This window comes from Carya illinoinensis, chromosome 15 (genome assembly GCF_018687715.1).
Source record: "Carya illinoinensis cultivar Pawnee chromosome 15, C.illinoinensisPawnee_v1, whole genome shotgun sequence".
Classification (NCBI taxonomy): Eukaryota; Viridiplantae; Streptophyta; class Magnoliopsida; order Fagales; family Juglandaceae; genus Carya; species Carya illinoinensis.
Window position 1 is genome coordinate 45,682,584 of NC_056766.1, and position 51,809 is coordinate 45,734,392.

Below are 51,809 nucleotides of genomic sequence, written 5' to 3' on the forward strand. Positions count from 1 at the left end.
TTTAAGTGCACCAGTTGAAAGCTTATTTATTAACTTTTGACTTTAGTTAAATTCCTCTATTAACCTTTTGTAAAAGGAGAAGAGGTGTAAAATTAAAGTTTTACTAGTGGGGTAGCTTTGTGGGTGTGGTGAGGAGAAAAATTATGTGATTGTAACAATTTTTCACATAGTGAATTTTCTTCTCTGGGTCTAGTGGTTTTTCTTCTGTTTTGGAGTTTCCACGTAAATTTCTTGTGTTATTATTTCTCTATTTTTCTTATTATTCCTGCAAAGGGTAGATCTTAGGGGGGTGAATTTGGGAGGTCCAAATTTCCAACAAACTTTACTAACGTATAGTATTTTTTTAAATAAAAAAGTTGGCTGCCTTTATTCTTATTAATTCCCTATTGCCGTTTTACGTAACATGTCTCCTTTCCATTGTGGAGTTTTTTCTTTCGGTATGAAATAGAGAAAAATCAGTAGAAAGTAAAAGTGTGAACTAGATAATCTTGAGAGTAATTTTTCTAGACAAAATAGAGGTGGTCTTTTGGTGGAGCTTTGGGTTCAATCATTTGTGTAGAGTTGGTTCGAGTTATACGACGATCAGTTGGACTGTTGTATCCTGGAGAAGATAAGTCAAGAGGAGGTCTGATATGGCGCTCGAGCAGAAGTTCATACTTTTTTTTTTCTTTTTTTCCTAAGAGTCAGGGCTCATGTTCATGAGAAGCCCCTATCCTGAGTTTTATTAAAAGAAAACCCCACGTATGGTGGAGGAACACCGTGGTTACAAAAAATCTCTAAAAAAAACAAGACCTCATTTCTCTCTAATAAAAGGAATTCCCAAACGATCCATACGAATCAGGCCTTGCAAGCGGGTATGTGCTACTTCGGAACCAAAATCTATGTTAACACCTTGCGAACCTTCATTTGCCAAGAAGTTTGCTACTATATTAGCTTCTCGAAAATTGTGTCGAAATCTTGCATGCATCTCATTTGCAAGCTCTTTTTATCTTCTCCCAAAAATCCCAAAGAAACCAAATTCTACAAATTCCAGATGCAAGCCAATTCATGACAACCATTAAATCCGATTCTACTAGAACATTCATCATTCTCAAACGTTTACATATCTAAAGACCATCAAGTAAAGCTCGACATTCGGCAATAGTATTAGTTGCAAAACCATAGGAATGTGCAAAACCTGCTAGAACCTTGCCATTTGAGTCTCGGATGACACCTCCACCCCCTACCTCTCCTAGGTTATTACAAGCTCCCCCATCAACATTTAGCTTCACCATTCCCCTTGCCAGCATCTCCCATTCAATGAACGTCAATTTTTTTATGTGAAGCAGGACAATCCGAAGATTTAGACCTTCCATCACCAAACTGTCATCTCTCCTTATGTGTTGAAATTTTTTCAGATTGCAAGAGGCATCTTGAATTAAACATTTCACCATCCGTATAACATCATCTACCTTAAACAAACTACCTTACATTTTAACCACACATCAAGCCTTTCATAAAGCCCAATAGATAATAATAGGAAGAGTACCACGCATCCACCCTACTTGAGAAACAGTCTCTGCTCGCTGCCACCAAAACACCAGCATACCCTTCCAATTTTGGATCAAAGGGAGCCTTATGTGACATAAATTCGCAAAGAAAATCCATACCGTTTGAGCACTCTGCCCCTCACACAGAACATGGTGCATCGTTTCTATTTGAGGCGTGGAACAGCAGTGGCACTTAGAAGCCAACGGAATGCCCAAACGTCAAATACAATCATCAGTTGGAACAACCCCTTTCTTTACCTCCAACAAAAAAAGAATTTTTTTTTTTTTGAAATATTTGCTTGCACAGCCACTTCCTCCATTCACATACCTATCCGCGTTGCCTAGAGATATCCCAGGCAGATTTAGTTGTAAAGTTTCCATCCAAAGAGTGCTGCCATACCAAGACATCCCTCCCATTACGAAGCCACACACCTGATTCACGAATTCTCTGCAGCACTTCCAGTGTTACCAATTCCTTAATAACATCCAATTTCAGGCCCCTGTCATCAACTACTACAGCAATCAATAATTAACTCCCTACCACTAGACAGTAATCTTGCAAAGGACCACATCCTACCCAAATATCCATCCAAAAATTTACTTGTCCATTCCGCACAATCCACTTAGAATTTCGAATCACTCTAGGCAATACTGCTATTATTCCCTTCCAAAGTCTTGAGCCTTTGTTCTTCTGAAGCACCTGATAGATGTGATCCTGCCTAATGTATTTTTTCTGGAAGAACTCCACCCACATAGACTCTCCCGTTAACAATTTCCATCCAAATTTCATAAGTAGAGATTCTTGCACCTCCATTAAATCTCTAATACCAAGGCCTCATTCATCCACTGGCTTACAAACAAGCTTCCACGAAATCCACTTCTGCTTTCGAAACTCCATCGATGAGCCCCAAAGGTAATCAGAAAATTTTTTATTTAGAGTAGCAAACACAGCTTTTGGCATCTTCAAAACAGATAACATATGAAGAGGCATGTTGTTCAACACATGTTTAATAAGAATGTTCTTCCCTCCAAAAGATAAAATCTTGCTTTTCCACCCTGCTAATTTTTTTTGTATCCTTGCCACAAAATAATCAAATAGACAAACTTTCAACTGCCCCACATAAAGAGGAATACCCAAACACAAACAAGGCCAAGAACCCTCTTCAAAATCCGAAATAATCTTAAGATTATTCTTTTGAACCATAGAGATGGAAGAGGAGAAAAAAATGGTAGGCTTACTCGGGCTAATCAGCTAACCAGATATGTCTTCATACCGATGCAAAGTTTCCATGAGGTTCCTTATGGACGTCTTTCCACCATTTGCAAAAATCAAAATATCATATGTACAGAGCAAATGTGAAATAAGGGTGCCTCCACCCGGATGGTAAGGTTTTATACGTCTCAAACTAAATTGATGACATAGCATATGAGAGAGAACTTCCTGAGTAAAATAAACAAATAAGGCGATAATGGATCACCTTGCCGAAGACCTCGTGACGCCTGAAAAAAAACCCTTCGTACATCCATTCAACATCACCGAGTAATGCGGGGAGGAAATAGCATTGTAAACAAGGTTCCTCCAATTATCGGAAAACCCCAATCGATGTAAAACTTCCAAAAGGAACCTCCAATTTACTCGATCATATGCTTTTGCCATATTAATTTTCATCATCACATTACCCCCTCACACCTTCCGATTAATAACTTGTGCCAATTCTTGGGCAAACGACATATTATCAAAAATACTTCGACTTGGAATGAACGATGCTTGCTCCTTCGAAATAATTCTTTCAAGAATAGGAGCACATCTAACAACTATAATCTTTTTCATTATTTTATACACCACGGAACACAGACTAATAGGCCGAAATTGATCAAAACCCAAAGGTTCCTCTACCTTCGGAATCAACACCAAATTTGCAGCCCCATAAAAAGTAGAAAAAGGTTGACCCACAAAAAAATCCTTTGCCATCTCAACAATGTCATATTTAACAATGTCCCAAGCCAGAGAAAAGAAAGAAGCTGAGAACCCATCAGGGCCGGGATTGCTATCCCGAGGAATAGACGAAAGTGCATTCTTGACTTCATTAATTGACAGCGTCGCAAACAACAATGAATTTTCCTCCAGCGTTATGGATGGAACAAGCAAGTAAAGTTCTGGAACATTAACATTTACGTTTGTAGAAAAAAACTGCCTCTAAAAAAAAAAATCCACAGCTTCCATATGCACAGCATCATTGAGTCCAAGACTAGTCCATTATCAAGCACCATTTTCTCAATTTTTTTATTCTTCTTTTTAACTCTCATAGCCGCATGAAAAAAGGGTGTATTAGCATCCCCTTCTGTAATCCATTTAATTCTTGATTTCTGACAAGCCAAAGTTTCCTCCTTGTGAATCCACTACAAATGCTCTTGTTTACAATGCATTAATTCATTCTCAAAGCGAGCTGAAAAACTTTTGGTCACATCCTCTTCGAGCCAAGTAATCTGATCTTCCAACCTTTTAATTTCCACCTTAACATGCCCAAAGACATCTCGATTCCATGTCAACAACACACCTTTTGGCCTCTTTAATTTTTTTACTAATACGCACCATGGCACAACCCTCTACATTTTCCTCCCAAATCTGCCTGTTAAATGGAGGGGGCGCCCATACGGGCAGACCCCCCTTTGATTGCATGCGTTATAACGCATGGCTTAAAGCCATGCGTTACACAGCCAGGAAACGCATGGCTTTAAGCCATGCGTTTCCAGCATATTGAAGGCTGGCCTTTAAGGCCAGCCGTGTAGGGGGGCTATATATAGCCCCTCTCCTTTTGATTCTGGTGCATCAATCACAATAGTAAAAATCTCTCTCTCATTTGTTCTCTCTTGAAATAGTTTATAGGCTGTGGATTTGTTAAGTATTACTCTAGTTTTATAACTACGTAGTACACTTTGCCACTAAGAGAAAACGCTTGTTTTTTGTCGCGCTGGAGAAACTTGTGGAGCATTTCTTCAAGTTAAGCCTGAGATACTTTCCGCTGTGCTGTCTAACATTGGTATCAGAGCCAGGTTTTATAATTGCTTCCAGTTTCTTTTTGGCATATGCATGTAAATTGTGATTTTTTTTTATGTGATTTGCGCACATGTGGTGCTGCATTTTTTTAATAAAAAAAAAAGGGGGAGACACGGGCTGGGCTTTTTTCAGCCTAGTGTTTTTTTTTTTGTTTTTTTTTAACCGAAAAAAAAATAATAATAATAAAAATAAAATTTATTTTTATTGCATGAATTAATATATGCTTAGATATATTGATATATTACATGTGATCTTTTGTTTAATGTTTCAAAGCCGCTTCTAAGCGGTCGGGCTGGTAAAGGGCTGTTAACAGCCAGCCAATAGAATTTAGACACGTCAGTTATTACACATTAATAGAAGTAGAACCGGTTACACAGGATGGAAGGCAACAATCTGAAACCGAGTGATACACACACGGCCATCTCTGAAACCGAGTGAAAAGAACAGCAGCCGCCCCCTCTCTAAACTCGAAGCCTGAGCGCCGACCACCTCCCAACGCCGACCTCCACCAGTCCAGCACAATTCTGAGGCTGCCACCTCCGCCAGTGGGCTTTGATTCCGAGGCTACCACCTCCACCACAATGCCTGAAAGTCGACCGATTGTTGACGCCCAGGTAAACAATCCAAAACCGAGCATACCTCCACCGCTAGCATTCACCGCCAACAGTCCACTACCGCCAGTCCATCGTTGTCCTCCTTGGCTGATTTCTCCCAGACCGATTACTCCAGATTTCACCCAAGCCATGCTGATTTTCATGGCTAACATAAAACCTTAACCTTAAAAAAAAAAAAAAAAAAGAAAAAAAAAGATCATCGGAGAGATGGGCGGGAAGTCATCTTCATCATTCTCAGTCTGTAACATAAAACCTTAATCTTTTTTTTTTTTTTGTCCGTTTGATTTGGTAAGCAACTCACAGAAGCTAAGGGGAGGCAGCTTACGGGAAGGGGTTTTTTTTTTTGGGGGGGGGGGGGTTTCGTTCGAGGAGGCAGCTTACGGGAAGGGGTGGGGTTTCAGTTTATGGGAAGGGGTGGGGGGTTTCGTTCCAGATCACCGGAAGGGGAGGGGGGTTTCGTTCACGAAGGGTAAGGGGAAGGGGGTGCTGCGAAGGGAAGAAAGGGATGGGGTGGGGTAGTCTGTTTTCGTGTCAAACACTTTCTGCTATATCCAGTAAAAATGAACCCCAAGAGAATATAGCAATGAAGGGCCTTGCAGAATATATCTCTTCTTGATGATGGACAAGGCACGACACTTTCTTCATTGACAGTGAGGTTTGGGTTTCTTTTTTATTTTTTCTATTTTTATTTTAACACAATAGTACCTTTTTTTTTTCAAAGTGGTTTGAGTATTTGGAGCCATTGATGTCAAAAGAGCTTCTCTATTAATTTCCCAGCAACTTGGTCTGTCGGACTGAGATGGTTGCGGTTGAACTTTCAAAACTGTTGGGCAGTGGTGCAAACGGACGGAAGAGATGACCGACCCCTCACAGCGAGCAATGGTCTATTTCGTAGAAGTGACACTACAAGAACTGAAGGGCACAGGCACCGAGTATTCGGTGTAACAGAGGTTCACATTAATTACAGTGGAAGTCTTACGTGTCTAAATACTAGTGGGTGGCTGTTAAATGGGGAAGGCCAGCCCGACCGGCTAGAAGGAATTCTCTTAATGTTTTAGATTAAATATGATAACATGTGAATATTTGGTTATATTCATGCTATTGTTTTTTTTTTTTCCATAATGTTATATTACATGTGATATTTTATTAAATGTGATAACATGTATGTGTGTATTGAACATGTGGAAATGTGATTATTTTATCATCTATGAATGTTAGACTTGAATGTTTAGACATTAGTCTTTATTTCTTTTAGTGATAAAATAGAAAAATCCCACTAAGTAGTCTTAGTTAGAATTGTCAGTGTGAATGATAGGCTGAAAGAATTGCAGTGACCCCAGTAAGAACTGTAAATGCACTGTATAGCCAAAAGACCATGGTGACCCCAGTAAGAGCTGTAAATGCACTGTATAGCCAAAAAGACTACAGTGGCCCCAGTAAGAACTGTAAATGCACTGATGGAACAAGAAAAATGGACTGTAATGGTCTCATATGAACCATCTTTGTAGACTGGCCCAACAGGTTGCTGTAGTCTGGCTGCCTTTGTAGACTGGCCCAACAGGTTGCCATGGTCTGGGTAGCTGTCCTTGTAGACTGGCCCAAAAGGTTACTGCGGTTTTAGTAGGTTATGTCTTTACATGTGACTAGGCCTAGATGACTACTTAAGATAGTGGGAGTATGGTTGAGATTTATGATGATAAATTCTCCCATATTTTTTTTAAAAATTTGCGCGGGAATTGAGCTAGAAATCTAATAATTGGATATTGTGGCGCAAGAGATGATTATGAAGCCTAGCAATTTTTCGATCTTGCGACATGTCTAAATTATTCTTTTTCTAATTTGAAAGGACGCGGCAGATTTCTTAGTTGTGTGAATAATATCCCTTCTTTGCGTATTGTAGTGAAATGGCATCCAAGAATATTGTTGTCGACTTAAACAAAGGGGAGAAATTAGATGGGGAAAACTATGACATATGGCATCGCAAGATCCAATATGTCTTAGATGAGCAAGAGGTCTTAGAGGCCTTATCTCACACCCTTACTATGCCCGGGGAAGGGAACTCGGAACAACACAAGATAGATCAACAAGCCTATACCCAATGGGCTAAGAAAAATCGGTGCGCGCGCATAATTATGTTAAGTAGCATGCACAATGATCTAATGTGTGAGTTCGAGGTCTATGACACTGCCCAAAGCATGTGGGAGGCTTTGAAGTTGAAGTTTGGTGGAACTTCAGCCACTAGGTTGCGTGGATTAACCATGAGGTTCGACTCCTATAAGATGCGCTCTGACCACACGATGAAGCAGCATCTTAGGGCTATGTCAACTATGATCCGCGAACTTAGGTCGGCAGGAAACAACCTGACAGATGAACAGCAAGTACAGGCAGTGATAAGATCACTACCGAATTCTTGGGAGAATATGAGTCAGAACCTAACGCATAACGAGAATATCAAAGACTTTGATGATGTCTCGCGTCACTTGGAATTGGAGGCTGAGCGCCTAGAGGCTGCTAAGCCCAATCATACGGCCTATGTGGCTAATGCTGGTCCGCGCAAGGCATCAAGGCCTAAGCGCAAGAAGTCCAAGAATGGAGTAGCTGCTGGACATATTAAAAAAGTGTCAGGAACTTCTCAGCGCACCAAGAGGGGCAAGCGCGTGAAAAACAAGTCAAAATTAGAGTGCTTCAACTGCGGAAAGATTGGCCACTTCGCTCGTGACTGCACTGAGCCGAAGAAGGTACACTCTGACTTTTCTCACATTGTTTTTGTAACTAGCCATGTGATGGTTACTGACTCCTATCCTTTGTGGACTGTTGATTCAGGAGCGACCGAGCACATAGCGCGAGATAGAGTCGGATTTGTGGAGTATCGCCGGATTCCAACTGGGAGCCGTGATATCAAGGTGGGGAATGGAGCTAGTGTGGAGGTACTGGGACTTGGTACCTACAAGCTGAACTTGCGGGGTGGCCGCACTCTTTTCCTCCACAATGTGCTATACGCTCCCGAGATCCGACGAAACTTACTTTCAGTTGTTACTCTATTAAAACTTGGTTTTCGGATTGTTTTTGAAAACAATTATGTTTCCTTTCATTTGGGCCATGTGTTTTATGGCAATGCTTTTCTTCAAGACGGTTTTATGATATTGGATTTGGTTTATTCTAATATAAATGAATCTATTGCTTTTCTTTCTTCATCTATTGATAATTTGGATTCATACACATGGCATGCTAGGCTTGGCCATATAGGGCAAGATAGAATGACTCGATTAGCTAGAGAAGGCCTGATAGGCAATCTCGCTAAGGTCATATTGCCCATGTGTGAACATTGTCTAATGGGAAAAGCTAAGAGAAAACCGTTTGGAAAAGCCACTAGGGCATCTTTTCCACTGCAATTAGTCCACTCAGACATCTGTGGTCCAATGAGTGTGAGGGCAAGACACGGAGGTGTCTACTTCATCACTTTTATAGATGATTTTTCATGTTACGGTCATGTCTACTTAATCTCCCATAAGTCTGAAGCATTGGAATGTTTTAGGCGATATCTAAGAATGGTCGAGAATCAGCTAGATAAGAGTTTAAAAACTCTAAGAACTGACCGAGGACGAGAATATCTCTCTGAGCAATTTAAAAGGCTCTGTGATGAAAAAGGAATCAAAAGACAGTTAACGATGCCGAGTACGCCATAGCAAAATGGTGTGGTGGAAAGGAGAAATCGAACACTGCTTGAGATGGTTAGGTCAATGATGGCGCAAGCAAACCTACCAATTTCTTTTTGGGGGGATGCACTTTTGACTGCTGCCTACATTCTTAACCGAGTGCCCTCCAAATCAGTAACTTCCACCCCATATGAACTATGGACCGGCGAGAAACCCAATTTGAGTAACTTGCGGCCATGGGGTTCAACGGGTTTTGTTCATGATCTTTCTCATAAGTATGGGAAATTAGGCCCTAGAGGGAAGAAGTGTATCTTTATAAGGTACTCAGAACACTCTAAAGGGTATGTGTTAATAGGTGAACAAACTGATGGAAGTGTAACTGAGATTGAATCACGAGATGTGGACTTCATTGAAAATGAATTTCCAAGTAGAGGTAAGGTTGATAGGAGTTTAGAACTTCATGAGATTGTGGAACAAGAGGAAAGTGCTCCAAGGAATTTAGTTGAGAATGAGGAAGAAATTCTTCAAGCTCCTACAAAAGATAAAAGGGACTTAAATCCGAGTGGGAGCACACCGCTTGTCAATCAATCACAACAACCTCAGCCGCGTAGAAGCACACGTGAAAGTATTCCCCGTCGTCATTTTGAGATTGAAGGGGAAGCTTTTATGGTAGCTCCGCATGATGATGATGAGCCTAGGACAATTCATGAGGCTCTCTCATCTTCTACTAAAGATGAGTGGATGAAAGCTCTTAATGATGAAATTGAGTCTATGAAGACTAACCAGGTCTGGGATCTGGTTGATCTACTGACAGGGCGTAAGACTATTGGGAACAAATGGGTTCTTAAAGTCAAACGCAAGTCGGATGGATCGATTGATAAGTACAAAGCTCGCTTAGTGGCGAAAGGATATACCCAACAGGAGGGTATAGACTATGAGGAAACTTTTTCACCAGTGGTGAGGTTTGCTTCAGTTCGCCTGATTCTAGCTATAGTAGCAAACATGGATTTGGAACTCTACCAAATGGATGTTAAGACAGCATTTCTCAATGGAGAACTAGATGAGGAGATTTATATGGATCAACCAACGGGTTTTGTGGTCAAAGGTCAAGAGCGCAAAGTGTGCAAGCTCAAACGATCAATATATGGCCTAAAACAATCATCTAGACAATGGTACCTCAGATTCCATCGAACCGTTCTTTCGAATGGGTTTACGATGATCACAGAGGACCATTGTGTCTATGTCAAAAGGTCCAAGAAGAGTTTCATTATGTTGTCATTATATGTTGACGACATACTACTAGCTGGAAATGATAAAGGGTTGATAGTCGCCACAAAAGAGTGGTTATCCTTCAATTTTGAGATGAAGGATATGGGTGAAGCAGAATACATTCTGGGAGTTAAGATCTACAGAGATCGCTCAAAGAGACTTTTGTGTTTGTCCCAACAGACTTACATAAAGAAAGTCCTCGAGCGTTTCCTAATGAATGAATGTAAACCCATTGACACCCCTGTTGCAAAAAGCGAAAACTTATCTAAAGAGTTATGTCCTAAGACTCAAATAGAAAAGGAAAAGATGGCCCCTGTCCCTTATGCTAATGCTGTGGGTAGTCTGATGTACGCAATGATGTGTACTCGGCCTGACATATGCTATGCAGTTGGCTTAGTGAGTAGATTCCAATCTAACCCCGGACTGGCTCACTGGAAAGCAATCAAGAGGATTATGCGATATCTCAAGGGAACTGCAGACTATGTGTTGTGCTATCAAGGTTCAGATTTGCAGCTAAAAGGTTACAGCGATGCCGACTGGGGCAGTGACCTGGATGAGCGTAAATCAACCACTGGGTATGCCTTTCTGCTCAATAATGGCGCCATTACATGGAGCAGCAAGAAACAACCCTGTATAGCTTTATCCACCATGGAGGCAGAATACATAGCTTGTTCTGCAGCGGTTCAAGAAGCTGTTTGGTTACGAAGATTCCAAGATTCCTCAAGCATTTAGACATTGGCACGGATTCTTCAGATCCGGTGACAATATTCTGCGATAGCACGGCTGCTCTCGCATATGCTAAGGACTCTAAGTACCATGGAAGAACCAAACACATAGATATCAGATATCACTACATCAGAGACATGGTAGCGCAAAAGGAAGTGGTTCTGAAACACCTCTCTACAAGTCGCATGGTTGCTGATCCCTTAACGAAACCCATAGCAAGAGATGTCTTTGAGGCTCATGTTGGGAATCTAGGACTGCGTAGACTGTAAATGTTTTTTGTGTTTCAAATGACACTGAGATGTAACCTTTCCTTTAGGATATTAATACAATATGATTCAGTTATTGTCTTTATCGTATTGTCTTTCTAATTCACACACAAGATATGTCAACAGGCTTAGATCGGCTCACTCACACGAGCGATCGCCTCTAGCGCTTAAGATAGGAGTAGAGATGAGACATTGTGTTCTAAGATACTTGTCCAAATGGATAAGTTAGTTGACACAAAGATATGTCGGTTTTAGTGGGAGCTAAGATCAGGTCCAATGAGAGGACTATGCATGGGTTACTCCACAACCTATGTAGCCTGTGGTGAGCCAGATGTGAGATCCTCTTTGACGCCTTGGAGGCGAGCAAATAGAGGAACTCGGGTTAGACGCTTGAGGAGCGGCTAGACTAAGATCTGTACGGTGTTGATATAGACATATGCTCTTTAAAAAAGAGAAATCTACCGTAGCATGTGTTTCATACAACATGTGCTTATTCGACCAAATGAGTAAGTGAGTAAATGGTTTCCCTCTTTCTCACTGTGTGAGTCTCATTTTTTTTAAGTGTCCTTTACTTTTGACTATGTCACAAGATGGAGGTTATAATGTCTGCTATTTTGGCATGTTGTCTATGGCCATGATTAATACGGTCTAAAGAGGCATTGCTGGGAAAGCGGTTTGACCAAAATTGAATGATATGAGTGCAAATGGAAGATTCTTCGATATCGCATCTTCGATAGTGTTTGCTGACGTCAAACTATGACGCTACATACTGGTAGCGACTAAGGTTGTGAACATATTGAAATGATTTAGAGATAGTCAAGCATTGTTCTGAGTTTTCTGAAACTCAAGAGGGTTTCGAAAATGCTTGAATTGATGCGATCGAATGAGTCTAGGACATAACCAAACACTTTAGGGATGTTACTATGCTAGTCTTCTCTGGGAGAGATTTAGTGTATGTACTCCCACCTTTCTAAAGATATGCTTGGTGGTCACACGGCCTATTTACTTGTGTGAACAAGATTGAGAACATTAGAGAGATGCAGACCTAGGGTCATGCCCATTGTGTGCGAGTGGGAGATGTTAAATGGAGGGGGCGCCCACACGGGCAGACCCCCTTTGATTGCATGCGTTATAACGCATGGCTTAAAGCCATGCGTTACACAGCCAGGAAACGCATGGCTTTAAGCCATGCGTTTCCAGCGTATTGAAGGCTGGCCTTTAAGGCCAGCCGTGTAGGGGGGCTATATATAGCCCCTCTCCTTTTGATTCTGGTGCATCAATCACAATAGTAAAAATCTCTCTCTCATTTGTTCTCTCTTGAAATAGGTTATAGGCTGTGGATTTGTTAAGTGTTACTCTAGTTTTATAACTACGTAGTACACTTTGCCACTAAGAGAAAACGCTTGTTTTTTGTCGCGCTGGAGAAACTTGTGGAGCATTTCTTCAAGTTAAGCCTGAGGTACTTTCCACTGTGCTGTCTAACACTGCCTAACCAACGGAAGAAATTCTTCTTGGGAACATCACATTGGTAAAAACTGAAAAGGCCGCACACAAGCAGAAGTTCATACAGAGGATTTGTATGACATCGGAACATGGCGCACGAGTGATAACCTAGACAGAAATTTCTCTCAACATGCACTCAACTCATGGCTCGAGTGATGCTTGGATACAAAGTGCGCTTGACATTTGCTTTGTTCGGCAACTGGAGTGTTTAATTTGTTTGTTCTTTTTTTTTTTTTTAACAAACAACGTCCTTTATTTTGTTTGCTTTGTCCAGCAAGTTAATCTCTACCATCCAAATTGTTAACATTAGGAGATATCAGTTATAAACATGAATAGACATGACCATCTTGATACCTTTTTACAATTTTAAATAAAATAAAGGGTATTTTCATAAGATTAAAATTTTATTTTTAATAACGAAGCATGATTACTTTAATTAAATATAAAATGAGCAGCAAAACAAAATAGTTGCGAATTATTGTAAGTATAACATTAGTCTCACTCACTTCCTTTAAAAAATAGCTAAGCTTAAAATTTACATGAGAAAATGAGACCCGACAGAATAAGTATTATTCTGGCAGCTAGTTAATCAACAGAAACTAAGGATTGAGACCGAAAAATAGACACAACACAGAGAGAAAACTTTGAGAATAGGGTTTACTCATAAAAGTCGAAAACTAATTCTGAAACCCAAAAGCCAGGCTCAAATAGGTAGGAAAATCGAGATTTTGAAAATTTTGCCCGAAAAGGAAAAATCTTAATTACTGCCTAAAAAATAAAAGATGGAATAAAATAAGTATCATTTTTGCCCGAACCAAAAATACAACAAACCATAACCAACATCCACGTTGAGGAAAACAAGAATTAAGATGCGAGCGAGATTGATCGTGGTCATGGGCACATATATCGCAAAGAAACCAAGCACATGATGAGTCATCTAGCGATGAAGAAATTGGTGGTATTGTTGGGAGAGATCAAGGGAATAGAAGGGGTCCAAAATGCCAATAGTTATCAGATCAAAATTGATTTGCCATGTTTTAATGGCCACGTACACATCGAGAGAGCTTTCTTGATTGTTTGTTGAAAGTAGAAAAATTTTTCGACTACATGCAATTTCCAGAAGCACAATAGGTGAAGTTCATGGCCTATCAACTCAGGGGAGGAGCATCAGCATGGTGGGAACAAATGCAAAGTAATCGAGGACGGCAAGGCAAACAACGGTTGCGTGCTTGGCCAAAAATGAAGCGACTGATGAGGGCAAGGTTTCTTCTACCAGATTATGAACAAATTCTAGACCAACACTATCAGAATTGTCGGCAAGGACCAAGGTCAATTAGAGAATATAAGGAAGAGTTTTTCTGCTTGAACTCTCGAAACAACCTTTCAAAGACGAAAGGATAGCAAGTTGCAAGATACATTGGAGGATTGCAAATTGCCATACAAGACCAAGTCACACTCGATCCACACCGTATGGGCCCTCTCAAACGCTGTAAGTCTAGCCATGAAGATTCAAGTGCAGTTAGCCCTACCACCACCACAAACTCGACCACCTCCACAAGCATCCATACCTTCTGTTACGAATGGAGACAAAATAGTGAGTCATGCATTGCATGCACTGAAAGGAAGAAGAAAATCTCAGCACCGAATGCACCAAATTCAAAAGGTGCGGCTGCATCTTTTCAACTGCTCCAGCTGACTGTCACCGACGACTCCCCATCCTTATTATAAATAGAAGTGTTGTGATGAGGTGAGCAAGAAGTGCAGACAAGTGTAGAGTGGTGCAGAGAAGTGAGAATAGAGTGGGTGAGCAGAGAGAGTTTACAGAGAGAGGTTTTTTGTAAAAACTGTTTCATAGTGAAGTTACAGCAGCTGTGGATGTAGGCAATTGCTGAACCACGTTAAATTTCATCTCTCCTTTTATTTAGAATCATCTCTGTCTCCGACCAGTCCTCAACAACTGGTATCAGAGCATGTTGGAGGACCGAGTGTGATTTTCGAAAAACTCAATTCTTGAAACTTGATCGAAATCAAGTTTTGAAGGTACCACTAGATTCCTCATATCGAAACGAAAATTCTGGTGGAAATTTCACCTCGAACGGAGCAAGGAGTAATACTCACGCGCCACACGAGCCAACGAGTAACGCACTGACGCGCCTCCCACGCGCACACGCGCCACACGCGCCAACCTGAGGTTGAAGACGGATCAGCCCGATCTTGCAACCTGATCCAAATCCATACCCGATCCAGACCGCTCTGACCCTCACGCCAGACCACTGAGCCGAGTCGACGTCATCCTGCCACTTGTCGCACTCTGGTTGGCCGAAACTGTTTTGGCCTGTTTAAACTCAATTTTGATCCAATTTTGACGATTCCAAACTTGTTTCCAGCTAATTCGAGTGTTTCGGATGCAACGGTGATCTTTGTTTGTTCAAATTTGAACTCATTTGTAAAGTTATGGCTGGAGAAGAAGCTAAAGGTGCTGGTATCGAGAAATTTGACGGTACAGACTTTGCCTACTGGAGAATGCAGATAGAGGATTATCTCTATGGGAAGAAACTACATCTTCCACTCCTAAAAGCCAGATGACATGAGCGATGAAGATTGGAGTTTTCTTGATAGACAAGTGTTGGGAGTCATTCGACTAACACTGTCAAGATCAGTTGCACACAATGTGGGAAAGGAAAAGACCACAGCAGATTTGATAAAGGCTCTATCAGACATGTACGAGCAGCCATCAGCCAATAACAAAGTGCATTTGATGTACAAGCTATTCTACTTGAGAATGGCAAAAGAAACTCCAATTATTCAGCATCTGAATGAGTTCAACACCATCATCAATCAATTAGTTTCAATGGGGATTGAATTTGATGATGAAGTACGTGCACTGATTGCTCTGGCTCAATTGCCAAAAAGTTGGGAGGCCATGAGAACAGCTGTTAGCAATTCTTATGGCAAAACAAAGATGAAGTATCAAGATATCCGGGACCATATTCTTAGCGAGGAAGTTCACAGAAGAGATACAGGTGAAGCATCAACTTCCAGTTCTGCCTTAAACCTCGAGACGAGAGGTAGAGAAGCTAGTAAAAGTTCAAATCGGGGCAGGTCAAAGTCCCGAAGAGGCAGAAGTAAATCTAGGTCCGGAAAACAAGTACAGTGCTGGAATTGTGGCAAGATTGGCCACTTCAGAAATAATTGCAAGGAAACAAAGAAAAATAATGAGCATGACTCTGCGAATGCCACAACAGAAGACCTCCAAGATGCCTTTCTCCTTTCAGTCGACAACTAAATTGAATCTTAGGTGTTAGATTCAGGAGCCTCATTCCACACTATAGCACACCGAGAAATCATGCAGAATTATGTAACTGGTGATTTCGGGAAGGTGTACTTAGCAGATGGTGAAGCGTTGGAAATCGAAGGCATGGGAGATGTACGAATCAATCTGCCCAATGGAAGTGCATGGTTGCTACAGAAGGTGCGACGTGTTCCCAAGCTCATGAGGAACCTGATTTCTGTAGGACAACTTGATGCTGATGGGCATTCGGTACTATTTAACTGTGGCACGTGGAAGATAACAAAAGGAGCTCTGGTAGTAGCTCGAGGCACAAATACAGGTACTCTATACATTACTTCAAGCATTAGAGATACTGTTACAATTGCTGACACAAATGCCAACCTATGGCATCAAAGGCTTGGTCACATGAGTGAGAAAGGAATGAAAGTGCTATTATCCAAGGGGAAGTTACCAAAGTTGGAATCAACTGATTTCGACATGTGTGAAAGTTGCATTTTTGGGAAGCAGAAAAATGTTAGTTTCTTGAAAAATGGCAGAACTCCAAAGTCTACAAAGTTGGAGTTGGTGCACACAGATTTGTGAGGGCCATCCCCAGTCACTTCTCTTGGAGGATCGCGGTACTATGTTTCCTTTATTGATGACTCAAGCAGGAAAGTATGGGTTTATTTTTTGAAAAATCAATCTGACACATTTGACACTTTCAAGAAGTGGAGAGCCATGGTTGAAAATGAAACAGGCTTGAAGTTGAAATGTCTGAGGTCAGACAATGGCGGAGAGTACATCGATGGAGGGTTCAAATAATTCTGTATTGTAAATGGGATTAGATTTCAGAAGACTATTCCAGGGACACCGCAGCAGAATGGCATAGCTGAACGCATGAACAGAACTCTCAATGAATGTGCCAGAAGCATGAGGCTGAATTCAGGATTGCCTGAATGTTTTTGGGCTGATGTAGGGACCCTCAGTTCCCTTAAAGTTCGATCTACCAGAGGAAGTCTGGAGCGGAAAGAAGGTAAATTTTTCCCATTTGAAAGTTTTTGCATGTGTATCATATGTTCACATAGATTCTACTGATCGTAACAAGTTAGAAGCCAAATCTAAAAAATGTTTTTTCATCGGTTATGGTGATGAAGAATTTGGCTATCGATTTTGGGATGATAAAAATCGTAAAATCATCAGAAGTAGAAATGTGATATTCAATTAGCAGATTCTGTACAAAGCTAAGTCACAAGATGCACCTGAGGAGCAGCCAAAGAAACCTGAGGTTGTTGACTTTGATGTTACTCGAGTCAACACCGATCAGAATGAGGATCAAGAGAATGATGATACACAGATCGAACAAAGTACACCACTCATTGTTATTCGAAGATCTTCAAGGATGATCAAGCCACCACAGCGGTTCTCACCATCTCTACACTACATCTTGCTAACAGATAGTGGTGAACCAGAAAGTTATGATGAAGCTCTACAAATTGAAGATTCGATCAAGTGGGAGAAAGCCATGCAAGATGAGATGGAGTCACTGATGTCAAATCAGACATGGGAGCTAACTAAGCTTCCAAAAGGCAAGAAGGTTTTGCACAATAAATGGGTGTACTGAATTAAGGAAGAGCACAATAGTAGCTAGTGCTACAAAGCCAGAATGGTCGTGAAGGGGTTTCAACAAAAGGAAGGTGTCAACTACACAGACATTTTCTCCCCAGTTGTAAAATTGACCACGATTAGGCTAGTGTTGGCAATTGTGGCTGCAGAGAATCTACATCTTGAACAGTTAGATGTGAAGACTGCATTCCTTCATGGTGATTTGGAGGAAGACATCTATATGCACCAACCACAAGGATTCTCAGTGAAGGGAAAAGAGAATATAGTTTGCAAACTGAAGAAGAGCTTGTATGGCCTAAACAAGCTCCACGACAATGGTATCGAAAGTTTGACAACTTCATGTGCAATGATGGATTTACAAGACTACAGGCTGACCATTGTTGCTATATGAAGAATTTTGACAACTCTTACATTATCCTACTGTTGTATGGGGATGATATGCTCGTTGCAGGGTCAAGCATCGAGGAGATCAATAAACTAAAGAAGCAGTTGTCAAAGCGGTTTGAGATGAAGGATTTGGGTGCTGCAAGACAAATCCTTGGTATGAGAATTATTAGAGACAAGGCTAATGATACTCTTAAGCTCTCGTAGGAGGAGTATGTGAAGAAGGTGCTCAGAAGGTTTAACATGGACAAGGCGAAACCAGTGAGCACACCCTTAGCTAGTCACTTTCGACTAACTAAAGATCAGTCGCCAAAGACGGAGGAAGAGCAAGAATGCATGAACAGAATACCCTATGCATCTGCTATTGGTAGTCTTATGTACACCATGGTCTGTACAAGGCTAGATATTGTACAAGCAGTGGGAGCTGTGAGCAGGTACATGAGTAATCCAAGAAAGTAGCATTGGGAAGCAGTCAAGTGGATTTTAAGATATCTACAAGGCTCTTCAGATACGTCACTATGCTTTACAAAAACAGGTTTAAAGCTACAGGGGTATGTAGATGCTGATTTAGTAGGTGACGTTGACAGCAGAAAAAGTACTACTGGATTTGTGTATACGCTGGGTGGTACAGCTGTATCATGGGCTTCTAAGTTACAGAAGATTGTTGCTCTCTCAACTACAGAAGCGGAATACGTTGCTATAACTGAAGCAGGGAAGGAAATGGTTTGGTTGCAGACATTCTTGGAAGAATTTGGAAAGAAGAATGAAAAAAGTATTTTGCACAGTGATAGTCAGAGTGCTATTTTTCTTGCAAAGAATCTAGCCTTTCATTCCAGAACAAAACACATACAGAGTCGATACCATTTTATCTGATTTCTTCTTGATAGTGGACAGCTGATACTTGAGAAGATTCGAGGAGCAGAGAACCCAGCAGACATGCTCACAAAAGGAGTTACTGCTGACAAACTGAAACTGTGTGTAGTTTCAGTTGGCCTCCTTACTTAAAGGCATGACTTGAAGTTGCTGTGATGGTTGCTATGAAGATATGTAGACTCATTTGTCTCCAAGTGGGAGATTGTTATGAATGGAGACAAAATAGTGAGTCATGCATTGCAAGCACCGAAAGGAAAAAGAAAATCTCAGCACCGAATTCAAAAGGTGCGGCTGCATCTTTTCAACTGCTCCAGCTGACTGTCACCGACAACTCCCCATCCTTATTATAAATAGAAGTGTTGTGATGAGGTGAGCAAGAAGTGCAGACAAGTGTAGAGTGGTGCAGGGAAGTGAGAATAGAGTGGGTGAGCAGAGAGAGTTTACAGAGAGAGGTTTTTTGTAAAAACTGTTTCATAGTGAAGTTACAACAGCTGTGGACGTAGGCAATTGTCGAACCACGTTAAATTTCGTCTCTCCTTTTATTTAGAATCATCTCTGTCTCCAACCAGTCCTCAACACCTTCCACCAAAAGAACCAAACACCCCACACAACAAAACCAACAACAACTACCCTCTACTAGCCGTTTCCAAAGAAACACCACTAATAATCAATTCGTTAACCCCATGGCCACTTCAGTTCAAGGAAAGGGGAATACTGTCTATAACCCCTACACCAAACCCATGACAAGAAAATGTTTTAGGTGCAACCAACCTGGCCATTGCTCAAACAAGTGTCCTACTCGTCGATCTGTCAACATTATAGAAGGAGAGAAAAGCATCTCGCAAGAAGAAGATAGTGAGACTGAGGAAGAAGAACTAGTCAAAGGGGATGAGGGTGAATTTGTTAACTGTGTAGTTTACCGACTACTACTTGCACCAAAACAAGAGGATAAGACATAGGCATGCAATATTCAAAGCACACTGCATCATTAACCACAAGGTTTGCAACTTAACAATCGAATGTGGTAGCTGTGAAAACATTGTATCAAAGGCATTGGTTAGCACCTTACAACTGAAGACAGAAAAACACCCGCACCCATACAAGATCGGTTGGATTAAAAAAGGGGCAAAAACAAGAGTAAAACAAGAGTATCTACCCTCTGTCACATACCTTTCTCCATTGGAAAATTTTATCAGGATTAGGTGACTTGTGACGAGGTTGAGATGGATGCTTGTTATCTATTACTTGGCAGGCCTTGGCAAAATGATGTGAGTGCAACTTATAAGGGATGTGAGAATGTTTATACATTCTGGTGGCATGACCGCAAGGTTGTGTTATTACTTGTAGGAGACAAGGGCTCAAAGTCCCTGGCTACTGAGGATAGGTAGACTTTTCTTAAAGTCCCCGAAGACCAATTTATAAAAGATGCACGAGAGGTTGGCGAGGTATCTACTTTGATTGTGAAAGGGGAAGTTGTTGATGAATCCTTTATAATACCTCAACAAGAGTAGCAATTACTAGCTGAATTTTAGGATCTCACCCCACTGGACTTACCCAGCGGGCTCCCGGCCACCAATGAGAGATATCCGGCACCATATAGATTTGGTCCCCAGAGCAAGCTTACCAAACCTTCCACACTATTGCATAAGCCTTGAAGAGCATCATATTTTGCAGGGACAGGTCGAAGAACTCATTTGTAATGGGTTAGTCAAGGAGAGCATGAACCCATGCACGGTACTTGCTTTATTAATGCCAAAGAAAGATGGAAGTTGAAGAATGTGCGTAGACAACCGCGCCATCAACAAGATCACGGTGAAATATAGATTTCCCATTCCAAAATTAAATGACATGTTGGATATGCTTGCAGGATCTAAAACTTTTTCAAAGCTTGATTTGCGGAGTGGGTATCATCAAATTAGAATCCGACCAGGTGACGAGTGGAAAACGGCATTCAAAACCAAGGAATGGCTATACGAATGGTTAGTGATGCCATTTGGCCTCTCCAATGCACCAAGTACCTTCATGCGCATCATGCACCAAGTCCTCAAACCCTTCGTCAGAAAGTTCATGGTTGTTTATTTTGATGATATTCTCCTCTATGTCCAAGATGAACAAGAGCACCTGCAACAATTGAAGGAAGTGTTATCAGCATTTCATATGAGTAAGTTGTATGTTAACTTGAAGAAGTGCACATTTCTAACCAACAGTTTGCTATTTCTTGGCTTTGTGGTGAGTGCAGAAGGAATTTATGTGGATGAAGAAAAGGTCCAAGCCATTCGAGAGTGGCCACGACCCTCAACCATAAACTAAGTTTGAAGTTTCCATGGGCTAGCTACCTTTTATGGTCAATTCATACAGAATTTTAGTACCCTTGCTGCACTCTCACGTCATGCATGAAGAAAGGAGCATTTTGTTGGGGAGACGACCAAGATGCAACTTTGTAATAATCAAAGAAAAGCTATCCGCAGCACCCATACTGGCACTACCTAGTTTTGAGAAGCTTTTTGAAGTTGAACGTGATGCCTCAATAATCGGGATAGGTGCTGTTCTCTCACAAGAATGTAGATTCGTGGAATTTTTGAGCGAGAAACTGAATAAAGCTCGACAAAAGTGGACTACCTATGAATTGGAATTCTATGCCGTTATTCGATCTTTGCAACATTAGGAGCATTACTTAATTCAATGAGAGTTTGTGCTTTACACTGATCATAATGCCCTGAAGTTCATAAATACATAGGGACACCTCAACCGAAGTTTACTTTAGTGCCCAAACACAAATCGGGTCAGCAAAATAAAGTGGCTGATGCTCTTAGTCGTCATGTGGCCCTATTGGTGACTTTGCAAACTGAAGTTATTGGTTTTGAACAACTTAAGGATGGAGATTTTGCCGAGATATGGAATAGATGCCTTGCCAAGCAACCAACATCAGATTTCCTTGTTCAAGATGGCTATCTTTTCCGTGGGAGCCAACTCTACATCTCTCAAAACCTCCCTTCGTGAACAAATTCTATGGGACTAGCAAGATGGGGGACTCAGTGGCCATGTGGGGAGAGATAAGACCATATCTCTCGTGGCTAAGCATTATTATTGGCCCCAACTGAAGCGTGATGTGGGAAGGTTCTTGCAAATTTGTCCCATGTGCCAAGTGAGCAAGGGCCAAGCAAAAAATACAGCGTTATATACCCCATTACCGGTGCCTGAAAATATTTGGGAGGACTTGAGCATGGATTTCGTTCTAGGACTACTTCATACTCAGTGGGTGCAGACTTTGTATTTGTTGTGGTTGATAGGTTCTTTAAAATGGTGCACTTTATTCCTTGTCAAAAGACTTAAGATGCGTCAAACGTATCCCATCGTTTTTTTTAAAAAGAGATTGTTCAACTTCATGGGGTCCCTAGGACAATCACTTCTCATCGTGATGTCAAGTTTCTCAGCCATTTTTGGATAACTCTATGGAAGAAGTTCAACACATCCCTCAAGTACAGCAGCACTTGCCATCCACAAATTGACGACCAAACAAAGGTGATCAACTGCACACTTGATAACATGATTCAATGTATTTCAAAAGATAAGCCCAAGCAACGGGATGTCAACCTGCCGCAAGTGGAATTTGCTTTCAATAGCATTTTTGGTCCCTAAACCCCAACTGTTGAAAGGAAACAATATTTGCATTTTATATTAATAATTTCTGTGGACTAAGGCTGTATTTGGATGTTGAGCTGAGTTGAAATAAAAGTTAAAAGTTGAATAAAATATTATTAAAATATTATTTTTTTAATATTATTATTATTTTAAAATTTGAAAAAATTGAATTGTTTATTATATTTATGTTAGAATTTAGAAAAATTATAATGATTAGATGAGATGAGTTGAATTTTAATATTAATAATTTCGATAGTCGTGAGATTATATTATAAAAAGAAAATTATAATTTGATGAAGTAAAATTTAATTTGTACCCACCAAAAAAAAAAAATTTTGAAAAGAACCAAAATTAATAAACCAGAATTGTGTGTGTGTGTGTGTATATATATATATATAGTTCCTAGCTATCATTTCTCCTTCTGTACAAATGAGTTATTATCTTTACGAATACAATCCTAGCTGACCCCAATCATCGTGTTGGAGGGTATGCTTATAAAATTAACGAAAGAAGCAAAAGTTGGATTGCAATTTATTAATAAAATATTAATTTTAAAAAATTTCCGAGATTTTCTTTTATTATAACGTTTTTGAATTTTAAAAAATAATATTATTTTACTATATGTAGGAGTATTGATGCAGTTGTGACGTTGTCATTGTATCGCTGCCTTTTTCTTTTACTTTATTTTTCTCCAGAACTCATGATCAGAACATTGTGGGAAGCATCTCCTAAAGTTTGAAGAAGCTGCAAGGAAATTGCCAACAATACATTGCAGCATTGACTCAATGACTTCATAATTAAGTCATCAAGGAAGTTGCCTAGAAGTTACCATTAATTGATATGCATGGTGAGAAAGAGGCCGCATGGACTTCTATTTATTAAGGAGAGTCGATGCTGTCCAACTCTCTCAATGCAGTAAGTAGATTATTCAGGCATTACATACAGTACACGTACACTGAATAATTTTCTTCCGTGGCCTCTTATTCGTTCTCTTCTACATCCTCTTCTTCTGACACCTTTCCATGGCTCTACAATGTTTTTTTGAGCTTTAGGGGAAACGATACCTGTGATACTTTTACTGCCCATCTGAACGATGCTTTAGTTAGAAAGGGAATCCAAACCTACAAAGATGAGGATGAGCTAAGAAGAGAGGTTCAAATCTCCCCGGCACTTATCCAAGCTATAGAAGGTTCAAAGATTTTCATCATTGTACTCTCAAAAAGTTATGTATCATCAACATGGTGCTTGGACGAGCTATTGAAGATTCTTGATTAGTGTAAAAAATCAAAACAACAAAGGATTCTACCTGTGTTTTACCACTTAGATCCATCGGATGCATGCGATCAAAGAGAGAATTTTGCAGAAGCAGTGGCTAAACATGCTGAGAAATTGAATGTAGATCACATGAAGTTGCAGCTGTGGAAGGCAGCCCTACAAGAAGTTGCCAATTTGTCCGGGTACCATCTCAGAAATGGGTATTTAATTCTAACCGCTTTTAATTATGCCTTCCATTCAAGATTGCGCCTTTTCATCCCCATTCTATGTATAAATCATCAGTCTGCATGATATTAATGTCCAATACAGAAGAAACTCACAAGTACTTGATCAACAGAAATATATAAAAATATTCTAAACTTTTGTTTGGCCTTTTGATGATCGCTAACTAAAATACGTACAAAGATAGTATCACCTAATTAAAGTAAATTCATGTTTATCATTATTTCTTGTTTATCAATTCTTAAGTTTTGTTTTTTTCAAGAAAATCAAGATTTTAAAGTTAATTAGAAGACTGTACATATTAATTTGAAGCATTGAAATTAAAAGTTAATCTAATCTTTTGTCGAAATTGAGTTCATTTCTAGGACGTATGGTAAAAACTCACTGAGTGATAGTAAGTACTTGGAAAAAAAATTATTCTGGCTCCTCGCAAAGATACTCTAGACAAAGTGAGAGAAATTAAAAATGAAAGAATTTGAATTTTGAGTCAAACTAAAGCGAGAGAACTTGCGGTCAACTCGTCGCAACATTGCATGTACCCTACATTAACCTACCAATTTCCAAGTTCTTATTTTATTTTTTCGGCTATGAAAGAAAATTAAATTATATATGTTGCTTTTATTTCAAGTGAGGAGTCGGCTAACTCATTATAATTGTTTTTTTTTTAAACTTATGTGTGTGTATATATATATATATTAAATGTGTGTGTACATGTATGTGTAGGAATGAATATTCTATATTCATTGAAGGAATCGTTCAAGGCGTCTCAAGAATGGCAAATGATCATTTATATTTATATGTTGCCAAGCATCCCGTTGGACTAAAACATCGTGTAGAAGATGTCAATTTGCATTTAATTAGTATTGGGACAAACGATGTACGAATGGTAGGGATCTTAGGGAGGGGCGGAGTTGGTAAGACAACTCTAGCCAAAGCAATTTATAACTCGGTTGCTTTTCAATTTGAAGCTAGTTGTTTTCTTGAAAATATTGGTCAAACTAATCAAGAGTATGGTTTGGTTCAACTGCAAGAGACCCTTCTCTCTAAGATCTTCGAAAATGGTAGGAGTTTGAAGGTTGACAATATTGATATGGGAATCAATATGATAAGGCGCAGGCTTCATTCTAAAAGAGTTCTTTTAATTCTTGATGATGTTTACCGTTTGACCCAATTAGAAGGGTTGGCTGGACATTATGATTGGTTTGGTGAAGGAAGTAGAATCATCATCACAACAAGAGATTCACACATGTTAGAGAGGCATGGAGTTTATTCAATATACGAGATGATGGAACTTAATCACGACGAAGCTTTTCAATTATTTTGTTGGCATGCTTTCAAAAGAGAGAAACCAGCTGACGGTTATAGAGAATTTGTAGAAGAAATGATCAAGTTAAATGCGGGCAATCCACTACTTTTAACGGTAGTTGGTTCGCATTTATATGGTAGAAGTGAAAGTGAGTGGCAACAAGCATTGATTCAAAACAAGAACAACCTTCCCTGTAATATTTATAGCCAACTTAAAATAGTTTATGATAGATTAAGTGAAAATGAAAAGAATATTTTTCTTGACATAGCATGTTTTTTCAGGGGAGATGTGTTTGATGATGTCATTAAGATACTAGATAGCTTTGGTTTTTCCCCAAAATCTTGGATCCCAAGACTTATAGAGAAATGCCTTATTTACAAGCTCGACGAAAGATTGCAAATGCATGATCTTTTATGTGATATGGGTAAAGAAATTGTTCGACAAGAATCACCCCAAAATCCAAGAGCACGCAGCAGATTATACTTTCATGAAGACGTTCGAGAAGTATTCGAGACAGATACGGTAAGTTAGATTGAAATCTCTTTTAATTAAACATTGTTTCTTTGGCAGATGTGACATATATGTGTGTGTACATATATGAATAATTTATTTTCTGATTCTGTTGGCACACTTATTATGCATTGTCTTCCAATATAGGGAACAGATAGAGTTGAAGCAATCTTGGTAGATTTTCCTAAAGGCAGTGACATCATCCGCCTGAGTCCCAAGGCCATAAAAAAAATTACAAGACTCAGATTCTTTAGATGCCGCAATGCACATTTTTTGGCCTAAATGTCCTTTGAAATTTCAATCACAATTTCATGGATTCGGATCATGTAGCGTTGTGGTACTTACCTACAGAACATATTACGCACCAACGAGTTAGCAAATCCAAATGGATGGAAGTCAACTTTCAAAGAGGCATCGTGTTGATTAGGATGATGACCATGATCATCACGATATTGAATCCAACTTGTATCCACAACAAAGGAGGCCTTCTTCAACCTTGGACATCAAATTTTTTCTGGAGACTGATTATTAAATTCGTTTCAAGTGTATGGAGGAGCTAGCAGTTATGTCAAGTAGTTATTTTATTTTGTATTTAGCTTGTTCTTCATTTGAATGAAAATAAGATTATTTAGCCCGAAGTATTCTTGAATTGCCAATACAATTATTTGTGATGAATACATGGAGAGGGATTTTCTATTTACGAGAAGAACAAAGAACTACCAAACAAAACTCGAAGGCAGTTTCCAAAACCTGGAAGAATACGCAGTTTACCTTCTTATCTCCTTTAGCATCAATGGCTTCATGCCTTCGTAATAAAAAGGAAAATAACATATACATATGGAGGGAATGGTGTAGTCCCTAATAAGGAACGGGTCCAATGAGAAGGCCCGGCCTGACAGATGATAAGGATAAAGTCGGTGAGCCTTAGAGCCCATACAAACAGCATGACGAACAGATTGCAAAAGATCATGAAAATGTTAGATGTCCATTTGATCATGACATTGAATATTATGATGATGACAATGAATATAGCGACATTGACTTCGAGTTGTACCCACAACAAAGGAGGCCTTCCTCAACCTTGGACATCAGATTTTTTCTGGAGTTTGAATTCCATGGTTTGGCTTCAAATTCATTTCAAGTGTATGGAGGAGCAGTTATGTAAAGTAGTTAATTTATTTTGTATTAAACTTAAGCTTCATATGAATGAAATATGATTATTTAGCCTGAAGTATTCTAATTAGTGTTTTGGAGGCTCCTCGAATTGCCTCCAAAAACTGGAAGAATACGCAGTTTACCTTCCTATCTCCCTTGAGTCGATGGATTTCAACATTAACCACCATTTACAATCACCAACGCACCTTCCATATATAATATCATATATAGAAATTTTAGTTTTGAACCGTTTGTTTTAGTAAGCCTCCTGCATTAAAATCTTCAATGCTTACCAAAGCTGATTCAGCAAAATCTTTTGCAGTATCATGTCAGTCGCTCTCAAGAAAGTATCCTTGGTGCTTTAAGTACCAAAGGGCTCCTTCTGCTGCATGCTCTGATGCATCTTTCTTTTTTGACTGCGGTGTTCCCAAGCACTCCAAAATAACATCTGGGGCTTCTGTTTCCACAGTCACCTTGAAAGTGAATCTGCAAGATATGCCAATTACACGAGCATTCCTATGATCAACTCTAATTTCTGTTATTTGATGAGATCACAAGTCCTGAATAAATTTATCTCCGAAAACAAAGGGTCTATATTATCATGGACTCACACCTGAAGTCCATGACAATAAACTGGCCCAAAAGAGATTATGCATATGTGTGCGTGTTCTGTATGCATATATATATATACACGTGACTTACAACTTTAAGTGGCTTGGTCCATCCTCTCTGCAACATTCAAATAGAGGGGGTTTCCAACAGTTAGCAGCACAGATTTCATACAATCGCGATCTTGCCGTTGCTTTGTTTGACCCACCTGGAAGATTATTTTAGTTTTAGTGAGAGAATGAAATACTTGCTCCACACTTGATATCCTGCAAACTAAAATAATTGTACCTGTGGACTGTAGGTCAGGATCAAAGCTTGGATTCTCAGCTGTCCTGCAAGCCTGCCCTCTTATGGTGCCAGGTGGGTGTTTAATAACAGGTGTTATGCATGGGGGATTACTATCAGATACTTTAGATAGGGCTATAATTTTTGGCTCAAAATCTCTGTCAAAAGGCTGTTGTACCATCAACTTCTCAAATCCAATTGCATCAGGGGTATTTACATCTATAGGTGTTTCATCATATCCAATCAGTCTGGCTTCCATCTTGCAGCTTGACTTCAAAACTTCCTCCAAAGTTCTTGACTTCGGTATGTAGCCTTGAGCCTGCATCGTGGAGAGTGTTTAACCCTTTTAAGTTAGGATATGCTAGCAAAGCATGCCAATCGTGAATGTGTGACTGCAGTATGAAAAAATTAGTACAATTATTAGTAGAATCATATTCAGGATTCCAAGAGATACCGTACGGAGTCTAGTTTTTTCAATTATTCCTGATCTGTGTAATAGGGTACTATATGTTTCCAGGAGTCTATACACAAATGGAATTTGTACAATACAAAAAATAAAAATTAACATAGTAAATTTGATATAATACTTTTAAGATGAAAAGTATATATTAAATTTTAAAACAGTAGATTTTCATATTTTCTTTCTCCCTTCTTTTTATTTTATTTTATTTTTTATTTTTTTTCCATTTTCAGTGGGGGAAGCAGATTATTCAAATAATTTATTTTTTACTCCCTATTTTGGTTAAAAGCTACATTCTCTTCTTACTGCGCTGGTGTTGAAGCAAATGATGGAAGAATGATAATTTGATACAGTTGAGGTAGAAGGACAGGAGCATAAAGTAAGCATACAAATTTTACCTTCAAAATTGTTGATATTTTTTGTGAAGCAATCCTAATAGCATCTTTCTTGTTTCGGTATATTGCAGAGGCAGTTGCACAAACATCTTTTCCATTCACTTGTGCTTCAACCAAAGACATTCCACCCTTCTGTGATGGTAAAAACTGTAGATCCCAATTATAAGATTGGCAAAGTTCTTGCAGTTCCCTGAAAGGACTAATCTGCAAACTGGAGAACCTCATGATTGGATCCAAAAAGGAAAGCATTATCGTCCACACAAGCCCCAGATTAAACCCTGAATCAAGAAGAATGGCACCCAGAGAAGACTCTACCAAGTCACCCAAAGCCTGACGCAATAAGTGAAATGATTCGGAGTTAGTAATATAACAATTACATTCTCACACCCCCCCTCCTCCTCTCCAAAAAGAAAACAAAATAAAACTCGAAAATAAAATGATGGCTAGGAGGTCATTTCGTCATTGTCACCATGCTACAACAGAAAACATTCACAGAAGATTACAATGTCTACCTTTGGACATTTTGGCCCCTCAAGAAGACTCCGTTCAGGCGCTTGCATTTTAACAGCATCCACATACATTTCAATTGCCTCGGTAAGGCTGCTGGAATCACATATAAGAAATTTGTGGAAGGATCGTTCTACTGCAAGACTGGCAAACGCCTCATTATTCACAAGCACAGATCTCAAATCTGTCAATTGACCAGGCTTCAACTTTGGATAAGTTGAATAAAGATATGATGTGATTAAGTAATCCAAGACAGCATCTCCAAGAAACTCCAATCTCTGGTGAAAAAAGACATTTCAAATTATCACAAGATAAAATTTTGCATTGTTGTGCAACTGTCATAAGAGATATTAAGCAGAGAGAATATTATTGTCTGGTACAAGAAGTAGAAAGGACATAGTGCATACCTGATAGCAGCCTCCTCCATTCTTGTTGTGCGAAGGATGTACAAATGCCTGTATAAGCAGACCTCTATGGAAAAACTGATACCCTAACAAATTTTCAAGGGAAGGAATGTCCAAAGAAGTAGCAAGCGGGATGTAGCTAGTGCTTGCCATGCAGGCCTTGCAAACTTGTGAGGCTTCAAAATCTACCTGTATGCCAATCCATCGAAGAAATGCAATTGCAGCTCTGAAGCCACTATCAACTATGAACGCTCCAACAAGAGCTTCAACCACATCAGCGATTGTTTTCTTATGAAGCCAGTGGTGACCTCTACTGCATCTAGTTGGACTGGAACTTGCATGATCTGCTAGACCACTTGAATGCTGGAAATGAACAGCTGCTTCTGTCTCCTTGTTGCAGATTATTGGGCAAGGGCGGCCCAGAGCAAAGAATTGGCAGGGATCAAATGAACAATCACGGATGTAAACCTGAGATAAGAGAGTATACCAAGTACTTAGATAATGAAACCTACTAGAAGAACACCTAAGTAATTAATCCATTAGGTGTTAATTTTGCTAAGAGAGTTTTCCACACCACTTAGCAGAAAACATGCATTAGTTAGTGGAAACAATATCAGCCAAATAAATTCTTAAATACCAAAGAAATGGGTCTTGGCCAGACCAGAGAGAGAGGGAGAGAGAGAAGACAACATTTATTTATACACACAGGAGATAAGTACCATAAACTCTATTTAATCACACATGTCACTGTTACTTCCATGTGACTGTCTGTAGTTCTAATCGCATTAGTTTTTCATTTCTTTTCACTATTTAATGACTAGTTGTATTTGCCATGAACTAAATAATTCAAAACAAAAAAACTGAAAATACAAAAAAAGTGCAGTATTGGAATTATCTAAAAGAACAAATTTAAAAACAATTACATTATATCAAGTGGAGATAAAGCGAAAGCATAAGCAAACATTATTGTTACAAATTCAATAATGTCAAATAATACTTGCCAAAGAAAAAAAAATACAGATATATTAATATTTATAAAATAAAAATCATAGCCTAAAATTCACTGATACCTGTAACTTGCTCCTAGTGGCTAGCTTGTACAAATTGGAATTGTTCACAACATGAGAACGTTTCCTTGTAAGTTCTCCTTCATCAAGAGTACCATGCAAAATAAAGAGGTGCCGTCCAACAGCAAATTTGAGAAAAGCATCACCAAGTATTTCAAGTCGTTCGAGGGAAAAGCGCTCCTGGCACTTCTCAGTGGTGACTGCTTCTAGAAGCTAGTAAAAAAGTTCAAAACTTTTAGTGGCAATTAAGGTCCATGCAAATATCGACACTGCACAACTTGAACATGTATAATTGAAGTCGGGTACGACACCACATGTGGGAAGTCGTATGCAATACTACAAGTTTAATTAGCGCAGCTTATGAAAGCCAATGCTCAATGGCATGTAACTTACTCGATGGCATGTAACTTCAGCTCCTTCAGGGAATGCAGAAGAAAAGGTGTGCTTCAGTTCAATGGCCACAAGCAAGTTTTCCAGTCGATGCATGATTGATGGTAACAAAGATATTGAACTCCCAATATCTTTTGAAAAGCCTAGGATCTTCAAGTGACATAGCTCAGGAGGCAAATCAATGAAGTATTCCTCCAGTTCATGCGATTCTGTTTTTGATATTTTTTTATAGAAGTAATCATTCTCCAGTAATAAGCACAACACAAGTATACAGAAAGCAAACAAAAGATATCCCTATCTAAACTGTTTTTGACATTTTAGACTCATGAAAATAATTTGAAAGTGAGGAGAATCCAAAGAGACGGGCATTGAGATGAGTCCTGAATCAAGCAAGAAGCTCATCACTATAATTCATAACCCTTTAAAGAAAGCAAAAACACCACAAGAGGGTAATGGGTACAAGGATGACTCAGCAATCTTGAAAGTATCTCTGCTTCCAAATAATAAATTATTTATCCATATTGTTGTTCTGAAGGAATCTAGGTTAAGGGTAGCTGGTTCTTGCCCCCATTCCCCTACCTTTTTTTTACACTTTATCCTCGGGCTACTTTCATGAAATTATGTAAGTGGCCACCTCAAGATAAGATGGATGAACATGGCCTCCCTTAGCTTAAAAAACTCGTCATTCAACTTCATTCTTTTACGTAAAAGACCTCAATATTAGAAAATCACTTTTTTTTAAGACAGTACAATATTAGAAACCACTTACCCTATAGACTTTGGAGCATCTGTTAACATATAACTTACTTTTGCCCTCTTGTTTATGCATTTTTTTTATAGTAAATTTTTATTGATAAGTAATAATCTTTATTGAATATGAAAAAACTAGGCAATGCCCAAGTACACAGGAAGAATAAAAGTGAGACACCTAGTTACATTCTAGTGGGCTATAAGGAAAGTAGAAACTCATGAACATTCCCGCCCTTTAGAACAATAGCAGAAAAACATTGAAACAGAGAGAACACAAAAAAATTCCAGATTGCCCCCACTCCACGCTCCTTATCATTAAAGCACCTCTCATTCCTTTCTGACCATAAACACCACATTAAGCACAAAGGTATCATCCGCCACACTGCTGCCAATTGAGCACTGTTGTGAGATCTATTCCAGCATGCAAGTACCTCCACCACACTCCTAGGCATAACCCAGCTTAGCCCAGCTCTACTAAAGATTCCAGCCCATAACTCCCCAGCCACCTCACAATGTAAAAGCAGGTGATCTATCGATTCCCCACTCTTTTTGCACATATAGCACCACTCCATTACAACCATATCTCGTTTTCTAAGGTTATCAATCGTTAAAATCTTCCCATGAGCGGCTGTCCAAATAAAGAAAGCAACTTTAGAAGGTACTAACACCTTCCATATACTCTTCCACGAAAGCAAGTAGACTGTTGTATTGTCAAGGCCTTATAAAAAGATTTAACAGTAAAATTTGTATTCCCCGTGTGAGTCCACAACAAACGGTCACCCCCATTGACACCTAGATTTACTGAATACAAATAACTGTAGAAATCTACCAGCTCTTCAAGTTCCCAATCCTGAGCATTTCTTGTAAAAGTGATATTCCAAGTTACCGTCCCATTGGCACAACATAATATTTCTGAAATTGATGCCTGCTGGTTTCCAGCCAAGTTAAATACTGCTGGAAATATAGTACAAAGAGAACTCTCCCCACTCCATGCATCTAACCAAAAGCGGATTCGTGCTCCATCACCCATCTCAAACTTTAGATGTTTTTCAAAAGCATCCCATCCCTTTCTTATGAACTTCCACAGGCTTACTCCATATGACCCCCTACCCTCTAAAGAACACCATTCCCCCCACGCACAACCATACTTTTGATCAATGGCCTCCCTCCACAGCGAGTTCCCTTCCAATTGGTATCTCCACAACCACTTCCCTAATAATGCCTTGTTAAACACACTCAAATTTCGCACCCCTAACCCCCATTTGCAATCGACCAGGTCACCCTTTGCCAATTCACAAGGTGAAATTTGAATTCCTTCCCCATGCCCCCCCACAGGAAAGCTCTGAACAACTTCTCTATCCGGTTTGCCACCTTCCCCGGTAAAGGGAACAAGGAAAGATAGTAGGTGGGGAGATTGGACAGTGTGCTTTTAATGAGAGTTAATCTTCCCCCTTTTGAAAGGTATAACCGCTTCCAACCCGATAACCTTTTCTCAATCTTCTCTACTACTCCATCTCAAATGCTCATTGCTTTATAAGGTGCCCCCAAGGGAAGTCCTAAGTATTTTAAAGGGAGGGACGCAATTTTACAACCCAATAGCTCCGCTAAAGAGGCTATATTGCTCACGTCCCCCACCGGGACCAACTCCGACTTCTCCAAGTTCACCTTGAGCCCCAATAGAGCTTCAAAACACAACAACAATGCCCTTAGGGTTCAAATTTGGCCACTAGCTGCATCACAAAGAATGAGGGTATCATCCGCAAAAAGTAAATGAGAAATGGTGCTAACATTACTGTTGCTACCCACTGAGAAACCAGTGAGAAAGCCCCCCCTTACGGCTGCCTCCACCATGCGACTCAAAGCCTCCATCACAATAACAAACAGGAAAAGGGATAGCGGGTCTCCTTACCTCAACCCCCTAGAAGACTGGAAAAAGCCACATGATCTTCCATTCACTAGAACTGAAAACCGAGCTGTTGATACACAATGCTTGATCCATTCACACCACTTATCTCTAAAACCACATCTTCTAAGCATATAGAAAAGAAAATCACAGCTTACATGATCATAAGTTTTTTCCATGTCTAGCTTGCAAAGGACCCCCGGAATGCCTTCTCTTAGCCGATTGTCCAGACACTCATTTGCTATCAAGACTAACTCTAAAATTTGTCGACCTCAAACGAAAGCATTTTGAGGTTTGGATATGAGACTATCCATCACCACGCTCATGAGCTTAGCTAACACCTTAGAGATGATTTTGTAAATCCCACCTACCAAACTGATAGGCCGGAAATCTTTCAAGTCATTGACACCCACTATCTTCGGAATTAGAGCAATGAATGTAGCATTTAGTGACTTCTCAAACTTATGACTAGTATGAAAATCATGAAAAACATTACTTCCTCCTTTATTATATCCCAACATTCTTGAAAGAAAGCCATGGAAAAACCATCCAGTCCCGAGGCTTTGTCTTTACACATACCTTTCACCACAACATGCACCTCCTCTTCCTCAAACGGCCTCTCCAACCATCCTGCTACCTCCGAACCCAGCTGTTCAAAACTTAAACCATCAAGTTTGGGGCACCAATCTACTTTTTCAGCAAGGAGTTCCTCATAATACTGCATTGTATGGTCTTGAATTTCTTCAATAGAATGCAACACTTGTGAGCCGGAATGGAGGACTTCAATAGCATTGTTGCGCCTATGTGAATTGGCCACCTTGTGAAAGAACTTGGTGCACTTGTCCCCCTCTTTCAACCAAAGCGCCCTAGATTTTTGCCTCCAAGATATCTCTTCCATCAACAAAACTTTCTCAATTTCAGTCACAACCGCATTCTTCCTTGACAAAAAAGCCTCATTAACATCACCTTCCTCCAAAGCATGCAACTCTTCCCATAGGATATTTTTCTGCACTTCTGTATGTCTAAAAACTTCTATATTCCACTTTTTGACATCAATCTTAAGAGCTTTAAGTTTACCTGCGACAATGAAGCTAGGAGTACCATCAAAAGAGTAGCCGTCCCACCAAGCCCTTTCCTTCTCCACAAATCTTCAGCTTCTAGCCACATATTCTCAAATTTGAATGAACGCCTACCCCCATGAATGCCACCACAATCAAGCAAAATTGGGAAATGATCAGAACACACCCATGGCAACCTTTTCTAGCATAGATCCAGGAAACGCGTCTCCCAAGAAGAAGAGACTAAAAATCTATCTAGTCGGGACCCCCCTCGACAGTTGGACCAAGTATAGGCCCCCCTTGCAACGGCAAGTCCACATGATTCAAATCAAAAATTAGTTCTGAAAAAGCTTCCATTGCGCCTGTGGACGTGGATGCCCCCTCCCTTTCACTAGGGAACCTAACTATATTAAAATCTCCACAAAAGACCCAAGGTAAGTCCCAAACAGCATTTAAACCCGCCAATTCCTCCCACAACAAGCTTCTCTCTCTATCCGCATTGGGCCCATACAAGTTCGCTAGAGCCCACGTCCACCCATCCTCTATATTCTTAAAAGATACTGCCACTGAAAACATCCCGATACATTCCTCTACCATCTCCACCACTCACTTATCCCACAATACCAACACACCTCCCGAAAACCTTGATGAAGCTAAGCAACACCACCCCACAAAGGAGCAACTCCACAAACTACGAATTATGTGTCTGTCAATACTACACAACTTGGTCTCTTGAAGGCAAACAATGTCATTCATGCCACTATTTTAGCAACCAAATTATGGTATTTGCCATTCATGAATTCATAAAACAGAATTTTTGGAGTATACAACTAACTTTATTTTGGAGGTCAGAGTGCCTAGATTATCCTCCTTATCACTCAATCACTTATCTTATTCTTCTTTTTTTGTGTCTTCTTTCTTCTCATTTTTTCTGCCTCCACTTATTTCTGGGATTATTATTTGCAGAGTTAAGAAAGCCAATACACAACAGAATAAAATTATCCACTCCAGGTTCTATGCCTATATTCCTATTCTAACAATCCCCTGCTCGTAGAAAAATCTGCTACAAACCCACTCAGTGCATGCATCACCGATAAAACAAAGAATGTAATGCATGAGAAGTTCTAAGGTTCAACAAAGGCCAAATTTTATTCTCTGCGGTAAGAGCTACATGACACAAAAAAATTATATATGTTCAAATTTATATAGAAGATGCAGCCTGAATAAACACATAGCAAAAAACTAATGGAGAAATCATTAACAGATCACTTCATGCAAGATCCTCAACAAGAACTTATCAAAAAAAAAAACCAAAGATCCTCAACAAGAAGACAACTATGACAGAAAAGTCAAATAATTACCTGAATCCTCTGGCTTTCGGTTGCAGAGCAAGTTACGCAAGCAAAAAAGTGGTTTTGCATTCAGAAAAGGTTGTTCAGGGTGCTTAAGCTCAATGCCAAACCTGACGTCCAACATTTAAAGAAAAAACTATATCACAACAAGTTAATAGAAGACAAAATCAATAGATAAAATGTATTCAGAAGGAATCTAGAATGAAATAAAAGTAGAAATAGTCAAGGAGTCTAGTTTTATACTTCTCATATAAGCGGTTTGCGTAGCTTGAAGTTTCTGAGTCCTTACAAGGGCTGTATCCATTCATTCCATGAATGATGTTAGTAATAAAGTAAAACTCATTTTTGTGTGGGGCATACACTAGACTGTTCTCAACATCACTTCTACTTCTGCAACCATTGGCAAGTTGCAGATAAACCCCCAAAGGATATTTTTCGACCATGGCATCTTCTGGAGTCCGGAAAACTGGGGACGATAAACATCTACTAATAATTTTCCAATCTACAGCAATCTTGCTCTCATTATCATGCAAAATTACTGGAAGCAACAGGTAGAAGGTTAAGGAACTTGACTTAAAAATATCATTCTTTCCCACCGAAACAGATTCAGGAATAAATTCTGATCTGTCAAGGATGACCTTGAGATACATTTCTTGAAAATTCTTGGCTAACGTAATCTGTAACAATATAAATAAGGAACTGTCAGCAAATAAGTTTTTATATCATAAAGTTTTGTCCAAAAAATACCATCTACCTCAATTTGATTGAATTCTGCAACTCCAGATGGGACCAACTTTGTCATCACAGATCTACCACGAGCCAGATGAAGATCAAGTTCCATTCTCTCAGCCTCTAGTGGGAGAGGTGCTTTGACAAATAAACCAAACTTTTTATAGATCCTATCCTTGGGATCAGGACAAAATTCTATATAGTAAGAATTAAGACAGACAGGATTTTCCAAATTAGTCCATGGTTCCTTTAGCGCAGCAGGCACAAGCATCTCATGGAGTTCTTGCCGTGAACTCTCATCTGACAACACACAAAATTAAAGATAATTTATACAAGATAATGACCAAAAGCCTAGAAGAAACTTTGAACAGAACAGTTGATACTGCTCAGCGGCTCAACCTGCACAGCTATCTGAGTTAGAAGAATCCAACCCCACTTCATCTATATATGCATCATCTACCCCAGGCAAGAGATAGTCATTCAAGGCACCCATTTTATGCAAACTTTCAATTGCTTTCAGACAAGCATCTTGTTTAGCAGCTTCCAATGAAGATTGTGGTGTACCAACTATTTGGTTTATTGGAGCATTGGAAGGTAAATTGATTTGGCAGACAGTACCCCCCAAGTCATCAAAATAAAAGAACTCCGGGTTGGGGTTAAAAAACCTGCCAAACATAGATCCATACATCTCAACAAATTAAGATCAGTTCAACATATTCACATAACCGTTTGAGTGAAACAACAGCAATAAATAAGGACATACTCATCATGTGGTAGTTTTGCACAATACTGGTAGAGTAATGAGATGCTATATCCAGAGCTGATAGAAGCACCAGATGAATCGACTTTATAAATTCTTTCTTCAGAACCCAAAAATGTTTCATTTGATGTTCGATGAGCAATTTCCATATTCATTCGATCTTCATCTTTTTGAAAATTTTCTATCAAATCTAGCTCTTTCTGGTTGCCACTGAAACATTAACATTAACAACAGTTACTTTATTTAGATGGAACGGAAAAACCAAATGGATACCTACATACAACACATGCTTTAAAAAGCACCTGTTCACCAAAAAGGCATATTCAGACTGAGGCATCCGTGCACGACCTCTCGATTGTATGAAGCTAGAAACAGTTTCTGGAAGATCAAACCGAATCACAAGGCAGCATGTCTGAATATCAAGTCCTTCTTCACCAACTTTAGTTGCAACCAAAAGATTTAACTGCCAACGCAACAACAAAGAGGAATAAATAACAAGCCACAATCTCTAGAGAGTCAATATCTAGCATAAATATCTTTCTATGATCATCATCACCATCATTTAAAGGTTTGCCCAATATCACTCTAATTACAAGGAAAAGCACATTTGAGTGATACACTATTTTATACTGGAAAACACTTTCCACCCAGTTGATGCATTCCTGTTGAGAATGAAGAAGAAGAGAGATCTTTTGAAGAGGAAAATGTTGTCATGTAGATCGTCTATTTTGCTGGAATTCATTAATTGGTCCTGAGTTTGCTTGTACACAGAAACAAAGACCTTTATACACTCAATGTTGCCACAGATGACCAAAAATCAATACATATATATATATATGATTACTATCCATGCTTTACTGTAAAGGCTTTTGGTCTTCAGAAGCTCAAGAAATGATCCAAAACTATTTAGGAACTCTAAAAGAATGCGGCAAAAGAGTAAAAGCCATACTATCATATGGACACATTAATCTTAAAGATACCATGCGTGAAGTTACAACTGTTACAGAGACACAGACAGCATTATTCTCATAACAACTTACAGTAATAATATATATGTTGCCCTATTCCTTTGTACGGCATCTATAATTAATACATGTCCACCAATAAGCAGGTTAGACAATTCCCGATACCAACAGTGTAATCAGGTCTGACATGGGTGTATCGAGTGTTTGCTGAACAGAATGTGCATCCAAACATTCACCTCATTTTTGACATATATACTTTTATCAATTTGTCAGTCCTAACCAGTTTGAGCTCAAGCTTTTCTAATGCATCCTATAACATGTTAAGCCAGCTTAACACAAGAAGACAATTAGATGAATTTTAAGATGCCAATAATGCATCCTATCTTACGCATTACCTCTCCAGATCGGAATCTATCGAGAATATTGTTCATGGTCTTCCGCGACATACTTTTTATTTTAGAGTGGACTCCAACAAGATAATCACACTTCCAAAAAGCTAGAAACTTAAGCTTCTGTAGCATGCACGACACGGATCTCGCAGTTACAATCCTATTTACAAATATTATACACTTCATATTTGGTTGTAACCTGAAAAAAGAGACAAATTGTAGTTTTGTCAGAATAATTGCCAATGCACATGCGCGCCTGTATATCAATTGCCTCAATCTTATCATGGTCTATGACATAAGGCAACAAAAGACTGGAATATAAGAGCACAATTGAAGAATACACAAATCTTGGAACCAACAACGACAATCATTAAAATCAAGGTAGCATGAAGTTTGATTTCTGTATATGGGTTGTCCTGGTCCACAATGACCACGCAAAGGATATGATCATCAAATTTTGGTTAATATCTGCATGCTTCTTAGCACAATCAAATCCTATCTGCTTGCCAACTATTAATTGCCCAAAACCTAGAACATATCATTAGCTTGGAGCTGCATTCCCATAGTATTACAATTGCTTTCATCATTTCAGATGTAGGCATGCACCTATCTAAAGCACTTCATCCCTGTTGTTTCTAGAAATGAGCTCCACCAAAATACATGGTAATTACCAAGGTCCTACAACACATCAAATGCAATCATACTATGTGGTTGGACCCCATTATGGTGCAGATTATCTGGTAACGAGATGGGACCTCACTCACTCCTTTTTTTTTTTTTTTTTTTTTTTTTTTTTTTTTTTTTTTGTAGGTAAAGTAAATGGGGACCTCACCCAGTCCTCCAACAGAATCCCTTTCATGTCGTCTCTTCATAGAGCCAACAAAAAATATTGCAAAAGAAATCAGCAACAGTTATCTATCAAAGTTATTGGGGTCTCCACTAGTGCAAGTAATTGTAAAATCTTGCACCTTATTTGATTAGTTAAAGACTAACAGATTACTGAAACAAAGAAGTTTGAAGTTATTATGAAGTCATGGTACAATCAATATCCGTGAGGTACCCTAGCAAATTTTTTATGAACTTTCAATGCCTTTAAATGCTTGTATTTCTCATCAGTCTCCACATGCTTTCCCAATTTTCATTGATAATGTTTCTATGGGACATATGATGTTGGCATATTCCGAGGAAAGATGTCTATGAAACTTGTACAACCAGAATGGGAATATTAAGATGATAAGTGGAAAAAGCAAGAAAGATAAAATAATGAAAGAAGTAAATTATTCGAAGGGTGAGGTGGCAAACCAATTGCGAGAAAGACAACCAGAAGTCACCAATGAAGGTTTGACAATCTGCAAATCCCATTATTTTCTTATCCATAATAGTGCAAAAAAAGACTGATTAATGTGTCAATGAGAGAATAATTCAATTTAAATTGAAGGAGTGAAAAGGTGTAGAGTGAAGCCTCAATAACCTGGGGAAGTAGTGAAAGAGAATGTGATTAAACAAGAAGGCCACAGAGAGCATGACCACAGGTAGGATAGAATGGCAGGAAAAAGATACATATAGGCTATAGCTAACCCAAGATGGAAGAAGACCCATGGAGCTGGGGCGATTACTGTGGAATCAGGGCTTAATTGAGTTGAGATTGAGTTAAGTAGATTGGGTAAGGCTACTCTCCACTCACGAGGTAGAATTTCAAATTGCATTTTATATATTTCAATAGTTTATAAATAAAGAACATAAAAGAAAAGGAAGCATCACCATTCGTCATAAAAGCAGAAATAGATACTTAAATACCAACCTGAAGGATGAAAGAATTCCAATAAGGCGTAAAAGCTTTCTTGAAAAATATGGCTCCTTTAAGACCTCTACACGTGACAGATCAGATGAAGCACCATCTACAGGAAAAAAAAAAACCTTCATTAACTGTAGAAAGAATGATTCTTGATTGACATTACAGGCCGCAACCAAAAAGAATTCTAAAAACATCATAATACCTTTCATACATTCAGAAGCAAAGACTTCAGCAGCATGAGCTAGATATCTATCACATGCAGAGTCATCACTGAAATTTCCTTCCACCTCTATTAATTCATTCCGCTCAGAGTGATCACCAGTCAAAAGAATGCGGCTAGCCTTGAAAGGGGGGAACAAAGAACAGAGAAAAGGTTAATTATAGCATACCAACAAACTCGGATTGAAGGACACACAAATGACAGCAAATGAAATGGAGATAAACATAAACAATACACATGAGACTGAAACATTAAGAAGTGTTTCTACTTTCTCTTGCACTCCAATTTTAAGTAGTTTAACTCACCCTAGATATATAAAGGAAGGGTTCCTAGACCCCCTCTGTGTGTATCTTAATAGCGCACTAACACAAAAAAAAGAACCAACAGCCGGACCTTTATTGGTAAGGCAACACTCAATGCATATATCAGATAGCCTATCTTGCCATATGATCAAAGATTACTGAGTTATATCATCTTTAGCTATATACCAAATTAGACAAGAAGTCCACTGCTTCATCACAAGCCTTCCTCTCCTGAAAGTACATTTAATGCATATATATCATGATAGTCTATCCCAAAGGTTTCAAAGACAAAAATCATTTAACATACCAAAGAATCCTGGAAGAACAACAGTATGCTTTAGCATTACTAGACCAGCCACATCCCCAGGACCATTACATGCAACGTCTCCCCATTGTCATCCACTTAACATCATAGTGTTTCCATGACAGCATTTTAAGCTAGACATTCCAAAAAAGTTTTATTTCTGTGACATCCAAATTTTAATAAAATTGCACGTCTAAAACTAAATCTAGAATTTTATACATTGAAACCCAGCAAAAAGAGCCACCCAAGAAATGGGGCATTCCATAATTGACACATGTTGAAACGCTATAGCTCAAAATATCAGAGAGAAAAAAGTTAGCACTTATATTTTGAACGAGAAGCAACAGGTTCACCAGGCTTCTACATTCTCAAAGTCTGATATGTAGCTGCATTGTATAATTAACATTTTTTTTTATAAGTAAAAAACTTTATTGAAACGAATGAAACTAGGCGGAGCCCATGTACACAGGAAGTATACAAGATGAGACACCTAATTACATTCTAGAAAGCTGAAAAGAAAACAAAATCTCAGGAACACTCTCAGATTATGAATCGTCAAAATCTTCCCTAGTGCAGCAGTCCATGTAAAAGGCAACTTTAGATGGCACACAAACCTTCCAAATGCTCTTCCACGGAAAGAAACATGGTGTTGGGCAGATAACAACTTATAAAATGACCTAACAGAAACTTTATTGCTTCCCAAATGTTTCCACAGCAAACAATCTCTCCCATTTGCACCTATCTTTACTGAATACAAAAAACTCAAAAAACCTGCAATCTTATCAAGTTCCCAATCCTGGGCATTTCTAGTGAAAATAACATTCCAATGTACAGCCCCATTGACACAAAACAGCACCTCTGAAACAGCAACCTGCTGGTTACCAACCAAGCTGAAAACTACCGGAAAAACAGCATTAAGAGGTCTCTCACAACACCACTCATCAAACCAGAACCGGATTCTATCACCGACTCCAACCTCAAACTTGATATGTTTTTCAAAAATGTTCCACCCCTTTCTAATATATTTCCAAAGGCAAACACCATAAGACCCCCTACCTTCCTTAGAACACCATCTCCCCCACTCACACCCACATTTCCAATCAATCACCTCTCTCCATAAAGAATCTCCTTCCTTTTGATACCTCCACAACCACTTCCCCAATAATGCCTTATTAAAAAAATTAAATCTCGCACCCCCAAGCCACCATTCACTATCGGACAAATCACCCTTTGCCAATATACAAGATGAAATTTATTCTCCTCCCCCAAACCACACCATAAAAAAGCTCTAAACAATTTTTCAATCCGATTAGCCACTCCCACCGGTCATGGAAATAAAGAAAGATAATATGTGGGAAGATTGGAAAGGGTACTTTTGATAAGAGTTAACCTCCCCACTTTTGATAAGTAAAGCTGCTTCCAACCCGACAATCTTTTCTCAACCTTCTCTATAACCCCATCCCAAATCCTCCTTGCTTTAAAGGACGCCCCCAAGGGAAGCCTAAGATATTTTAGCGGAAGAGAAGCAACTTTACAACCCAATAAATCTGCAAGAAAGTTGACATTCCTCACCTCACCCACCGTAACCAAATTTGACTTTCCCAAGTTCACCTTAAGGCCCGAGACAGCTTCAAAACACAACAGACAGCTCTTAAAGCTTGAATTTGACAAGCATCAGCATCACAAAAAATAAGAGTATCATCCACAAAAAGTAAGTGAGAAATAGAAATAACACCATTACTATTGTTTCACCCCACAGCAGCCTCCACCATTCTACTCAAAGCCTCCATAACAATGACAAAAAGAAAAGGGGATAACGAATCCCCTTGTCTCAAACCCCAAAAAGACTTAAAAAAACCACAAGAGATACCATCCACTAAAACAGAAAACCGGGCAGTCGAAACACAATGTTTAATCCATCCACACTACCTATCACCAAATCCACACCTTCTAAGCATATAGAAAAGAAAATCCCAGCATACATGGTTGTATGCCTTTTCCATGTCTAGCTTACAAAAAACCCCCGGTATACCATCTCTCATACGGCTGTCCAAACACTCATTCGCAATCAAAAATGAATCCAAAATTTTCCTACACTGAACGAAAGCATTTTGAGGCTTAGAAATGATTTTATCCAACACCAAACTCATACGGTTTGCTAACACCTTTGAAATAATTTTATAAATCCCTCCTACTAGACTAATAGGCCGGAAATATTTCAACTCATAGGCACCAACTATCTTCAGAATGAGTGCAATAAATGTAGCATTTAAGGATTTTTCAAACTTAAAACCAGAATGAAAATCAATAAAAATCTGCATCAATTCATCCTTCACTATATCCCAACACTCTTGAAAAAAACCCATAGAAAAATATGCCTATATAGATATAAATTTAAAATTTTCAAACAAATTATAAGAGAGACACAGAATCTCCATTAAACTTTCCAACCATCTCATCACTCTCTGTGATATCTCTTAGACACCAATTCCTCTTTCTCCACTAAAGTACTTCGTGTGGTGCACACATGCTTACAAGCATACATTCAAGAACTCCATTAAGATGCAGATTCTTGTTGCAGAAATTCACATAGGTTTCTTTTGAATATAATTGTGCAAACATTATCTGATATACAATAAACAGGAACCGAACAAGCTTGCCCAACACTAACCAAAAAGATACAGAAACAAAACTACAATTTTATCCACTAAATACTAAGTGTTTCTAAAGGAAAACAGCACAGAAAGAGAGAGAGAGAGAGAGAGAGAGAGAGAGAGAGAGAGAGAGAGAGAGAGAGAGAGTGTGTTTTAAGAACCAAGAATATTGTTCAGATGCTACAAGAGCTTACTTGTAATGCTCCCCAAAGGCCAAGGTTTTCCAAACAGAATAACATATTATCCTGCATTCTTGTTAGTAGCTTCTTCGAGTTCCGTAGCTTTTGATGATCATTTATCTTCATACTAAGTGTTGTTATGCACTGCTCTTATCACAGAAAGATAGCAGGAAGTGAATTTCTTTTTATAAGTAGCAACAAGTGAAAAGTAGTTGAAGGAAAACAAATTAAGACCAAGATAAATGTCAACAATATACCTGACGTTTCATCTCCTCAAGTTTACTACAGCATGTCAAATGGGAGCTGGATACCTCATTTGTAATGGAACCATAATAATATACTCTAACTATAGGAGATGCTACAAAATTATCCAATTCTCCCTTATCTTCAACGGAGTAAACCTGCAAAATAAAATGAAGTGAAATTTGATCAAACAGACTTTGTAGCATTAGACCAGAATGCAAACTTTAGTTTAAAGATCCAATAATACATAATCTGTCGCATACAAGGCAGAGACATTTGTAGGTCAAATACGAGTGCATATCAAGTATACTTAGGGCCATCCATAAACACAAGAACAGCCTTGTGACGTCTCCTTGGATTCAGTCATATGAAGATACGAGACAGCCTTCCTAAGGTTTATCAGAGCTTGGATTTTGAAAGCCCTGGCCAGACCAAGAAGTGCTTTGTGCTGTTTCCCTAGATCATGGCTAGGACCATAGCATTGGTAGAATTAGTACATCCCACCATGGCTAGGACCATAGCAGCGGTTCTATATATTAACACAATGAAGAAAATTTCATATGAAAAAAAGCTCTTTATAGGGTACAAAGACTATTCAAGGGACCCAAGCTCTTGTAAAATTTATAACACCCTTAATGATCTAGTTTACATTGTTATTTTGTTTATAATTAGTTTACATTATTATTTAAACCATGAATCATCAAAAAAGTAAGTTAAGAACTGCATCAACCCATATTATAGCTCAAATTTACAGTTTCAACATCCCACCTTTGCATCGAGTAAGTTTTCAAGGCTATTGATGCTTTTTGGTAAATTTGCTTGATCGGAAGCACCTGAAAGAATAGCAAATGAATGTGAAGAATAATGTATAACAAAATGGGAGATAAGAGTAATTCTAGTCAGAGTCCTTACACCGCACAACCCTGCCAGCGTGGAATTTTTTTTTTTTTTCCATCAAAACCACAGCACGGGTAACTTACATCTCAGATCCTTTGCTTCGAGACACAAATCTCCCCCTTCCCCCGCCTCCCCCTTATCTCCCCCAAGCGTGTAATTTCTTTTTCAAGGTTAAATGCGTGCGTCCCACTGCATCTTCTCCCCAAATCTCCCTGTCACCCTCCATCATCCCTTCTCAACCCCCGCCGCCCTTCACCGGCTTCCGTTTAGAGTTTTTCCTCAATTTAATGTTTGAACTATGCACGACGACCTTCACTTTGCAATCATATGAGAGTGTAATGAAGGACTCAAGGAGAGGTTTGGAAAGGGGCTGGCCCCTTTCTCGTACTATCCCAGGCTAAGCTCCAAAAAAGCCGGCTAATGGCCATCCTTTAGCAAGCCTAAGCCACTGGAAAGCGCTAGTAAGCAACCTAGAAACATTTACATTTATTTTAAGCAACCCAGCAACTCAAAGACCCTTTCACCCCCTTTTCCACCCACCAAAGTTTTGGTGCATTTATGGTGGAGAGAAAAACAAAGATCGACAGGCATTTCTCATTGTTTTAATGCAAGTATTTCTTTTTGAGAAATGATATTTGCAGTCATAGAATACGCAAGCGCCATGCACTCCTTTTGAAAAAAGTGAGTAATATGGGACTCACGTGAAAAAATTAATTTTTTATAATGGTGGACCCTAATCTTTTTCGAAAGGAGTACAGACGCTTGCACAACCCATGATTGTATCTAGCATTACTCCTTTGCTTCCTTAGAGATACAGTGTCAGTATTATTTTCTTTTGCTTTGCCAAATTCGTGGGTTTGTGGGGTGGTGTTTGGTTGACGACGAAATGTAAGAAATTGGGAAAAGATTGATTATATGTATCTCAAATGGTGCGGGGTGGGGGGGAATTCTTTGCTTATGAGTCTTTCCACTTTCAAGAGGTGGGTGGCTTGGGGGGACGAGGGAGGCAAGAGGTGGGTGGGTTTTTGTTTCAAACTGAACCGTGAGTTAGAAAAGTTAGACCGGTGTGTGGTGTGAAAAATAAAACCGGCTGATGTTTAGCATTTTCTGGGAGATAAGTTATTGACATCCTAGACTTGGACTACCCAAGTATCAAGAACCATCATGAGCAAGCAAGGCAGCGATCCTTAATATAGGTTGTATAAAAGAGGAATCGAGATAGTATAGTACCTTTCTCGTAGTACGTGCCCAACTAAGGCCTCGTTTGTTTTCAAAGATAAGATGAGTTGAATAAAATATTATTAGAATATATTATTTTTGTATTGGGATTTGAAAAAATTGTATCGGGATTTGAAAAAGTTGAATTATTTATTTTATTTTGTATGGGAATTTGAAAAAATTATAATGATTAAGATGAGATGAAAGTTTTGTGAAAGTGAACAAGGCCTAAATCTCTATTTAGAAATTCATAAGAAAATCTACTTGGCCAAATTTTGTTTTCTTTTCTTCTTTTGGACTAAGGAGACCACTAGCTACACACCAGGGGGAATCCTCCCACTACACTGCTCCCACCCACCACTGCCCCACCTCCTCCCCCTTCAAATACCAGTCAAAGCAAAATCAATCTCGCGTTTCTGACAAAATCCCCTCTAAAGCAAAGTCTAGCTCACACGTTCAATCTAATATAATGTTTAAGTTTGTCCATTTATAGCTCCCAAGAGTCTAGCTTGATAAGCCTATCAGAATAAACTTTAAAATCAAAATCTTGACAAAATATTAGAGACTATTAGACTAAGGTGATGTTTGGATGTTAGGAGTTTCTAAAATTTTCGTATGAATAAAAATTTGAATTACCAATAACAAGCATATGAATATAGGCCCATTAACTTAGAAATTACAATCTGGTCTTTTTTTGTATACTTCCGGTGTACACGGCTTTGGCCTATCTCATTCATATCAATAATATCTATCTTTTACTTATCAAAAAAAAAAAAAACTTAGAAATGACAAAATTACTAGTCCAAGAAATCTTGAAAAAACTTATCCAAGTCAAACACCATATAACAGTGGTACAAACCACATAAATTGTATATCGACATGATGAAAGAACTGACACACTCAGACAATCTCATCAAGGTTAGTGCTAAGAATTTAAAACAAAAGCATAAGATTACATTACCTTTTCCCACAACTGGAGACGCAGTCATGCCAAAAATACGGGGATTTTTTCCAACATTGGTTTTGTAGAAGAGCTACAAAATGAATACAATCTATATAAAACTACTGACAGTAAAGATGAATGTGGGAAAAAGCAACGCATGTTAGTTATAAGTGCAACCAAGAGCCCTTTACTTTCATGATTTTCGCATAAGGATGGTTTGTTTTGATTTGAGCATGATGACACTCATCAAATATCAGGAGTGCAATCAACTCCATCCTGATAAAGCAGTGGTATAAGTTACGCAGAAGTATTTGCGGCGTCATAACAAGAATCTGCACGAAACAAACAGCAGAAAAACAGAACGCTTAAAGGAAGATGAAGCAGGTATGGGAACATCTCATGGCAGAAAGAAATAAAATTTGTTTCTCAAAAGGCTCAAATATAAAACGGTTAATGGAATATATTCTTATTAAAATGGGGGGGGGGGGGGGGGGGGGGAGTGGAATTAATGCAGATCTTTAAGAAAATCTCAGCAAGGCGGAATAAATTTCTATCCTTCGACTCAACTAAAAGGTGTTGACTTAATTTCAAGGAAGAGGACGTTACCCCAATTTTATTTATAGGCCCTCACTTGTCATATTTAGATCTATCACACTTGCTATGAAAGAATGAGGATATTCAGATTATTAGTGACATTTTTTTATATAGGTAAAAAGAAAGAAAAAAAATTATAGGTAATAAGAGATTTTATTCCAAGTAAATAGGCATAGCCCAAGTATGCAGGAAGTATAAAAGAGAAGACGCCTAAGTACAAGCTAAAGCAAAATAGTACTAAAATAAAAGAAATTTTATTAAACCAAGTAATTAGGCATAGACCAAGTATACTGGGAGTATACAAGAGATTATTGGAGACATGAAGAAACAAATTCACAGTTATTAGAAAGATGAACACATCCACATATAGAATGTATATGAGTATCAAATTTTATACCTCATACTGCTCAATCTCTTTTTTCCAGTCTTCATGGCTTTTCAAATGCTTAGAGCTCCCACCATAGATCCCGACCTTGAAATCAATAGATTCTTCTATGACCCTGGCTTGCTGTAACAGAAAAAGAATGTTGATTGAAAACCATATGACAATAGAATGGAAAGATAGCTATTTTAAATTCAAATTACAAATAAGTTCTCAGATACTAGCAAATCGGAAGATCTCTTGAATGAACACAATCATACCGCATACAGCAACTGAATAAATCAATAAAAATAACAACCTTGTAATAATGCACATGGAGAATTTTCTGATAGGTAATCAGGAAGATTTATTCATAATAATATGCATAGCTAAGTACATAGGATGTATACATGAGTAATACCTAACTAGAATTTAAAACCTGTACATGGAGAATTACAACAATAGAAAAGTCCATACAGCATAGATGACAATCAAACAAATGAGTGTGCAAATCATTATAAGATTTAATCAAGAAAATGGCAAACACGTGTTAGCAAAATATGGTTGATATGTCACTCAAAGGTGATGATAATCATAACTCTATTTCTTAAACTCCAAGATCCCTTGCAAGATGAAGACAAAATCACAAAGAAACTGAGAGGCCTTATGTGATACCCCATATAATAAGGATAAGGGTAGGTGGTGTATGGGATCCCACATTGCTTGGGAATGAGAAGTTCTTGCTCTTTATAAGTTCCAATGGGACTCCAATTGTATCATTGACTAGTACTTTTAGAGTATAAGTCGCGTGGTTTGGGCCTTCTATTGGAACGTTACAAATGATATTAGAGTTTATCCTAACTAGAAATATGGGATTTGAACCGTGCCACCTACGAATCTTACGATGGACTGGCCCGAAGAGGAAGTCAGGAGTTCAAGAGAGGTAGATTTTGATACTCCATATGATAATGATAAGGGTAGGTGGCGTATGGGATTCCACATTGTTTGGGAATGAGAAGTTTTTGCTCTTTATAATGTTCCAATGGGACTCCAATTGTATCATTAACTAGTCTTTTTGGAGTATAGATCATGTGATTTGGGTCTTCTATTGGGGAGTTACACCTCCCATAACCACTACATTCATGATAGAAAACTGCATGAACAGGGCACTAAACACCAACCCAGCCCCTTTTCACGGCAAACATGTTCACCTCAACCAAGCCAAGGAGCAACACGCCCCTCCACTTTTGTGGAGCAATGTACTAACCATATAAACTACAAATTTTCTCTAATACTTAAGTTTCCCAAACTAAACAACTAATATGAAAACCAAACTGATAAATAGCAGCTCACCTGCTGAACCAGAGCCACCGTTGGAGCAAGAAAAATACATACATTCTTCTGGGGATTCCTTATTAAGTGACCAAGTTCGTATATGAGCAGCACAGCAATGTGGGTCTTCCCACAACCCGTCCCCAAATAAACAATTATGTTCTCCTCCAAAGCTTTCTTGCATAGCTCCAACTGGTACCTTTAGAAAACAAATGTATCAATCAAACCCCACATCAACATCCTCCTCTATTCTAGGAAAACATGCAACCAATTATTCTAAACGAAAGAAATTCTAAAGGCAGAGAAACACAATTGGCTTAATTCCGCTATGCTATATTTTCCCCCAAAAAAATCAATAAAAAGAAAAAACCCAAGAAAGTTGAATGTAACACCCCAATGGAAGGCCCAAACCACATTACCTATACTCCAAAAGAACTAGTCAATGATACAATTGGAGCCATTAGAACCTTATAAAGAGTAAGAACTTCTCTTTCTCAAGTAATGTGGAATCTCATACATCACCTACCCTTATCCTTATCATATAGAGTATCACAATCTTCCCCCATTAAATTCCCGACATCCTCGTCGGGCCAATCCATTATAGGTGGCACAACTCAAGTCCCACATCTCTACTTAGGATAGACTCTGATACCATTTGTAACACCACAATAGAAGACCCAAACCACATGACCTATACTCCAAAATGACTAGTCAATTATACAATTGAAGCCCTATTGAAATCTTATAAAAAGCAAAAACTTTTCCTTTCCAAGCAACGTGAGATCTTATGCACCAGCTAACTTTATCCTTATCATTCGAGGTATCACGTTGAAAACTCAAGAACTTAAGTCAGACATCAGTCAAGCATTTTAATTTTTCGAAGCAGTCACTCTCCTGGACTTTCCCATCAGCCAAAGAGCAAACAAGTCACCGACACGCAACACAGACAAATTCAAAAGAACTGAAATACTACTTCAGAAAGAAGAACTTTCTAGCAAAAAAGGCAAACTCGCATCAGAAACGAACTAGATAGATTGAAATAACGTACTTTCTCGCGATCTTTCTGGGGTCTTTTCCAGCCCCTTGAGCACTTGAACGGGGTTCCTGTCCATCTTCATCAACACCAGAAACACCCAAAGACCGTTCCACTGGCGGCGAGGTGGTGGTAGCGCAAAAACTCGTAGCACCGGCCATAAAATGATCGGCTCCGCAGGACACTTCGCCGTCTGGCATTGACTGCGGTTTCTTGCTTCGGTCACTCGTTGTCTGACGAAAAAACAGAAAAAGTAATTGGAAGGATAAGAACATTACAATCAGAACATACATTAAGAAAGGAATAACATAAAGAGGAAGAGCACCAACGTCAACCAAAGACTGATCCCAAGTCTCTGAAGGCAAAAGAAGGTCTCCCCGTACGGTGATGTGGGGCCTGTTCTGTATCGAGACTGACTTAATTGTGAGTTTAGCTTTCGTAGCGTAGTCATGAAGCTGGTAGGAATAAAATTGATGGTCGTAGGTGATTTAAACGAGATGGCACGATATAAATTATAAGTTTGAATAAAATATTATTATTATTTTAAAATTTAAAAAAAATAAATAATTTATTTTATTTTGTATAAATATTTGATAAAATTATAATGATAAAATAAGATCAACTAAGATGAATTTAAACTATATTATTATCCAAATTTAGCCTTATTCTAAAATATTTAAATTTTATAATTTTTTTAAAATCAAATTATATCTTATAAATATTTTACTAATTATCTATATTAAATTATAAATAAAATTTTTCTTTTACAAAAATGGAAAGTATACAAGGTTTACTCCATGCTCTAGTTTATGAAAGTCTTTTGCACTAC

General features: G+C 38.8%; 2 protein-coding genes across 6 annotated transcripts; one reads left to right on the forward strand and one right to left on the reverse strand.

Moving 5' to 3' along the window:
* The first annotated feature begins 23,126 nt into the window (after positions 1–23,126).
* Positions 23,127–26,365, forward strand: LOC122295893 (disease resistance protein Roq1-like). 3 transcript variants are annotated; one of them, XM_043105164.1, is made up of 3 exons: positions 23,127–23,889; positions 24,635–25,410; positions 25,499–25,556. In XM_043105164.1, the coding sequence occupies exons 1-3, from the start codon at positions 23,819–23,821 to the stop codon at positions 25,531–25,533; spliced, it is 882 nt and encodes a 293-aa protein (XP_042961098.1). In that variant the 5' UTR covers positions 23,127–23,818; the 3' UTR covers positions 25,534–25,556. The 3 variants fall into 3 exon arrangements, with proteins under 3 accessions (XP_042961098.1, XP_042961099.1, XP_042961097.1); XM_043105165.1 differs by lacking the exon at positions 24,635–25,410 and adding an exon at positions 25,875–26,365 and having other exon boundaries at positions 23,129–23,889; positions 25,499–25,739; XM_043105163.1 differs by adding an exon at positions 25,875–26,365 and having other exon boundaries at positions 23,130–23,889; positions 24,635–25,739.
* Positions 26,366–26,884: 519 nt separating this feature from the next.
* LOC122295892 (dicer-like protein 4) lies at positions 26,885–51,445 on the reverse strand. 3 transcript variants are annotated; one of them, XM_043105160.1, is made up of 26 exons: positions 51,310–51,445; positions 50,996–51,213; positions 49,969–50,146; positions 48,652–48,762; positions 47,852–47,992; positions 47,679–47,751; positions 45,371–45,435; positions 44,617–44,760; positions 44,375–44,503; positions 40,903–41,041; positions 40,707–40,803; positions 38,912–39,104; positions 37,854–38,014; positions 37,555–37,761; positions 37,191–37,456; positions 36,817–37,091; positions 36,306–36,739; positions 36,072–36,172; positions 31,003–31,208; positions 30,613–30,822; positions 29,546–30,010; positions 29,144–29,416; positions 28,635–28,961; positions 27,780–28,095; positions 27,585–27,699; positions 26,885–27,368 (listed from the first exon to the last, which is right to left on the reverse strand). In XM_043105160.1, the coding sequence occupies exons 2-26, from the start codon at positions 51,178–51,180 to the stop codon at positions 27,212–27,214; spliced, it is 4,968 nt and encodes a 1,655-aa protein (XP_042961094.1). In that variant the 5' UTR covers positions 51,181–51,213; positions 51,310–51,445; the 3' UTR covers positions 26,885–27,211. The 3 variants fall into 3 exon arrangements, with proteins under 3 accessions (XP_042961094.1, XP_042961093.1, XP_042961095.1); XM_043105159.1 differs by lacking the exon at positions 51,310–51,445 and having other exon boundaries at positions 50,996–51,301; XM_043105161.1 differs by lacking the exons at positions 49,969–50,146; positions 51,310–51,445 and having other exon boundaries at positions 50,996–51,301.
* Between the last annotated feature and the right edge of the window lie 364 nt (positions 51,446–51,809).

Excerpts from the sequence above, each read along its gene's own strand:
- LOC122295893 (XM_043105163.1), top strand. The coding sequence starts at position 23,819 with ATGAAGTTGCAGCTGTGGAAGGCAGCCCTACAAGAAGTTGCCAATTTG. Across the intron at positions 23,890-24,634 it reads GGGTACCATCTCAGAAATGG|GAATGAATATTCTATATTCA; the intron begins GTATTTAATTCT and ends ATGTATGTGTAG. Across the intron at positions 25,740-25,874 it reads AAGTATTCGAGACAGATACG|GGAACAGATAGAGTTGAAGC; the intron begins GTAAGTTAGATT and ends CTTCCAATATAG.
- LOC122295892 (XM_043105159.1), bottom strand. The coding sequence starts at position 51,273 with ATGTATGTTCTGATTGTAATGTTCTTATCCTTCCAATTACTTTTTCTG. Across the intron at positions 44,761-45,370 it reads AAAACTTACTCGATGCAAAG|GTTTACTCCGTTGAAGATAA; the intron begins GTGGGATGTTGA and ends TTTATTTTGCAG. Across the intron at positions 37,092-37,190 it reads TAACTCAGATAGCTGTGCAG|ATGAGAGTTCACGGCAAGAA; the intron begins GTTGAGCCGCTG and ends GTGTGTTGTCAG.